Source organism: Dromaius novaehollandiae, chromosome 1 (genome assembly GCF_036370855.1).
Source record: "Dromaius novaehollandiae isolate bDroNov1 chromosome 1, bDroNov1.hap1, whole genome shotgun sequence".
NCBI classification, from domain to species: domain Eukaryota; kingdom Metazoa; phylum Chordata; class Aves; order Casuariiformes; family Dromaiidae; genus Dromaius; species Dromaius novaehollandiae.
Window position 1 is genome coordinate 61,878,503 of NC_088098.1, and position 72,089 is coordinate 61,950,591.

Genomic DNA, 72,089 nt, shown 5'->3' on the forward strand with positions numbered 1-72,089 from the left:
GATAAAAATATTGTATTTAGTCTGTATATACTGTCCCTATTCTTACAAGAATGATGCAACTAGAGACATGATTGCAATATAAGTGATGTAAGAATTATTGTGAAAACAGGAGAAAATTCTGTATTAATATACAAACTCTTTCAATGCAGCACCAGGGACAACTATCTGTAGTTTGGCTAAACTTTCTCATGTCTGTTTCCAAGTATATTCATCTTCTGACATAGGCATTCTTCAAAAGCAGGATATATTCCATTTTGGGAAGAAATTCACCTTTCACCAAGGTATTCTGACTCTTTTTGCTTGAAATTCTTCTTCAGAGATGAGTAGTAATAGTACTAATAGTAATAGTAGTAATAGTAATAGTAGTAATAATAATTGATTCCTCACCCCTATCACATCTCAACATATGATTGCCAAGAACAACCCCATCAACCATATACTCATAATATTTTTCACTAGTATAGCATCTTTCATCTGAGATTCTCAAAGCTTTTTACAATTGTAGATAAGTATTAGATTATGGATGGGAAAATGAAGGCTTAGGAAATGATGATTTGAACAACAGTGTCTCCCTGTGGCACTCTTACTGGTACTGTTACTGCTTGTTGTTAGTTAAATGTCATTAGTGAAATCCTCAATGCCCAACATGAAAAAAGTTATGATGTTTGCCCTTTGATTTATAGGCAGAGACTTGGTTTATCAAATGCATTAGAATATACAAAACTTTTTCTCACTGTATTATATTGTTTAGATCAGCACAACTATGCATATGTTGATGTGTTTTGTTTGATGTGATTTTGAAGATCTTTGGTTTCTTCTCTGATCCTGACTGGACAACCATTGTACCAGCAAACAATCACATAAAACCAGGACCATAGTGGTCCAAAATGATACATCCAGTGTGGAACTAGGGATCCAGATTTTATTATGGTAGTGAAAGGAATATTAACATATGTGTTTCATTTCTCTTTTTGAATGCTCAGTCATTAAATCCCTTACCTATAATTTATTTTAAACTGTGTGCACATGCATATGTTTAATCCGATCACTCTAAACTTGAATACAGTAGTTTTGATTAAAAAATATTTACCCTATACTTTGTAGCTACTAGCTATGTACTTCTCAGAACAACTAGAACATACATTAAACACACAGACTATATACACTGTAAAATCTGTGTACCATATTCGGGCAGTTGCATTTGCTTCTAATGTTCACAGCTAGATCCGTAAGTACAGTTCCATAAAACATTCAAAGGGCAGAAATATAGTGTAGTTTTTTCAGCTTTTTTACATGGGTGATAAAAATGCTCATGTGTATGTTTCATCTTGTAACTCACGCTGCTGAACCAAGGCTGTTCATTTTGTGACTTAGGTGGAAAGTGGAGCCAATCTGGATGGAAATGCAAGTGGCAGCAAAGAAAGGTTTATGTATAAAATGCTTTATTCTGGCTTATCCTGAGACTTTTAAACACTTTTTTGCTAGTTCTATTTCTGGTATTACTCCACCCTTCTAGTCATTCATTCACCCAATGTATTGGTGTTTTACACCAATTACACCAACTTACGCTCACTTTTCAAATTGTAACTTTCACATAGATGCCTTCCCTTGATCAGGACAAAAATGCATGAGGAGATACCAGTTTTTTTCTCTATGGCTGTCTTTTCCAAAAGGCAGAATTTTGCTATCTGTAATTCTTCCCTATAGATCAGGCAATTTCAGTTTTCTTTCTAACTTTTTCTAAAATCCTAGAATTTCACAGTATTCAGAATTCTTTCTATGCAGCTAAGCAAGTTCATTAATCAGAAGATATTTTCATTTAACCAGAAAATTACATTGGTATCGCTTTCAGCAGGCAGTTGTTTATTGCTTTAACTGTGAGTACTGTGAGAAAAATGATGTTGCTAATTTTCCTTTTTGTTAGTATCAGTCCCTAATGCGCCCAAGTCTCATTTGCTTACTGGCAAAAGATTTCACCTTTGTCAGCACTGCAGAGCTGATACTATTGTGAAAAAGCAAACTGCAACCTATTCAGACTCTTGCACCATCAGCAAAGCATTGGGCTAGATTCTCCTGATTGTGATTCTCAGTTGTACTGAACAGTCCCCCAGTTTGGAATAGAGACTGTATTCGCACTCACGCCTGTATGAGCTTTCCAGTGTTTAACCCGTAATTGCAACAGTTGGCTTGACAGCAACTTCAGCCTTCAAGGGACTAATCAATAATGAGTGATTGTTCCCCTCTAGCCATCACCTGTGAGACCTGAGAGTTTCTCCTTCCAGTTTTGCGCTCCCCAGATTAAGAAAGGACACTGACATACTGGAGTGAGTCTATCAGAGGATGACTAAGATGATAAGCGAACTAGAGCACATGACAAAAAGCAGAGGGAAACCGGCTTGTTCACCCCTGAGAAGAAAAGGTTAATGTGTGTGGGGGGGATCACATGGCTGTCTTCAACTACTTAATGAGCATGTATGAGAAAATAAAGCTAAACTCTTCTTGAAGAGACATAGGATAAGATGGAACGAACATAATTTGCAACAAGTAAATTTTGACTGGATATGAGGACTTTTTTTTCACTGAAAGTAGTCAAACATTGGAATAAGTTGCCAGAAGAAGCTGTGACTTCTCCACACTTGGAGATATTCAGAACTTTACTGGAGAAAGCCCTGTGCAATCTGATCCTCGCTCAAAGCAGAATTAGATGACCTCCCAAGGTTCTTTCCAACCTAATTTATTCTGTGATTCTGTAATTCTGTGATTCTAATTTAGAGGAATAACAGAGATTATCAAGAGAGAATTTCTTGAACTTCCATTTCCTATGAGCTTCTCGAGAAATGATAAATAAGGTTACAGAAGAAAAGTGTCTTCTCTTCCATAAAGGCACAAAGACTTTAGTTCTTTTTAGTCCTGGAGACAGAAATAATGATTTACATCCATGGTCTTGTAAATAAAAGAAGAGAAGGTACAGTACTTAGCATGAAATAAACAAAGATGACTATAAACACTTACTGGCATCTACAAATGATACTGAAAGAGAGAAGGCCTAGAGCCAAAACGAGATTTGTAATCTGTGTTAATACGTAAATCCAACCTCATTATTCATGGGTTAAACCTCCAAACCATTATTCACATGCTAATCTTGCTGGGATTATTTGTCAACACTGATGCACTCCCTGTTTCACAGTTTTCAGAGCCAGCCCCATGTCTAGCTATTGCTAAACTGAGTGCTAGATTATGTCTACTAAGTAGTGACCAAGGAAAAGGCAGGTCCACCCCAAGGGAAGATACATTTCCACAGAATGCCTCCCTTCCTTACTACCAAAGGTTAGCATACTAGTAACTATATTACTTTCCAAGGTACAGCCTCGCTGGGATTTATAGATGAGTGCCAAGGAACCAGAGATCTATGTTTGCCTCCAGTATTATTTCAAGTACCACACTGAATATTGTAAAAAGTTGTTGGGCCTTCCTGGCTACCATTCTGCTTGATCTCAGGAGGAAAAGAATAATTCTTCCTGTCTCCTTTTCCTTTCCTCTCCCTCTTTCTTCACTATATGGGCTAAGCAAAACCTGGCCCTATATACTTATGTTTCAAATATTTACACAGATTTTGTAATGGTTAGGAACAAATTTATTTGCAGTAGTGTCAACAAGTATTAAAATTATCTCACCAAAGATTCATGCAGCTGACGAAAGAACCTGGAGAGACAGGAGAAACTTGCCATTTGTATCCTGTTATAATAAGAGTTCAGATTCATAGCACAGACTGCAGAACTGTTTCTGACTAAAATAAGATAAACTATTGCTGGATCCACAAAGCATGGAGAACATATTAGTGTTTCTTTTCTGCTGATCTCTATGGCAGACAAACTACATCAAATAGTATAAACATAGCAAACTGATAAATAATAAAATAAGCAATTGTCCAATTTTCACCTATCATTCCCAGAATTCTTGTGTTAATTGCATAACTTTATCCAGTGTTATTTTCTGGTAGCTTTTTTCTTTTATTCTCGATAAAATTATTTTTATATGACAATACTTCCTTTTTCTATTTGGCTATTGTTGCTGAACTAACAGTTGTCTTGTATGAATTATTTGGCGTTACTAAAAGGGAAAATAGTAAATATGTGACAAAACAGGGGGGTTTAGTAAAGCTTGCAGGTGGGCCAATATATATTCAAGTCTCCTGCTTAGCTTTTTATTTTGGTTTGTTCTGCTTTTTCTTTGGATAGCTAAATCCACAGAACTCTCTTTTATGCTAGACTATTTTTATATTGCATTTATGATTTATACAAGCATAAGCATTACATAATTGTACCATTGTGTAACTGTGGTAACTGTGCTAATTTATAACAACTTATGCAACAACAAGTTGCCCTGGGATGTGGACCAGAAATAACCAGTTTTAAACTTGCCGAAACATACATTCATAGAGAACATACAGTAACAGGCCGACAGGGAGAAAGTTCTTTCTTGCTGGTAATACATTTGGCATGTATCTTTATCACACTGTTAATGACATTTTGTTTAGGGGTCTTCCTTATAACTCTTTTGGAGCATGACTTGCAGGTGGTATTGAAACCTTTGCTGGTGAGATTACACCACTGTTTTGTAGTGGGAATATCACCAGGTGAAGGCTTATATCCGAGAAACCAACATAGATTCTCTGGCTAACAGTTACGACTCTCTCAGCAATGAACTAATTCTCCAAATAGTGCACTTAAAGACAACCTAGAGCTTTGGCTAAAGTGGTTGAAGATGGTTTAAAGGGGAGACCCTTTCCACCAGTGAAGGGGTCATTCCACTACTGCTTACCAGAAAGGCAAGGTAAAAAGAGAGAAGCGTAGAACTGGTTCCTAGTCTAAACCCAAGTTTCATACTCTGTATGTTTAGTACTGTGTTTCTTCTCAACGAGAGATCTGTAACTTTATAGTGCTTTCAGGAGTAAAATGTTTAAGAAATTCCTTTGCTAAACACGTATTCACTGTGTTGCTTATTCATTTTTTCAGTTTAATATGCCTAGGAAACAAGGCTGTTGTGTGCAAGCAGACTTTCAGGAGATGGAACTGAACTGGAAGGAAAAAAAAAAGGAAATGAAAAGGACTAAGGCACTGCATGCAGGTGTTAAGGCAGTCATATAACAGCATCCCATGGCTAGAAAATGGTATCAGGCATGGGTTTTATTTCTGGATGAATACTTGAGACATCCAGTGTTATTCACTAAACAGACAAAAGCCATTCAGAATTTAGGTCTGATGCTAATTAACTAGTGTACCTCTAGAAGAGGCATGTATTGGGTAGAATGGGAAAAATATCTGACTCAGCCACGTACTTTAGGTAGCAGGACTTCTAGAAAAAGAGGGAAGTGTGAAAGAGTTCCTGTTTCAGAGATCAGACAGGAGTAAGGAAAACTGTTAGCACAGCTGAATGATGAGATCCATGGATTAATGAGTGCAAATATGGCAAGAGAATTGCCCATCAACATTTTAAAACATATGCCACAATTTGTCTCCTTGATACATATTTAAGTATCTAATAAGTATCCAGAATTTCAAAAATGTTTTCATCACACTTGATTAACTCAGGATTATTTAATCTTCCTAAATAATGATGAGAGAAACTGGATTTAGCTTATTTTAAAAGATTGAAACCTGCTTATTATTTCTGTAAGTTGAAAATTAAGCACGCAAAATTTCACATTTGTGAACGTACTGAGAGTATTTACAAAACAGTACAAGGGCACTTGACAGTTTGTCTTTCAGTTGTTTTCATTTTCTTTAATGACATTAGGAGAAGAAACGAGGACGAAGTCATATTTTGTGTTCCAGAACTCCCTTGTTTATAAGTCAAATCAGTAATTATCCTGACCTGAAAGGGTTTTGATTTTTACTTCCTTGCAAGTAACATTCTACTCTACTTCTCTTAAATACCATTTAATCCACATCAAAAATCTGCAAAGCCCTACATATTTAACATTTCTGTGGTTCAGCAGTACAAGGGGAGTAATACAGAAAGAATCATGAGCAGTAGGGCACTGTTGTCCTCCTTTCTCCCGCTCCCAAAACTTTTTTTTTTTTTGCTTATATGGTGGAGTGCTCCCTCCTCCCCATTAATAACAGTATTACTACCTTTAAAAAGTATCTGTATTTTTTCATACTATTGCTCTAGCAGTCACAGTCAAAGCAGTCCTAGCTCCAGGGGTGTTCAGGATGGGGCCTGCCACGTGGGCGGCTGCCTGTCAGAAGCCACACCCACGGCACCTAACGCGCCCGAGGCTACATACTCCACACGGAAAACACGTGGTTTCAAAAAAAAATCACAAAGTGCCATCATTTAATTATCACATATTGCCTTTTATGTCGCGCTGCTCATGTTTCAGAAGCACTACGGTCATTATTCGTAGCACGTTCAAGCACCTCGGGTTTTAAGAGGAGGCACTTGAACGCTTTAGCTCCTCGGGTGTGAGTTTGGACGCAGGGGCCCGCCACCCCCCTGGGCTCAGCGCGGCCTGCTGCGCTCCCCTCGCACACGCGCCTCTTCCATACAGCCACTCCAGGTATCACGTGTGGTATTAAAAAAAAAAAAAAAAAAAAGAAGAAGAAGGTTTTCTAAGGCTGAATTTCAAACGGCTCCGTCTGCACCTCGCAGCAAGTTCAACGGCCCGCTGGGCGGGGCAGCGGGACGGTTAGCGAAGCACGGCGCAGCCCCGGCGCCATGGCAACCCCCGGGCAGCCGGGGGCGGGGCAGCCGGCGGGGCGAGGCCGAGAGCAGAGCGATGCGCATGCGCCACACCGCTTTCCCCTTCCCCCCCCCCCCCCCCCCCCGCATTCCCTTCTCCCCCCCTCCCGTATCTCCGGGAGCAGAGGGACGCTGGGGTAGGTGCAGGCGCAACAGCGCTCCGGCGGCATCCTGCGGACAGCGCATGCGCAGCGCGGCCCGCTTCCCCGCGTGGGTGTCTCGCTGGGGTGGGCAAGGAACGGCGGGGGGAGGGGGGTGCTGAATGAAAACCGGAAGCGGAAACGCCGCGGGCAAATAAACCGCTTTTCCTTCAGTTAGGCGGATTCCGCCCCGCTTCCCTCGACCGCTGCGCTCGGCCCCGCTCCCGCGGCGCTGAGCCCTAACCGCCGTAACTGCCGCCGGCCTGCCCTGCCCTGCTGCCGGAGCCCGCGGCCGCCGCACGGGGGAGGGGTTGCTGCCCGTCGCGCCGCCGCCTTCGCGCCGCGGAGCTCTTCCCGGGCCCTCGCCGTCTCGCCCGCCCGCGTCTCTGCCTGGCGGCCGCGATGTCTGACAAGGAATTCATGTGGGCCCTCAAAAACGGAGACTTGGATGAGGTGAAGGACTATGTGGCCAAGGTAGGCGGCGGGCGAGGCGGCGCTGCAGGCCGAGGAGGGAGGGATGTGCTCGACGGCTTCAAGGGCCTCATTTCGGGGGGTCGGCCTGGGGGGGGGGGGGGCGGGGGCTTGCGGAGGCAAGTGGCTCGCAGGATCTGCGACCTGCTTGAGGAGAGCCTTTTGGTCGCAGCTCTGAGCTTTTAGCGGTGGTGAGGGTCTGGGCAGGACATACTTCCCTTCCACTTGCGGGAGCCCTCTCAGTTACTGCGTGCTTCCTCCTTTTCTCCCCAGTTGTCCAGCCCCTCCCCCCGCCTCCTACCGACCCTCCTACATGCTACTGGAGTTATTATAAGTCTAGTACGCGGAGTTTTGTGGCACGAGTAGTTAATGTCCTGGTCCTGCTTTGCTAATCTTATGTGTGTATATATATGTGTGTGTGGCCTTGGTTCGGTTATCCTCCCTCCTTGTGCTTCAGGGCTCATCCTTAATAGGGTGATGTTAAGCTACCAGGTGTGTTGAGGCTTAATTCATTAGCCTTGTGTGAAGTGTTTTGAGCTCCAGTTAGGGCAAATACTAAATGAACAGTAGACACCTGTGTAATGACTGAAAAATTTTCAGATACTTTATAGTATTTGCAGCCTGGATTCTGTCCTCATTTGCCTTCAGTTATCAGTGAGGTTTGTGGGAAAAGTGCCTGTACATGACAGCTAGATTCTGCTTCAGTGGATTCCTTAGTGTTCAGGAATACTGGCTAGAAACTATTATGTCAGAGTAGAGGCTCACAAGTTTTTTGGTTTATATGTAATTTAGCTATATTTTAGACCTCTGAACAAGTTAATGATTGTCTTTGGGAGCTTAAGCTATTGACAAGTGCTGACATAGCTTGCCATGGTGATTTAAATTCTTCCTACTCCAGTTGTGAGCTTTGGTTGAAAGTTGCTCAAACTTGCAGTACTCTTGGCAGAAAGAAATGTGTGTGAGTACTTCCAGCTGCTTTAGTACAAAGTCCAGTGGCTTAGCTTGAATAGTCTTCTCTGGCAGTTTCAAATAAGCTACTGGACTTTGCATCAAAGTGGCTGCCTGCTCACACACTCTGCTCTGTCTATGAAATGCTTGAGGTAATAACTGGGAATAGTAATGTTATTCTACTTAAGCCATTTTTTAATGATTGTGTACCTATGTCTTGCTCTTTTTCTATTCAAGAAAGTTGGATGCTACACTGGTTTGTTTTCGTTTCCTGTCAGTCTTGGACTGCTAGAATTTTTCAGCAAATAATGTGCATTGTTACTGCAGTTATTGTAGGAATTCTGTATATCTAGAGAGCTCAGTACACGTTAGCAATTAACAGATTCTTGTCTATCAGTTTCTGAGACAAAAACACTGACAGTAACCATCTTGAATCAGTTTACATCTGCAAGATCATCAGAGTACTAGTTACACAGGTTTTTCATATTTCCACCCTTCCTGGGTGGCTCTGCAATAGATACAGCAAATGGGTTTTTGTGAGCACTCTTAATCTATTTCAGTGCAAAGTTAAATACTTAGTTCAGTTTGCTGCTGAAAGTGGCTTGAGCCAGCCTGGCTGATGCTACAGTGAAGAGGGTGAAGGCATCTGCTCACTGCACTAATGAGGCAGAAACTTTTAGAAGAGAGATATTAGACATGGTTAGATGATAGTAAAAGAAGCCTACAGTCCTTGAACAGTCTTACATTTCAGGACTGCTGCTAATGTAGAAAGTGGAAAAAAAAAACATGGGAATTTTCTGCATGTTTGTGACCTAATCTTGTTCTGTTTTTTCCTGCTTTCAGATATGCTTTTTTCCTCAGTTGTTAAGCATCCTACTAGCTAGAGAAGCAAAAAAACAACAACAAAAAAAACCCTCTAATGTTCTATTTTCAGGCCTTTGTTTGCCTTGCCACATTGCAGTTTAATAAACTTTTAGCCTGTTTTCCTGTGGAAACAAAGCTTACATGACCAAGTTTGGCTGACCATCTTCCTTCTCCTTGTTGCTTGTTAATCTTTTTTGCTTACTTTCTGGTAATCTTTACACGGTAGAGGTTTTCAAAGGTATTGGTGGGTTTTCTGAAACTAAATGAACTAGAAGAGGAGGGAGATCTTACGGGGAGGAAAAGATTGTGAGAGTGAGCTTTTGCTTTACTAGACAACAGGAAATATGCATTGAGTAAGGGAAAGAGAACTCTCCAGGTCCACTGACTGTAGGAAAAGCCTCAGCTGGAACCTGTACCTTGTTTCCTAAATTAAACAGATATGTGAGGGCAAATGGAACTTTGGTAGTTCCAGTTCTCAGAAAAGTATTGTCTTCTCCATTCTGTGTGTTCACTTTTGACTATCTTGCTTATTAGGTATATAGCTTCTGCTCCCTGCTAATTTTCTGTTCCAGTTATGATTTAGCATTCAGGGATTTTACCAGAATTATATACAACTTTACACTAGTAGAAATTTCCTCTTATGTAATGTGGTAGGGAGTCTTACATATCTTGCTAGCTGCATCTTCATAAAATACTAGTTTTATTCTCTGTTTTCTTGAAACTTCTGATTCCCGATTTCTCATTTGTTTTGGTTCTTCTATTCTAAATTCCCCATTAATTCATTGGACGCAACACTACTTATAATCTTGCCATTATGCTACTGATTGCATCATAAAGAGTTTGACTTCTGATTCTGTTTAATATCTGAATGGCAGGGCTTGAAATACTAACCACGTGACCATGGGAGCATTAAAAATAATAGTATAGGAGGACATCATCAGTGGGGTTATAAGAGCTGAACTCTGATAGTCGGTCATGGCTTCTCCTCACTTGTGCTGTCATAAGCTACAAAGGTTCTGTCTTTGGAATCATTAGCATCTATTTTTTCCACCTCAGGTTTGGTTAGTAGGTATCAAGAAGTCTGGCTTAATAGATCAGTTGGAGAACTTTGATTCAAACATCAGGTGAAACCCACAGTACCATGTGGAAACCTTTCTTTTCAATGGTTGATCTGTCCTTTTTAAGTAGAGAAAGTTTCTGCTACTTCAACAGTTTTTGGACAAGGGAAGGATAGAGAGGTAGAAGGAAGAGTCTCAATTTGTTTTACATATTTTTATGTAAAGAGATTTTTGTCTTACTCCAAAGACACATTCTTCAGAAAAAACATCTTTCACATAAACAGTTCTATGTGGTTGGCAATGAAACAGACAAATGTTATTACTTTCTTGCTTCACAACGGAGATCTTAGTACTGCCAGTGTGGGGGTTTGGAAGGCATGGCTAGTTTCTACTTGATTAAAAATGTGAAAGGTTATTTCTAGCATTTGAATAGTCCTACAGGGCTTCTTTCTTTTCAATAAAAGCATCTTAGTCTCTGTGTTTCTCAACTTGTAATAGTGTCAAGTTTTTCTTTATGGTAAGTGTTAATTTCTACTAAAGTACTGCAGCTATAGTCTGTTAAGACTAGCTGTTAAATATGGTTTCATCTATTTTTTTATAATGACTAGATAAAAAGTAGTTTTTACTGTTTGCTTTCTTTGATGTCTTCCTTTTAAATATAGCCAGCATATGTTGCCTACAGAGGTGTCTTTGCAGGGCTGGGTTTGAAGTAATTCTTCACTCTTCCCACACACATCCACTGAAATTCTTAAAATTCTGCAAGAAAGCAGAAGCTTTCATAGCAACAAATGAATCAAATGTGCAGTCAAATGAATTAGAAGAGCCCATGCAGAACTGAGAAATTTGCTTCCTTCAGGAAGGGAACAGAGAGCTTAACTACTGTTTGAAAGAAGAGCAGGGTATATTAAGCCTGCAGAACCTTACTTTATTAACATGAATGATATTCACTCTTTTTCCTTTTCTTTTTCCTCCTTCTTCAGTGGAATGAGATAAGCTGTATAATTGCTTATAAAGACTTTTCTGTCAACAGAAGTACACGTAATGTTTTTAGCTACCCATAGATTTCTTGGGCTAAATGTAATTCCTGTTCAGTCACTAGGCACAAAGATTTTGGCAAGATAAATTTGGATTTGTAAGAAAGAGGTAACAGTTTTTTTTGTCCTGGAGTAATTGCATCTCCCATACCTTAACTGACAATATTTCATTTCATGAGCTGTTGTAATCCTCTATTTTATTGCCTCCTAAACATGCCACTGGTTACAGTTGTATTTGGCAAATCAACTGGCCTAATGCTATCTATAGGTAGAACACTCTGCCAGACTGGAAGTACCAGATTTTTAGTGCTGTGAGGACAGGAAGTTGGGATGATGGTTGGCTATGAGATGAGTGTGGTTAGAAAATAAGTCCTGTGTTATGCTTATTTATTGGGCATTTCTGGTGATGAGTTGGGGGTTTTGTTTTTGTTTTCTTGTTTTTTTTAAAGGCTAGAGGAGCTTCAGTGACTTGGACTAGAAAACAGAGCAACTACTTAGCGTTCTTCACAAAATTTTTATAACTATAAAAAGAAGTTCTTTGAGGTGTACTGTTATTTGTACAGACATCTTGAGAAATGAGGAAAACTTCACTACCGCAGAACTAAGTGGAGAGACTGAAGCAAAAAAACATGATTTTGAAATACTTTTTTTTTTCTTCTCCAAAAAGGGATTGCAATCAGAGGTGGTGTTGAAGTCTTTGGGTGTTGTGAAAGAGAAGATGCTTAAATATGTCTGTGTTGAACATGATAAGCAAAGAGAAATAAAGGAGAAATGAATGTATTTAACTTCTTAGGGTAACCTCCTTTCTTTTGTGTGTCCATAGAAATAACTTCTACTCCTTCAGGAACCAACTAAATGAAAATAAACATTTAAGTCAGCATTATATATAGGTGGATTACTTGAGTTACAGATTAACTGTACCATGGATACATTGAAATCCCCCAGTTGGCTCAGTATGTAGTCTGCTGAAGTGCAGTTCATGATTATGGCCTATATTGGTATCTGGATTGCCTCAGATATGGAAACAATTTTCTTGCTCTAATATAAGCCTGACAGCCTTGTTGCATTATAATGCTGTGTAAATGCACCTCTGTGGTTGCGTAGGAGCATATCAAGACTAGCACTGACCTGGAGCTGCTGGACTGAGTTTATTCCATGTGAGGCCATTCAGGTGTCTCTGTATTGTAGCTCCCCAGTGTTCTGATAAAGAAAAACCCATACAGTACAAGTATTACCTGGAATATTCCAAGCCCTGTGTTATTTTGATTTGATTACCCTCAAGTGTGCTCGAGGGTGATCACTTGAGATACAGTTTTGTTTTACTACTTAGAGCTGCTTAAGCTTGGTCTTAAATTTACATTTTGTTGATTTGAACATGAGCTACGATTTTCTATTATGAAACAAAATGGTTGCTTACTACTGAATGGCTATGAAGGAGTGGGGAAGAGAAGTCTGTTAAATACTCAGTTGTGTGTTTTTTTTTTTTTTTTAAATAAAACGTCTTGAATGTACTAGAACAGTATGGCAGCTACTCTCTAGTAGTGGGTACAGTAAGATGTAGAGGTAGATGAAAAACACCTTTTCAAGATGGGTAGTAAATTCCCCCAGTCTGATTCAAGAGGATGTGTGGCAAAGAGCAGCTCAGAAAAGTTGTAAGTTTGTGCATCACTTCCTTGAGTAGTTATATAGGGAAAGCATAGGATAGTAAACTCAGTTGCTACCAAGAGCAGCGGTTTGGGCACGTGTGCAGAGGTCTTTTTGCTTTGCTGGAAACTGACTAATGAAAACTGGTGAATTCTGTAATATTTAGTTCTTAATTCTATAAGCCTGTGTGTCAGCTATTACTGTTTATATATAGGAAACATAGGGTTCTGGAGACCTTGCAATGAGATATGCAAGACTTAACTAAAGGCTAAACAGTGATATCAGTGTCCTCCTTTTTTAAGGTTGCATATGCTGTCCCTACTGAATTTTAATTGATAAGACAATGGTAGCAGGAAAAATAGGACGAACATCAGGAGAGTCTTCCTGACTTGGCATAGAATGGATCAGCCAAGTGAAGTTATGGATTTGAAAAAGTGATTTCCAAGGAGGAGTATGGACTAAATTGTAAATCTGGTGGCGTGCTGGAATGTATAAATCACTGACTGACCAAACATGCCAGTGTTCTCAAGTCTACCCATTCCATGAAGATACATACATAATTGATTCTTTGAAGTATTTATATAAGCTCTTTCCATCACAAATGTAATTGGAATTAATGATAGGACTGATCATGAATCTGTGACTTCTAAATGCAGTAGTTTTTTTTTTTTTTTTTTTCTTGAGATGTTGATGCTTGGCCAAAGATCATTTTGTTGTTCAATGGGCCTCTGCACTCTGAAACTCTTTGGGAATTTAAAAGATTGCCTATGCATGTGACTCATGTTTGATATCTTTGAGAGTGTTTCTTTTCTGCCCAAATAAAAAATTACTCTTTCATATTTGCTTCTCTTTGGGCTGTTCTAATAGTACTGATTTACTCTATATTTAAGTAATTTTCTGCAAAAAAGAGGGTGATCAAAATTAGACTTTATAAAATGCTGAACTTAAATTTCTGTTGTTGAAAGTCTAACATATTCCATTACCCAAATCAAAAGAGAATTTTATCTCTGCAGTGGTGATATCCTGTTTCATCTGAGTTAATCTTTAGAATATACATCACTAAGTGCTACAGTACAAGCAAGGTTAGGAGTGTTATAAATAACCAGCAGAGCTCAATGCTGTGAGAGAATACTTACTTCTAGTACTGTTCCTTTTATCCCTTTCCTTCTTTTTTTCTTACTTTGGTCTTCCCTCCTGCATCAATTTTATCTTTACTACATTTGTGTTCCAAGCCCAACTCTTGTCTTCTGGTTCACTTAAAGTTACTCTTGACTTCAGCACAAAGGCATAAGGAAGATGAGTCAAGCTTTCTGCAAATCCAAAAGACCAGTTCTGTAGTGGCTTGTACTCTGTCTCCATTTGGAAAGATAGGTGGAAAACTCTTACTTGTGAAGGTTGTGCACTTGAACGTTGACTAGTATACCATGAAATTGGTGAGTCATGCAGGCCACATAAGTAGTAGTGTCAGAATGCGTAAGTAAGGAAACACCTGGACAGGTCACAATAGTCTGAACAATTTATATATACTAATTTTAAAGGAGTGTATTCCTAGCTGTTAAGGAATCAAAACATGGAAGGTCAAATGTTCTACCTGAGGTTAAGTAGAACATCTCAAGTCCAAAAACTTTTTAAGATTAGAAAGCACTGTGAAGGTGTAGTGGAAGGTCAGAAGAGGAAACTGGGGAAGGTATGGTAAGCCAGGGAATGCATTTAATCATATTGTTTAAATCAACATTTTTTATATACATTCCTGGGTGAGTGTCATTAACAGCGTGTGTGTTTTTGTTTGTTTGTTTGTTTGTTTGTTTGTTTTCGCTAGCAAAATTACTTATGCTAGTTTGAGCTTCTGGGTAAGTGTCCAGACAAAAATGTGAAAAGTTAGTTTTCCTTTTTGTATGTATGTACCTAATTTGTACAGTTTCAAAGTTTAAAGTTTTCAGTAAGATATTCTTGACCTTTCTTTTCCTGCCAGCAAGAGCTCCTTCTTGAATGTAGCATCTGCCTGCCAGTATAGTTCTGTGGAAAGACAAGTAGTCCTTTGGATGGATAGATCTCATATTACTGGGACAAAAGCAGTAACTGGAGTTAAGTGCCAATAAGTGACCAGGCTGTTATACAATGATTGCTTTTCATACGTGTTACAATATCAACTGTTTAAAACAATTAGTTGTTTTCTGCTTTAGTTTTTTTTGAGGCAGGGCAGGTGCAGATCAAAATAGTACGATTCATATCAAAAAGCTGGAGCTTCTAGTGGGATGTTGGAGGTTGTATTCACTCTTTCTGTTTTATATTTACTGGAAACTCTTGCCAAAGCCTATGATGCTTTTAACCATCGATGATAAATCCCTCAATCAAATGCCAGAGAGAGGAGGGAAACCTGTCTCAGACAGTGAAGGCTCTTAGGTCTCTGACTTGGAAAGAAGTCAGTATTAGTGTGTCCTTCTGAATAAACCACAGTTCTTGTCTTGATTCTCAGTTTGACTAGGATGTACTTGTGTAGCAAAGGGTGTGTGGGGGAAGATATTAGTTTGATTTTATTCTGAAAGTAGTTGAAATCCTGATGGGATAGAGTAGAGAGGGAAAGAGGAACATGATCCTATGAATTCAGTATCATAATGCATACGCACATGAACACGGCTTTAAAGTCGTTTGGAGAACTTAGTTTTTGGTGTGTGTTAGTGCTTTGGGGCTGTTTTTGCAGTCCTAATGTTCTTCTATCTTTTTTTTTTAAGGCAGCGTAACTCTGTAGTTCAGTACAGATAGATAGGTAATACACTAAGGGTTATTGCATTCTTCTGAAGGGAAAAAAAATCCTTTGTAGATTTCTTGCTGTATCAAGAGTTATAGTCTAGATTTTCATCTTTGCTTATATAAATTGCTGCCTGCTTCACTGGTTACAGACCAAAGGGTAAATGGTGAAATCACTTTACTTAGCCCTTAGCTACACTTTGAAAATTGAATAGTTTAATTGTGCACAGTGGCTAATAAGCTGAACAGACCAAAACATCACTAAAAAGGTATTCTGGAGATTTGTCTGTCATATTTCCATACAAAGTTCAAAGAATATTCTACTATGTATCTAATTATGGAGTAGGCTTATAAAACAGCATTGTGTGCTCAGAGATTCTTATGAGCTAAGATCAAATCTTGGTAGTTATTGTTGGAGGACTCAGTATTTTCTTTCCCCAAACTCCAGTATTTTTTGAGCTTTAACAGAGTTGTCATCCATAAACTAATGGTTGGAATCAAGGGGAAGGAGATGAGCTGTAAAACCATTTGAGACAAAAGCTAGAAAACTGTTTGTAGAACAGTAACAAATTATTTTAAAGTCTATCTACAGGTCATCAGTGATCTGTTGCTACTGTGAATGCAAATGCCATAAGAAATAAATGTTTAAACAGGGATTTGTATGGTTGTTCAAGAACTCTTTCAATATTCAAATCGGGTAATACAGTATCAGGTAATACAATTGGCAGGAGGAAGTTTCAAGTCCCTTATATAAGAAGAGAAGGGTCTCTTCCAGTTTCTCTGGGGTGAGATCTGCATTTCTATGCTTGGTAATTTGTGAGCATGCCCAGAGTGTGTGTGTGTGTGTGTGTGGTTTTTTTTTTTTTTTTTTTTTTTTTTTTTTTTTTTTGGCAGGATCATTTCCTTTCTGAGATCTGGGATCATCTTACTTTTTGGATTACTGACTTCTCCATACCTTCAAAAATAGTACTAACTCTTCCATGGCTGAAGGAATAGGATATTTGTCTTGGTTTCAAAAAACTGAATATGGCCTGTAATGAAGCATTTAATTATGTTATATACACTTATTTTGGAGATAGTAACTCAAGAGTAAGTAAGTTTCGTTTCAAAGTTTTTACCTTAAAAGACTTAATTCATAAAAGTAAAATGTTTTGTTAATTAGAATATAACATGAAATATGTTTTAACTCAGTTCTTGGGGCAAATTAGCTAATTCTGTAGTTGCCAAACCATTTTGGATGCTAAATCATGATGAAACTTGAAGAAATTTATTCTTGTAGATGGTCCAGTATCAATCTTGATCCATTTTAATGGAAGTAGTATTGTGAAACTGAATACTCAAGTATGTTAGTGTTTACGAAGCTATTCTGTGTTAATGCATATGTTATCAAAGTAAATACTGTTGAGGCTTGTTTCTTAGTCTGGTGAGGCATGCAGTATTTACTTAGTGGATTTAAAGAATAGCTTTTCTGCTCGTGTTTTTTAGTTTCGTGTTTTGTTTTCGTATGATTCCGTATATATAGATTGCATCAGCATGACAACAAAAATACATGTTAAAGCTGAGAAATTCTGAAAACTCATGATCATTAATACTGCTGTTGGTATTTTATATCATATGCCACTATGTGGTGAAAGTCTAAACTCGGTGTGTGGAGAAAAATAATGCCTGTTAACCTGATTCAAAATGTACTTAGAAGCTAAGGTTTGAGAGAACAATTAATCTTGCCTTGGGTATATCCTTTGTTTAGATACTAGAGAAAGAAGTCACACTTAAAATGCTTAGCCCCAATTATAAAATTTTGTATTTTTTAAAAACTATAGCAGTAACTTTTGTAAGGCATTGTACTTACTCATCTCCCCATTTATCCTCCCATAGCTTTATAACAGAGTGCCACCTCAGTTTTGAGAACTGTTTATTTTATTTTTGATCAGACTTAGCGATCCAAAGCTCATATCAGTGGACAATATGTACTGAGGATTTTAATATTTTTTTGTTGTTTTTATTTTGGTGCTCTCAAAATTTCCAAAAATGTTGTTGTTCAGAGTTAGCCACTAAGTGCAGATTGGATCATCACAGCTCTTATTCCTTGCTGACCTAGCTAGCTTTTGGACCAATGATCTAAAGATGGAAACAGTCTGAATCCTATTACCAAACCCCTTAGTGGTTTTATCCCTGAACTTAATATTTTACCTTAATACAAACTTAGCGGCGCCAAAGAAGGTCATGTATAGCATAGCGCATTCTTGTTATCTGTCCAAATATGTTTGCAGACTTCTGTGACCAGAAGATATGACAAGCTAAGCCTGAGCTTGTGTGAAACTACTGGAGCAGGTGTTAACATTTTGTAGGAGATTGTTCTGTTTTGATAATGGTATCTGCTATTGGTTTGTGCGTAGCAAAAAAAAACAAATGACTGAGACCTCAGCTGGTTTCTATTTTAGGTATGGCTGACTTCTGCTGTTTAGTGATCATTTGGCACCCCCATTGTTTGGTGCCCCCATTACACTTGGGGAGGGGGGAGGCAGAGGTAAAGCTACTACTTTCAATAATGCACACATTAGACACATTTCTGAAGCCAGGACAGTTGCACAAGTTTCTGGAACCTTTTGCTGGACACAGTATGTTTGTCTTTGTTCTATAGAACAACTCCTGTATCAGGTTTGTTTGTCTCTAAAAATGCTGATACAACAACTGAAGCACAGATGGTTCAGTTATGCAGTTTGCTTAGCAGTTTGCTTCTGGAATCATTCTCTTGAGACAAAGGACCTCAGATTGCATTTGATTACAGTGGAAAAGCTGGATACTTGTTTACTACTAACTGTTAAAACAGAAAAGTAGGCTTGTTAAGTACCTTTTTGTTGGCTTAAGCCAACAGAAGTGTACAGATGCTTAAAATATTCTGAAAAGCCTTTATAACTAGCAAGGTAGCATAGGGTTCATAATTCTTTCTTTAAACTTGTGTGGAGTAAGTATTGATGTTATTAGAAGTTAAGATTTATATCAAAACAGAAAATCGCATACTTGAGTGAGAAAGATATGTGTATTAACATACACAGGGATCTACATCTGCCTGCTCTGGTTGTAGAACTTGTTGCAAAGTATCTAATGGAGAGACTCTTGCTACCATGAGAGCAAATACCTCTGCTGTTAAACAGGTGAGGGTCTTTTCTGGGGAATGTTATGTTGAAATTCTTTGAGTAGCCTTTTTTCAGTTTCTTAAATACTGAAACCAAGGTGGATATAGTGAATTAAGCTAACAGGAAAGGATCTAGAGCAGCGATAAAGACTTCACTTGCTGCTGATGCCTCTTCCAGAGATATGCCTCTTAACTTTCTCTATTCAAGGAGTTCCCTTTTGAACTTCTGCTTACTTGATTTCCTTTTTTGTTCATCTTTAACAGGGTTGCTCAGAGAAGCTTTTGCTATTTATTTCTGTTTCAGTAAGACATAATGGAAGGTGTAAAGATAGCTTGTCCTGAATATCGCACAAAATGTATAGGGAAGAAAGAGGGCAGCTGGGAGAAAATTCTTTGTTGTTCCAGGTTACAGAATTTAAAGGAGGAAAAAATGACAGTGTTAAGGAGGTGTTATTAAATATGTTCTATCATAAACACAAAGATAAACAGTAGAAGGGCTTAACTAATGCATCTGCTTTCAGTCTTAAACAAACAAGAAGTTCTACATCTTCTGAAACTGTTAGTGAAATTTAGTATCCCACACAATAAATCTAGGTCACTTTCTTCCTCTTCCATTGTCCACAGGCAACTGTGGTCCACTCAGACCACAGTTGAAAAACCACTGGAATGGCCAGCATTTGGCTTAACCAGAAACTACCATAAGTAGTTCATCTGCCACAGCCTGAATAAGACAGGCCTACATTAATTTGTTAAGTGGGCTGAGAGTAAGTCATTTTTGAAAATATAGAGATTTAAATGAAAACTTGGAATCTGCACAAGATTATGGCAGTTGCCATGGAAAACTGCCTGCTTGTAGTTAGAATGAGTGGATTTCTTAGTCTTGGCAGGAACTTACTGTTGCTTTTTAACTCAAGAAATTTGCTTCAAAATCATAAAAACAGTGTACAAGTTACAGTGCTTAATCTTTTGTCTTCCCCTTCTGCTCTTAGGGCTTAATTCAGCCTTTGAGTTATTAGTTACTTAAATTTTCACCATGTTCTAGTTTCCACTCTCGTTCCTAGGTTGAAGATTGCACAGGGACAAAATGGTCATTTTTCTTCTGACTCAGAAGACAGAGACAGGAAAACTTGAGACTTGATAGTCCTTGCTGAGCAGAACATATGGGAAATGATATATCATCTTTAGGGCTCCTGTGTGTTGCTTCCTGAGTACTTTTTGCAACATAATTGGGTTAAACAGAAATGTAGAATTATCTTTTTAACCTACTTTGCCTAGTTCTTAGTTCTGCAACTGCTAAAGCATCATATGCCAAAGGCATTCTGTTTTTTTCCCTGCTCTTATGGGAAAAATTGTTTAAAAGGCATTTAACAGTATATTGCACTGTTTTTTTATAAGCTGGCTGTTTGAATTCTTATTAGAAACAAGAAAGTAAAAAAGGACTGTCAAAACTGTGTGTGTAGTCTGCCATGAAATACCCAAGGTTTAACAACTAAAAAAAACCCGTCCTTGTCTAAAATAGAAGACTAATGTCTCAGTTATCTCCCAGTTTGCACTAAAACAGCTAATGTGAGGGTATGTCTGGCAGTAGCACTTTAAAGCAGAATTAATTTCAGTAATGGAGGCAAGTATCTAACCTCTCTGCTCTACCCAGCAGCAACTGTTTCAGGCCAGTCCTCCATTTCAGTTACCATGAGAAAATTTCTAGGGAGAATTATATGAATAGCTTGGAAAAAGATTAATTTGTTGTCCTTGCTACTCCAAGGTGTTTTGAGGCAGGAAAAGTTGTATTAATTTAACACCTGGAAACTAAAAATAAGTTCTGGGGGCAAGGCCATTAGGCCTGAATTACTGAATTCATTTTAAGGGTGTTTCTGTCAGTAATTTGCAAGGACCTGTGAAAGTTCCAGTGTGGATTTTGGCTAAATCCGTTTACATCATGACAGTAATGGCAACTACTACTTTAAAACCAAAGCTGCTTTTAGACCCTGTGTCTGTTCCATAGAGGAAAAAGCAGAATTTGACTACAATGCCATTTAAGAAGACTGGAATGTTGTGGGATCACTGAATTGAAGGCATGAAGTGCAGACTGAGCAAATACTTTCATACAATGAATGCTATACTTGGTCTAGTGTTCTATAATGCAGTCAGATTTCTTCGTGTTTTACATGTGTTAACTAGAAGTTGGATTTGTAGAAACCTATTGTTTTAAGTATTTCAACATTTAGCAGCATATGAATCAACTCATTGGAAGTCATTAGGCAAGCACTAAGGTTACAATATGGGACGTGTGGAACCACTCTAGAAGCAGGCGGAGGAGGAGACCCAAAGGACTGTCCATCACGTCATATGAGGGTTCTGAGCTCTCTGCATGATAAACACAAGGAATGTTTCGGTGGTGGGAAGACTGAGGTAGTAGCACTTGATTTTTGTTGTTGATTGTAAACCTAAGTTTAATTTTTTATGCTGGCAAAAATAAAAATGAATGTTTTCTTGTCTTTGAATTCATAGTATTCAGATTTACTTTTGCTCATGTGTTGAACTGTAAACCAGGGTATCTGAGGCTAGAGTTCTGTGCTTAAGCAACTGATCAGTGGCAGAGGGATCCAGGAGAGTTGAGCTATAAAATTCTTTTTCTGCGATGAAAAATCAGATTTTTGTCATTACTTGAATATAGATAAAATACTGCAGCCCGTCTAAAGTAAAGAAGGTTAAGGTGTTTCAGGGGCCTTTCCTTGTGTCATGGGACACACTGATAGTATGGGAAATGTTGAGAGAGTATTTTCTACAGCTATTACAGATCTCCCTAGTCACATACTTTGAGGAATCTATAACCAATACACAGAGCTACACTGAAAGTAGAAGCAGAAATGGACTACTGGGAGCAATGTAGAAACATTGCATAAATGTGCAGGAGTGGAGTTGAGCGAAAGTTCAGCTGGAGTTGAAATGAGCAAGGAATCTGAAGGACAGTAAGAAGAACTTCTGTAAGTACATTGATTTAAAAAAAGGAAGGCTAAGGAAGGTGTGGGCCTGCTGCAAAGTGGGGCTAAGGACACAAATATCGCAACAGAATGATAAATTACACAGAAAAGGCCTTTTTGCCTCTGTTCTCATTGATAAGACTTCCCCTCAGGCATTCCATGTCCCTCAGGCCTACCAGGACAGTCTGTAGTAATGAAGTACTACCCACAACAAAAGAAGAGAGAGTTGGAGATCACCTTAAACAAGCTGGACATGTATAAGTCCATGGGATCAGATGGAATGAATCTAAGGGTGCTGAGGACCTGGCTGATGTCTCTGTGAGGCTGTCCTCTGTCATCTTTGGAAGGTCACAGTGACTCAAGGAATGTTCCTTGTTAGTGGAAATAGACAAACATCACACCCATCTTCCAGAAAAGTGAGAAGGGAGACCTGGGGAATTGTAGGTTGGTCAGCCTAACCTCAATCTTTGGGGAATTTACAGAGCAAATCCTCCTGGAAGCCATGACCACATTCATGAAGGAGAAAAAGGTGACTGAACAGCCAACATGGATTTTTCCAAGGGCAAATCATGCCTAACCACCCTGATAGTATTTTGTGATGAAATGGCTGGCTTAGCAAATGGGGGGAGAGCAATGGATGTTGTACACCTTGACTTTAGCAAGGCCTTTGACATAGTCTCTCATTGTATCCCTATAGCGAAGTTAGTGAAATATGGACCGGAGGACTGGACTGTAAGGTTGGTGGAAAATTTGGCTTGGCTGTTGGGCTCAAAGGGCTGTAATCAGCAACATCACATCCCAGTGAGGCCTGGTTACCAGTGATGTTTATGAGGAGTTGATACTGACAGTACTGTAGAACATCTTTATTCAGACTTCAACAGTGGGATGTCTTTTCTAGTCTGAACAGTGGGATAGAGCTCACTCTTAAAGCTTGCAGGTGATATCAAACTGGGGGAGTAGTCAACACCCTGGAGGGCAGGGCTGCTGCCTGCTAGTTAGAGGTACTGACAGTCTGGAGGAATATGCTGACAGGAACCTCATGGTTTTCAACAAACGTGGAGTCCTGCAGTGGGAAAGGAAAAAACTGCATGCATCTGTACAAGCAGGGATTAATTGGCTAGGTACAACTTTGCAGAAAAGGACCTTGGGGTCTTGGTGGACAAGCTGCAGTTAAGTTAGCAATGTCGCCTTGCATTATTGAAGGCCAGCGGCATACCACTGTATGCTACTGCATTAGCAAAAACATATCCAATACGTTTAGAGAAATAATGTTTTCCTTCTCCTAACACTTCTAAGGCTGCATCTGAGTATTGTGCCCCGTTATGGGCTCCCTAGTACGAGAAAGATTGTCACACTGGAGTGAGTTCAGAGGAGGTAGTCACCAAGACTGTTAGGATCCTGAAGCATGTGGCATACAAGGAAACACTGATATTTTCTTTAGCCTTAAGGAGAGAAGAAAAAGGGAACTTTTTTTTGGTTGTCTTTTTGTACCAATGGGAGGGTATAGAGAAGGCGAAGCCAGGCTCTTGGAGGTGCACAGTAAAAGGATAAGCAACAGTACAGTTAGGGATGTGGGAAATTCTGGTTAGAGATAAAAGAAAAAAATCTTGACTATGAGAATGATCAAACATGGGGCAAGGTTGCCTGGAGAACTTGTGGAATCTTCTGTCCTTGAAGATGTACAGAGTTCATCCGGGCAATATTCTGAGCAACCTGATCTAAATGGATCTACTTTGAGCAGAAGTTGGACTAAATAACCTCCAGAGGTCCTATTCAGCTGTAATTATTCTGCGATTCTATGATCTTTAAATTCAGAAGCTTGTGGTATTGAACTGTCCTTATATTTTCAAATTATTCGTCAGGTTCCAGGAAATGTGGTGTTTGAGTTTGCCCTTGCTGCCTCCAGCCCGGTGTTTATGACTCATGGATTAGTTTAGCCTCATCTTATATTTTTACTCTTATAGCAAACAGAGTAAGACCCAGGTTTTTTTTTTAATGTGTCATATTCTTAAACTCAGAGTGACTGTAGAAATTACAGGATGTTTGATCCCGCAATTGCTAAAGAATAGGATTGTTCCCTCTCTTCCTCTCTCCCTCTCCCCATTCCCCCCCTTTTTTTCCTCATCTGTTGTTGTCTTGTCCTTAAGGATCCTCAACCAAAGGGTTGAGATCTGCAGTGCTAGGGATGTAACTTTTGGATTAGATGAGCCACAGAGCTGAAATGTGACAGCAAGCAAAAATTAAAAAGACTATGAATGTATAACTGAAATGAGTACAGATTAAGCAGTGAGCTTTGGCTTAGGTATTTAGAATATTGCTATAATTTTATCCTCAAAGTACTTGTTTGGGTATTTTTGCAAAAAAATCTTTCCCTAGATAGACAAATCTGTGGAAAAAATTATTTTGAGGGTGAATGAGGAGGTGTGACTCTGATTTGAGAAAAAGGAGAGCATTAGAAGAAGACTGATACATATCCATTTTCTTTCCCTTTCTGCTTGAGAAAGCAAGATTGCCTGCTAAACTCTGAATATGTGACTAAAAGTTTTTTCAAGGTGTGGTTTGTTCAATCTTGCTCTCCCTTCAGAAGACTGAAAAATGTGTTGGTCTCCTGCATGGTATCAAAGCTTGGGTTCTCTGTATTCTACTTAAAAGCATAAAACTTGCTCTTTCAGACCATTAGTTAAAGGATATTTTTCGTTCTTCACTTGGGAGGGAAAACGTCATTCAGTGGATACAGTTATAGTTCCTCTTCTGGCAAAACAGGACTTCAGATTGCATCCAACAGGATGATTTACAGTTTAGTTCTACCAATTTAATTTTACTTTTTTTACTCAACTTTTTCAAGTTGAAATTAAGTTAGGACACCTGATCATGCTGTTCTCAATCAGAGGGTATTTTGTGGATCTCTGGATTCAGAATACTTTGCAATATAAGAAAGATTTTTACATATCAGTTACCCAGAAGAGGTCACCTCCATTGCCCTAACTGCTATTGGGGGTTATCATGTTTATTCAGCTAGCATATACTAGGAATATATATAGTATCTTTAGATGTATATTCAAGAGGAATACATCTAAAACAGATGATGCTAAACAAATTCACCTGTTTGCTCTCAAATGTTTCTCCTGGCATAAAATACAAGGACAGTCTCATTTATTTTTACACTGCACATGTAAAAGCAGAAAATGTCACTAATGCCTTGCATAAAGATTGATTGTGATGTAATCTTTCAGCTGTGAAGGCTGTACACCAATGTGTGACAACAAAACTGAAATGTAGAATGCTAGATCTTACCTTTCTCATTCATTCACAGGTATTTGCCTGATTGTTCCTATGCTGGGGAACACTAGTATACTAACCCTCAGCTGCTGCTCCTTTCCACAAGAGGTCACCTCCATTGTCACAACTGCTATTGGGGGTATCGATGCTTATTTAGCTAGCATATACTAGGAATACATATATATGTGTGTATTTTAGTATATCTTGTTTGTTGACTTCTGTAAATGTCTTCATTTTTCCTTTTATTGGTAATTATTAGAAAACCTTCAACTATATTTTTATAATGTAGTATGTGTAAATCTTAATATGTTAAAGAATCAGAGGAAGATATTGGAGTAAAATACAGCATGTATTTTTCTTTTCCTCTATTAAGCACACTTTAATCAGACTTGAAATGTTTGGGGAGAAGGGGCAGTTTACGGTTAGCACTCTAAATTGGTGTTCTCAGTTTCTGCGTACCAGTTCCTAGAATCAGAAAACCAGTGTTTGCTTAAATATTCCTGCTTGCTTTAGCTTTCTTGCTCTAGGTTTGTACAGTAAGATTGGTTGAAATTACTTCTGATGAACTGTATCTCATTTAATCTTTTTGTTAAACTTTTAAATTTAGCCACTGTGAACAAAGGCTTATGGAAAAGACAGTAAAATATGTTTGGAAGTAGTATTCTCAATAACCCATGAGATAGTCTGAATAGCTCATCCTTAAGATTTAACTCTTATTTACAGAAAAAAGGTCTTCTCACTCTTCTCCTTTCCCATTCAGATTATATCAATAAAGTTACATTGCTTTATTTAAAATGCCAAAGTTATCTAATAGTCTGTAAGAATAGCTGTCTTCGATATGCAGAAAGATCAGACTAGTGCAACAGACTGTACAGCGAGTTCTTTTTTTCCAGAATAATGGAGACTGGAATTACTCAGTAATGCAGTCCTTGTTGGATGTTTTCCTGCACTATAAAGACGTCTGACCACATAAAATCTGTTTTTGTTCATTAAAGTTGGAAGAAAAAGGTGCTTGAAATGGGGAGGTGGAGTTATTTCTGGGAGATAGTGTTATTTCTGGATGATAGGATAAGTACAGATGGGGATATGGAGTTAAATCTTGGTTAGTGATCAGAGTGTAAGGACAGAGAGGGACATGCACAGCCAAGTATGTCCCTGAACTGATAGCTGAGCAGAGTGTGCAGACTCCCACAAGTATGTTTTCTCAAGCCTAGCTTGACTGATGCTGACTCTTGTACACTGATTCCCAGGTGGATTTGTTAGGGCGAACTCCATATCAAAGTGGATATACTGCAAATTTGAGTTGTTTTCTGAAGTCCGTGTAGCTCTAAGTCAAGCAGAAGAATGCATATTGCAACAGCCAGTTGATTTTTCTACCATGTAGTGACAATCCAACCTTTGGGTTGGCTTTTTTGGTTGAGCATCTGTGAATGTCAGTTGACTATATAAATCTGCCACTTAGAGCAGACGCAATCATAGTTGTCAGCTGATTGTCTTGTCTGCCATACCTATTCAACAACTGACTTAATTGAGTTTTAACATTAAGCTTATGAAAGCACAGGTATGTTTCAGTATCTCTAAATGAGAAATGAAGCAGTCTGACAATGAGTTAGTGACATTAAGGCTTGGAAAAAGCATTTCTAATGCTGAAAGAGTATTTTAATGCCACTAGAATTACAGCCACCACTCTACTAAAAGAGTTAATCTATGCAATAGTATTTAATGAGGATTTAATTTCCAGCTGCTATTCCTATAGTGGAACTACAGTGTAAATCCCATGCCAACTACTGATTTGTGCTGTGTTTGAGTGCCATGTAGTGAATCAGATGAAAGAACAGATTCAGCTGGAAAGAAGAAAATGATCAGGTTAATTCAGATTGATTAGTTCCTTGCCAGATTTATTGTTCAGCCACTAATTCTGATGCAGGGGTGGGAAGGGTAAACTTGTGACTAGAAATAGTGATACTGTGACTCTCAAGAGGAAATCAGTGCTAAACCAATTGTGGAGCTATGGCATTAGTAGCATGGCAGTAATGCTCTAGAGCAACACTACTGGTAAAATGCAGTGCCTAAGTGAATAGCCTTGTGCTAACTCAGAATTGGTTTCAATTAGGGTGCCTCTGTAAAGTAAGCCCATGATTGAAGCACTTAAGAGTATACCATAGAGATACTAGAGTGGCTCTAGATGAGTTTAGCTTTGCCTGTGTGGTTTTAAGTGTTGATGCTTTTGAAACTGGCAGGATTTGGGAAAGGAGCAAGTTAGCAGATAGAGCTAGATCAAGTGAGATATGGAATACTGTCTGTCTTAATATAGCCAAGAGAAAAAGTGGGGTCTGTTCTAGAGGACATTGTCACAATAAAAAATTGCCAGTTTGTGGCTTAAGAATCTGCCTAGAAGGTAATAAGCTTTAAAACTCAGAATTTATTGCTAAGCTTTTTCATTCAACAATTTTTAGAAGCTGATGTCATATTGTATTTTAGGGACAAAGTCAGTGAAATATAATTCATTCTTATAACTTTGACTGCAAAAGAATAAGGAATTCATTTTGGCAGAACTCATTCAAGGCAGCTGTTAAGGTGCAGATCTTTCCAGATTACTTTGGGACATCGAGCAGGCATGACAGGAGGCCAGCTTGACTGAACAGGGAACTCCTCTCTGAGCTCAAACACAAGAGAAGTATGAAAAGTGAAAGTGGGGAGAGGGTACCCAGGAAGAATGTAGGAGCTTTCCCAGGGTGTTCAGGAACAAAACTGTAAGGTCCAAAGCTTGGCTGGAGTTGAACTGGAGAAGGATATGAGATGCAGCAAGAGATTCTGTGTAGGTATATTGGCAGGAAAAGGGAAGACAAAGGAAAATGTTGACTTCCTGCTGAAAGAAACAGATGACCTAGCTATGAAAGACAGGAGAAAGGCTGAGATATTCAATGCTGCATTTGCCTCATTCTTTGAAGGTAAGCTTTGCTGTCAGGATTCTTTAGACTCAAAGTGATTTCCTCTGTTTTGGGTAGTGAGCAAGGGATCATTGAAACTGGATGTACACAAGTCCATGGGACTGGATGCATGCATCTAAGAGTACTGACAGATCTTACTGACATCATTGTGAGGCTTTTTTTAACATCTTTTTACCATGACCTTTCAGTCATGGCAATTAATAACAGTCCCCAGTGACTGGAAAAAGACATGTTGTGCCCATCTTCCAAAAGGGCAAGAAGGAGGATCTGTTGAGTGATAGGCTGATCAGGCTCATTTTGGTCCTTAGGAAGATCGTAGAGCACATCTTTCTGGAAGGCTTTTTCAGACCCGTGAAGAACAGAAAAAATGATCGGGAACAGCCAGCTCAGTTTAAGAATGACAAATTGTGCCAGACCAATCTGATGCCTTCTGTGATGATTTTATGCTCATAAAGGAGAAAAGGGGGAGGTTTCATTTGGATATAATAAAAATATTTTCACCGTGGATAACTAAGCACTGGAACAGGTGTTCAAATCAACATTCTAAAGGGTTTTCAAGTCCCAGCTAGACAAAGTCCTGAGCAGCCCAGTCTAAATTGTGTGTTGACTCTGCTTTGAGCACAGGGCTGGATGAGCAACCTCCTGAGGTTCATTCCAACCTGAATGGTTCTGTCACTCTGCCTCAATGGGTGAGGGGAGGACAGTCAGTGTTGTTTGTTTTTTATGTGGTCTCCCCTGCATCTTTGTAGCCAAACTGGGGAAGCGTGGACTACTAGGTAGGTGAAAAACTGGCTAGACCTTTGGTCCTGGGGTTGATGCTGCTTAAATACTTGTCAGTGAGTGGGATGAAATATGTCCTTGCTGGGTTTGCAGATGATACCAAATTGGGGGGAAGTGTTTGATAGTGTCAAGATAGGACTGCTACTCAGAGGGACATCAACAAGTTGGAGGAATGTGCTCATAGAAGCCTCATGAATTTTGACAAAGTCAAATGCAGAGCCCTGCATGGGGGATGGAATAACCTCATGTATCACTACAAGCTGGGGACTAACTGGCTAGATAACAGCTTTGCAAAGAGAACCTGGGTCCTGGTGGACAGCAAGTTGCAGATGAGTTGCCTTTGCATTTTTGAAAGTCAGTTGTAAGCAAGTTGAGGAAAGCAAGCTGGGTTGTAAGCAAGTTGAAGAAAGTGATTATTACCTTCTCCTCAGCACTTGAGCCCACATCTGAAGTAATGCGTCCAGTTTGGTATTCCTCAGTATGAGAGAGAGAAATTGGAGTTAGTTCTGAGATGTTGAAGAGGGATAGATTGTAGAGGGATAGATTGTATGATATACAAAGAGGCCCAGCAACCTGGATTTGTTCAGCTTGGAGAAGATGGTCAAAAACAGGGATTTAGTAGCAGTCCTCCACTATTTAATGCAGAGTTATAGAGAAGATGGAGCTAGACTTTTCTCAGAGGTGTTCAGCAAAAGAACAAGATGCAATGGCCACAAGTTGCAACGAAGTAAATTCTGGTTGAACACAAGGCAAAAAGATTCTTCACTGTGGCAGTGGTTAAATACTAGAAAAAGGTTGGCTATAGAGGATGTGTAATCTCCACTGTTTCTGATTTTTCAGAACTGAACTGGACAAAGCCCTGAGCAATCTGATCTGACTTTGAACAGAAGTTGGACTAGATAATCTCTTGAGGCCCCTTCTGACCTTACTTTTTCCTGTGATTTTATTCTGTTTTCTCACTTCTGACAGCCTAACAGTTTGCCATTTAAAAATTTGGACAAAACTAAGGTTTCGTGTTAAGTGTGTTTCCCCTCAAATCCTTTGTGTGATAAAGGACAGAAGGAGAAGTAAGTTATAGTGTATGATTTTGAGAGTACTCTCAGGAGGTTAGTTGGAAGAGATCTTTTGATGGATTAAGCTGCTCCATTGTAAAGTGGCTGATAGGGCTTTCGGAGGACTCTAAAATTAACCCTATTAGTTTTTTTCGAAAGGTAGAGAACATCTGAAAGCATTTTGAATGGAGCTTTTAGTGTTTGTGTTCCTGTCCTTCAGTGAAAAGTTGATAGCTAACTTTCAGTTGAAGCTGTTACTTCAAGTCCTTGTAAATGAATATCCTACTGTTATCCATGTATGTGAGTTTTCTAACAGGGACATAAAATCAGTGTGTTACAAACTTCTTTCATGCTGCCTTGTTGTTCAAACCAGTATTCTAAAGGGTAATTGGAGATTCAGAGAGGCTTTTCACCTGTATTCAGATTTTAATAGAGAACATTTAAGTAGATACCTGCTAACTGTTGGTTTTGATGTTTTGTGTGTTGAACTGGTTCCTAATGTTACTAAATAGTTGGTGCCCTAGGTCCTTGATCTGCATAGAAAAACATACTACTGATGTGGTTTATGTCAGACTTAGTCTTAAATGTTTTGCTAGGCAAACCCAATGTATTCTGGAAAGTTATTAAAAGAGGTGATCTTCCCTTTCCTTTTGAAAGGGCATCCTTTTCCCCAGCTTTGTACAAACAGCTGCACAATTGCTAGTGAACTTATAGGACCGCCTTCCCTACAGTAAATAATCTTCTTTCAGGAGGAGTGTGGCCTTTAAAGGTATATTTTATTCAGAAGCTGATATGAATCTTTAATTCTGGCTCAATCTTCCAAAGTATTCTCATAACTACTAACCTTGTTGCTGCTCTGCTAGACTCTGGAAGAGGGCAGAAGTCCCATTAAAAACTTCCCGGGAGAACTGCTCTGTCACTGTGCTTTTTGTCTAATACCCGTAAGAGTTTGTTCTTGAGGGCATAAAGGAAAATCATAGTCTACTTTGGCAATTCATATGGGCTCTACAGAATATGGGGGGGGGGGTGTTAAAGAAAATCTTTAGTAGCTATTTAGTACAGTCTCTACTTCGGTCTACCAAGTTATTGGTCACTTTGCTATCACTGAGGTCAGTATTGAGAATTGTCACTTGATGGTAAGATCACTGGTACCTAGATCTATAACATTGTGTGATATCTTTGGCAGATATGATTCAAAATGTAGTAATTTCAGAAGCTAGAGAGCTCCATTCTTTCATTGCTCTGGATTTTTGCTTCCTGTGCCATTTCCTGCCTTGGTGTGTTAGCAGGAAAAATTATTGGGAGACCTCTTCATCTCATGCAGTTGACATAATTAGCCATATCTTCACCAGAGTTTGTTTTTGGTTTTTGTGAATTGGAACAGACTTGAGAAACTTTACCTTATATTCATATTTACTTTTTTTCTGTCTTGTGGATCAGGATTGGAGCTTGATGCTATAGCTACAATGTATATAATTCCTTTGTGAAGGTTGTAGATTCTTGGATTCTCCAGCATGTATTCATTCACTTTTTGGATACCACCATATGGAGAAGATGCATTTCTTGTACAAAATGTGGTCTGTCATGGCTGACCAGTCTGTCAAAAATGAGAACTCAACTGTTCATGTAAGATAGCATCTCTGCCTGGCTTAGCTGAATCTTTACTTCAAGTGGAAGAGCAAGAAATTCCATTTTGTATTGCTCATCTACTGAAGACAAAAATCAACACCCACAGGATTAAACATCCTAAGCTTGAAGGAAAACATCTTGTTTAGTTATCTTTGACAACTTTATCTGGGATGCTAGATGTGTTGGACATCACTGTCTAGACAGGATTTAATCTCTCTGTATGAAATGGATTGATTTGTGTTCCTTCCCTGCTTGCTTATGTCTTGGGTTGAGAGTAGGGAGGGCTGGATGACTGTTAATTTTTATAGCATTCGGGAGTCTGTTTTACAGTGGCTTTTCACGTATGTAAAACAGCTGGATATTTGTCTCTGCTTACTGCAGAACCTAGGAGTACTTGCTTTTTCATTTTTGCCGCTCAGGTTATCTGGGCTTTGTTAATTCAAACTAAAATATTCTGATGTTATAATTCAACTTTGGGTGCTGTTGCCATAGTTTCTCAGTGCTAGTATTTAACTGTAAGCTCTTTGGGGTATCTTTATTTTCAGACATCATGCTAGGTTCTCTCCTTTGAACAAGCTTTCATTGTCTTTAGGAGAAATTCAGAAAACTCAGCAGTGTTTTTCCTTAAGTTCATTGTTTAGCAGGAATTTATTCTATAACCACTTTAGAAAAGAACAGCAGGATCTGTGGGGTTTTGTTTGTGTGTAAGCCAATGAAACAATATTTATAAATGTGAAATGGAGTTTTGCTGGACTGGCCTAATTTCGTAGCACTTCTGTACTTTTGAAGTAATATTTCAATGTAGTTTTTGAATATGAACTTTGTACCTTTACTATGTGCTGTCCTAGGAGTTAGCTTGCTTGTCCTTCTCCCTTATTTAACATTTAGCATGTCAGACATCAGTTTTTTTTAGTGTTTTCAGATTATGACTTATATGGTTGTCGTCTTACATTTGCACATCCTAATCCTGATGTATTTGCAAAGACCGTGTGTTAAGTGCCAATTGTTTTGTAATTGGGAAGTAGTGAGGCTCAAATAAGAATACATGTAGAGCAACTAGATCAGCAAATATGCTGCTTCCTCTACATGCTTTTCAGACTCACATGATTGTTTTTATGCTGTTAGTGTATTGCAATCTGGCCAATTATTTTGGAACATATTCCATATTAATATATTCCCACTGTTGAATTGTCCTGAAGTTCAGCAAAATAAGGGAGAAGAGAAGCTATATTACCAAACTTACGTAACAGAGAAACAATATTCAATGGTAAGGTTGTCACAGATAAGACTGAGGGTTTGACTGATACTGTTTTAGTGTTGAGTATCCATAGCTAAGCTGTGGCAGACTTTGTTTAGAAGTTCTACTTGTTGCCTGTTCTGAAAATCATGAATAAATGTAAAGCTAACATACTTGATGTACAACATGCTTAAGAAGCTATAACTGTGTTTCAAGGTCGATAACTCTGGCTGTAGGATTTTTCAGCAGACTTCCTCTGCTGAAGTTTTTATGCCACTTTGAAGCCAGAACTTTCAGAAATGTGAGAACAAAGTCCTGATCTCTGAGACCAGAGAATGTGCAGAATCAGTGCTAGTTAAACACTTGAAGTTAGAATACGGTTTTGTCGCTTTAACTTTCAGCAGTGTATATTATGAAAGGAGTTAAATATGCTGTTGTTGGTAGGACAGGAAAGAACTCTGAGATGTTCTTGTTGCCTGGCCTGCAATATAAATGCAGAATAAGCTTTCCTTCTGACAATAATCTGCCCTTGGAAAGGAGCTGATCTCGAAGATATGTTTCAAGTATTCCATTTTATGAATTTTCTAAGGGCTTTGGTGGGGGTGGGTAAGGGAACTGTAGGGATTCTATAGAGAAGTGTGAGTTGGTGCTGCAGCTGAAATTCTCCCAACTTGTTTTTCTGAGGAGACATGCAAATTGAGGTGAGATGCTAAACTAATAGGCATGTCCTTAAGTAGTAAAATCACTTGCACAAATGAAACAAAGTCATTTACCACATATCTTGTCAGTATTTGATGTCCAGTGCTTTCTTGTCATGGCTATAGTATAGCAAATCAGTTTATCCTGATTTGCACAATGCAAGGTGAGGAAACAAAGCTGATTAGATACTCACTAAATTAAGTTGTGTTTATGTCTTAAGTGATGTCTCAATCTGCTGCTATAAGTGGCCTTAGAATATAACTTCCTGTGTCCTAATTTGATTGACTGTCTTCAGACTTTTGTTTCTGTCATATTATACAACTGGCAGATGCTATTTATAAAACAGAATGGACAGTTTCATAATTGGATTTTGAATTATGAATATTTGTACTTGCTAGTAGTTATGATGCTGACTTGTTTGTGTGTTGTTTCTCAGTGTGTAAAACCTGGATACATATAAAAGCAGATAAAATAACTCAGAGCAGCCAGATGAAAGTCAGGAAAAGGAAAAAAGTGAACACAGGCACTCTTGCAAGCTCTAACTCTTCTATGAGAGTTCACTTGGGCAATCACTACATTTGAGATGCAATATGGAAGAAGAAACTTAAGTTGTCATCATGTAGTCTTAAAGGTGTACAGGAACAGGGGAAGGAAATAAAGCAACTTGACTTTCATTTTTCTTAGGTAATGACTTAACGTTTAATGACTTAAATGTTTGGAAAGAATGCTCTTCAGCGTACTTGAGGTGTTGGTGTTTTTTTCCTTCAAGCTCTTATTGGTGTGATAACTAGCTAAAAATAGCTTACTAGATTCTTTTTACATTGAAGGGTGAAGATGTCAACCGGACACTTGAAGGTGGGAGGAAGCCTCTACACTATGCAGCAGACTGTGGACAGCTTGAAATTCTGGAATTTCTGCTATTGAAAGGAGCTGATATTAATGTATGTACTTCAGTTTTGAAAAAGATGTTAGAATCTTTTTTAATCTTTCATCCCTTCATATATGGGATTGATATAAATGACTAAATGGTTACTTAAACTATTTGATGCAGTTAAGAATGCTGAGAATTGTTCTACTACAGGTTAAAAGCTTCAAATGACATTTAATAAATATTGTTACATTTTTGGATATATTACAAAAAGTTTTTAATGTCTTTTTAAAAATCAGATCTAATTTGACTTAAAAATTAGGAATTACACCTAAATAAAGATGACCTGAAACATTAAATTTGTTGGAAGGGACATCAGAAGATAATGTGTCCTTTGCCAGGGTAGAATCAACTCTATTTAAATTGATGTGCTTTTCTTTTTTGCGGGAGATTCTTACTTGCACGTCAAGCTACAGCAGAATGACTGAGCTTCTGCATGACTTTTGTCATAAAAAGATTTGACTGGGCTGTAGTTGATGCTTCTGAACAGTGTAGCCCTCAAAGTTTCTAAATACTTTAACCATAAACACCAAATGCTATGCTTTAGAACATCTGCCTGAAGATTAATGTACAGAACATCTTAACTTTAATCCTTGACAAAATGGCTTGGATCTTTTTCCTTGGTTTCTGGGAAGATTAGCACATCCTCAGGAGTGCTACTTCTAATTAAGCGCAAAATGGGGGGAAGAATAACAACACTTCAGTTGCTCTATTTCTTATTCTTTCCCAGGGCTGTAGTTTAGACAGGAAAAGAAAGTCCAAAGAATCTTTTCAGCCAAAACGTGCTGTATCTGAAACTAAATTGTGTGAGAAATGAGAGAATCAGAAGTAGCATTTTTAAATTAGGCAACGTTTGTCAGCTACCAAAAAAGTGATTTCTATCACTTACTTTTTTTTTTAAACACCTTTGGGATACCTGGAAGCCTAATGGAAGGAATAGCTTGTTGCTCTGACTGGTTTTTACATCATGACTTCTCTCATATGAAAGAGTAAAAATTCTAAGGGAATGCATTTCTGGGGAAAAATCCTTTAAAAAATCCTTAACTTCACTCTACTGTTGACAAAACAGAATTAAAAAGTTAAGTGAGACTGTTAATGCTGTGTGAAATTGTGCTTCAAATAACTGTCTCAATTTACAGGCTCCAGACAAACATAATATCACACCACTCCTATCAGCTGTCTATGAGGGCCATGTTTCCTGTGTGAAATTGCTTCTGTCAAAGGTGAGATACAAATGTTCAGAACAAATTACGTATTAGTATATTACTATGGTTTTTTAATAAAATTATGCTGCCCCAGGTGGGCTCAAAACATCCGAGGCTGTTTATGTTGCTAAACTAGTGAGGGCACTCTCACTATAGGCAAAATAGCTGAAGGAGAATGTTCTAGGACTTGGGCACTGCGGTGAAAGTAATAGTGACCACCAAGACAGTATTGTGAGCACTTTGTCTAGGGAGGACTCAAGAACAAATCAGTCAAGAAAAAAAGTGCATTCTTTCAGCAGGCAGGGAGGAGTGGGATTTAGCTTTGGCAGCTACTTAAGCTGTCTGAAATCATGGGATCACTACTGTGAAATTATTCAGGGGTGTGGTTTCCCTCTGCTTGTGCCAGATAACTGAAAACCCGTCTGGGGTAGGGAGGGGAGAAGTAAAAGCTGGAAGAAGACAATGTTTCTCTGCTATAGAGCTTGTAAGCTTTGTCCTGAGCAGAAAAAGTTTGATCTGTTTTTGGTCTCCCTTTTGATTCATATTGCAAAGGTGGTCTGTTTTGCAAAGCACTAGCTAATTCAAGCAGTGTTTTGTCTGCATTCTTATATGTGCTTTCTTGTTAGAGCTTACTGTCCTTGTAAAAAAAGAGATTAACAGAGGTACGTTTGCTGTATAGCAACCTACTTAAATTATTTGGCCCAAAGAGTATAGATTTCTTTTGTGTGCTGTGTAACATTTTCATATGTTAACTTCCAAGGTAAAATGACTTCCTTAAAACTGATTTATGCTGTGTGACTCGAACTCTTGTTTCTTTTCTTCACTTGTGTAACCTTGTCTAACATTAGCTATGCTTTTTGCAATGAAATGTTGAGTCCTAATTTCAAAAAGCTTCAAGTGATAAATCTGTTTTGTCTACATTTGTTGAGGACTGATCCTTTATTGTAGGACCTAAGAAAACTAATATGTATACAATCAATAATTTGATAATAATTAGAATTCCAAGTTGATGGTTTATCTTTGTGGGGTATGTGAAAACTAGTGTGTATTTTGCTGGATAAAAGTATATAATTAGGTAAGAGAACAAACTTATAAGTTTTCTGAGCTGCTGTTCTTGCATAGTTTGCAGTTGAGGTATGTTAGATATACTCAGATGCAGGCTTTTGTCCTCAGAGAACCTGTCTGGTTCCTAACAGCATTTCAGATGCAAGCTCAGTTTGGGGAATTTAGCTTCAGAAGCAGACTCATAAGTTTTCTTACTATTCAGTATTTTGATGCTTGACTCTGTTCCCTGATATTGGGCTTATTGCTAGCTCAGAAGGCTGGATTTCTCTTCCTTTAAAAGAATAGTCCTCTGAGAGTAGTCCCTTTTAGATACTGAATAATGGGTCACATGGGGCAATGATAGATCCTTCTAATGAGGGATCACATGGGGAAAATCTGTTGCAAAAGAAGTGTGCGTTCTGTGTAGATTCTTCAATTTTCAAACCAGAATGGAAGAGTACAGTTCTAGATTGGTAAACTTTCCTCTGCTTTGGATTCCAGTAGCCAGGATAAATGTCAAATTTTGTGTGTGTTTGTAATACTATCTCCATCCTGTAGCCTGAAGTGATTTACATGCATTTGGTACTGTATTCCAATGAACAGTAAATTGCTAGTGAGCTGAATCATTAAATCCTACTTTTCTGCTTAACACACCTGGGACAGTAGTGAAAGGCTGTGATTTAAGGGGAATGTGTTATGATGAGAGAGCTTTTAGTGGTACAGTTTTTCAGTATGTAAAACTTCCATTCTTTGGATGGAGTTGACAGATACCATGTATTATTATGATCACTTTTCTGACCTTTAATTAAATTAATAGTTAAAGCTCCCACATGGCTACTGTTTTGTAGATTAATACAGTTGGTCTACTTTAATTGACTTTATTGCTTAAAATAAGACAAACTTATGAAGCTGTTAAAAGAACTGGGATGTTTTAATCTAAGAGAAATGTCAGTGACTTTACTTCAGAACTTCTGTGCTGTTTTGTTTAGTGTATGCTTTCGTACGAAACTGGAATTGCATCAGTGTTCATATGGATCTGTATGATATTATTGTGTAATGAAATTTGAAGTAAAGACCTTGAGAGTAACGCTCAGCTTAGGCTTTAAGATATATTAAAGAAAAAAGGATATGTATGTTTTATTCATAATATATATGCTATATATGTATTATTTAAAAAGTTAGCCTTTATCCCATGTTGTACTTTTTGCCATTTTGTGCTTTACATCCTTAAAAAAAAAAAAAAAGAGAAAAAAAAAAAGAAAATCTGGGACCAGTGGAATCCACAGAAGCCTTTTCTCCTGTGGATGTGTCAAAATTTGAGTTCGTACACAGATTTTTTTGGCATCTAATAAGGGTTGCACATGCATTTCAGTCTCTTTCAGTGGGAACAATAAGGTCCTTTCTGAGCCAGCTATTTTTCCACAGCTGTTAAGAATGTATTGATGTTTATACTTGGTACAGTTTGATTGGAATTGGTTAAAGTGAACAGTCATAAAGAGGAGCCAATCTGACAAAGATGTGCAGGGTGTGATAAAGTGAACTTACAGTAGGAAATAAAGTTAGAAAAATGTTAATGTAACTGGATCATTTGGAAACTTGCATTAATTTTCTAATTTCTTCATGCAGAGCTAAATATATGTTTGAACTTTTATCACCATCTCATTCTGTTTGAAGTTGATCTTACGTTAAGAAGTTGTTCTCTCTCTTCATACAGCTATCTTATGACTGTTGTCTGAATATATGTTGTCATACTTTAACATAGACAGAACTCATGTTCTTTGATAGCAGATACCTGGTAGTTTAGGGAAAAACTAAGACTTGCTGAAAAGCAGCATAATTCTTCAGCCAGAGTTCTTCAAAATTCTTGAAAGTTATAACATTTTACTGACTTTTTAAACTTTGTGGCTGTTGAATATCCTTCCTAGTTACTTTTGGATTAAGGTATATTTCATGGTTATTCCAGATGCTGGACAAATACTGAGTGTGCAATATTATGTATATGTAAATAATCAAATTGCAAGTGATGGACCAGTATATTTAAGATTATTTTTCATATGTTTAAGCTGTTCGTTGGTTCTCTTGTAAATATTTTTTAGTTCTACTTTACTGCTTAGTAGATTCCTCATTTTACATGTACCTACTTTCAGCTGACTTTATTTACCCTGTAGGTTGATCTCTTCTTATGTATTTGTCCTTTGTCATAGAATATTCCTTAACCTGTTGGACTATATGTTGATACTGTTTGAAAAATATTTTTAAACAGGAAAACAAAAGCAATGACAATTCTTTAGTACTTATATGCATCACTGTGTCAGGCAGTTTTCAAACATTTTATCTCCTTAGTCTGTTTGCATACAGCAAATATTTTAAAAATTAGGGTTTTATTGAATGAAAATTCAGTAAATGTTCAGAGATTGTAGTATAAAATGTTGGATGCAGTTCTTGAAATGTTTTGAACTAACACTGTATACTGCTTTTTATAATATTTGAATTGTGGGAATATTTTTAAACCTTCCATGTGAGACTATTGAGTTATTGGGAGGAGAAAGGGTGTTACAAGAACTGTTTGGGACATCAAGTGTAAAAAATGTACTGTAGTAAAAGTACCAAATATGAAAAATGTGAACTTTGTCGAAGTGACCTCAAAGATTTTGTAAACTTCGTTACTGTAGAAGTTTGATTCATCTGATGGAGGTAAGCTGTTTACTCTTATATAATATGAATGAAAAACTTTCTTTCAAGATTATTCTACTGAAAACAGTAAAAGCACTAAAAACACCTAGACATGATTCATTTGCAGAGGATACTAAATGTATACAAGTAGTAAAGATGTACTGAAGCAAGTTTCTAAGCTCTCAGTGATGAGATTGCAGTGGCCATTTGATCTTGATCTTAAGCTGAAGTAGCCTGGGCTGCTGCAGACATGCATTTTCTGTTGTTGGTATTGGTGGTCTTGCAGTTTCACAGTGAACAGAGTATAGATGGCTGATTCAGCAAACAAAACAGTTTTTGCTAAACAAGTTTTTAGTGGATCAGCTATCTCTACTGGTTCACTGTGCAATTGCATGAGCACAGTCTCTTGCCTGGGGGAGGCACAGGTTGGAGAAGATGAGACAGTAACCTGGACCTAAACTGATTTCAGCTGTCACAAAATAAAGCCTGAGTTAAAGCTCTACTGGACCCTGCTCAGGAGGGAATCTCTGTGGGCCAAACCTAGGTTTTATATGGTTAGTGCAAAGCCTGTGTAATATGCATCATGCTGGAACTCAACTGAAGGCCATATTGTATCACTGAGGGACTCTCTGGTACTCTGTAGGCCACTGAAGTTTCAAGATAATGGCGATCAGACCTGTAATTAGTGATCAGCCTGTAAAATATATTGGCTTGCACTCTGTAACAAGGCAGCAGCCAAGCTGCTTCTGAGTTCTCATTAGAAACAATGCAACTGCATTTATAAGAGATTGAACTAAACAGTCCTGGAGGACTTCTGATGCAATGGCTTCCAGTATTAGCACCATCTACAGAAGATTCTGTTACTCACAAGTAACTTAAGTACATTAAGACTGTCATAGAGACTGCACTGATGTATTCAGAGCCAGCTTAGGTCCTCCAGGACCTCTGGGAACTGCCTACACAGGTAGTTTTATGTGTAGGCAAGGGAGGGAGAGAAAGACTTGAGATTTTTGAGCCCCCTGAGACACCAGTTTGACAATACCATAGCAGAGTAATGCCTTGGGCAAGTCCTGTATCTAAGAAGCAGGACTTCCTACTCCGTTCTGCAGTATTTGTAAGAATATGTAGGAGAAAAGTGTAGCTAAATCAGTTGTACTACATCTTACATGCAGATTAAATCCTTTAAAAAAAGTTTAGAATGGACCGCAAGAAGTTATCTTCAAGTCAGTTTAAAGAATGCTGTAGCTGCAGTTGATGTTTGTCTGACCTGTTCTTGAAAACCTTGAGTGAATTAGTTTCACTGTCTGCCATTTCTCAATTTAGTTAACTTTTTCCTCATGTTGGAGTTCAGGTTTCTGGAATTTGGTTGCAAGCTCTTTATCAAGTAGTATCACCACTGTTACTGAAACAGTACTTGTAGCTAGGTTTTGTCAGCTTCTGGAATGTTGTTGGGAGAGGGGGGTTGGGATGCACACCCTGTGTTCTCAATCTTCTGTTTTTTAATGGCTTGAATGTATTTTAATCTCCTTTCGGGGGGGGGGGGGGTGTCATCTTACTAGCAACCTTAACTCTTTAATTGAGTGACATTGTTTTGAGTTGACATAACTTTAAGTTAATGTGTTGATTTCTTTGTCAAAGCAGAGATGGGAAAAATGTTACATGATTTGTAAATGGTACTTTCCTTGGGCAGTCTTTAATTTTCCATTCTAGTGCTAAAAGAGTTTTTGAGGCTCTAGTTTGATAAGAAAAAAATCAGTGGTGTGACCAATCTTACCAGTCCTTTAAATGGAGCAATAAAACTTTGTGTCGCAGCACTTTGAAATGGATGAGGGATCGGGCCAGGCCTTACAAAAAACAACCTAGCTTGACTGACCTTGTCAGGATTGATATGGCTCTGTAGAGAGAGGAGAGAGCAGGACTATTTAAGCAGGCATTGCCACTGAATGCTTTGTAACATGCAACGAAGGCTTCTTACACTGGGTCTGTTATGCTTAAATCTGCCCAACAAGATACTTGAGTTATCTTTGAAAATTTAATTTGTGGTGCTCTGCTGAAGCTTCAATCACATAAGAGTGAGGTGTGTCTACTTGGTCTGTCTTGCCATGCTGTCCCTCTAGTGTGTGTGATGGGCATCCACCAGCATTAGCTGTAGAAGCTGAGGCTGCAGATCCATGTTACAGCTAAGCCAACATAAAGGTTAGTTGCCAGCAGAATGGATGATTCTGTTCTGTGTTTTAATACTCTTATCTGTATAGTCTAATGCTTCTTTACACTGCCTTGACATTCATTTGACCCTATTGCAACTTAAATTTCTGTAGTTAGTTTCCTGCCAATTGAGGTCTCTGAACTAAAGTTTTCTTGCTGGTTTAGTTCCTTGCAGTTGTGTATTATGGAACTGGAGAAACACTGGTGCCATTTCAAGAGATGAAACAAGAATGGGGGTGGGGGTGGCAGGCAGCTTTGTGAGTAGCTGGCTGTTAAGTAAGTTTAGCTATAATGGGTCCACCAAACAACTCTTGGTATGAGATGTCTTTAGTTTCACTTCAGCTGCTGCTTTGGAAAATTTTCAGCACTTGTGAAGTGATATGCTTATTTTAGAGGGTGGTTTCTTGGCTTTGATTATAGCTTTTGTAAGTGTGCACTAGAACCAGTTTGTAATACTCACCTAGTCTCTATATTGCTCTTTTGTACAGGTGGCAGTTTTTGCCAGGTACTAAATACTTGCTCAGCTGCCTGTTTTTGTAGGAAAAGGATGAATTTTAGTTGAGACTAGAGAGCAAGAGACAAAGAATGTGAAGGATGAAGCTGAAGTCTTTTTAGGTACCCCCATAGCATCTCATATACCTATGCTTGCCCTGCACTGTCAAGTTATAAAGGCACAAGTGGTCTTTCTCCCCTCCCCCGTACTTTTTCATGTTTACTCTTGAACTGTAGGAAAAATATTTTTGCAAGCCTATTTGCCATCATTGCTTTGAAAGCTCAGTTCCATTCTATCAGTTTTAGTAAGCTGTGTGATCCCTACTTACTGTATTATGCCCTTGTCTGGGGGAGTAATACATTCTAACAACTTCTGTTTTAAGAAAAATTTCATAAAGTCTACAGGTTTTCTAGCCCATGTTTTGCCTTGCCTCCATTCTTTCCTTTTTCCATATGAGTCTGCATACTTTACAACATAAAATTTCTGGAAATCTAAGTTTCGGTAGCAGTTTATGTTGGGACATTTCTGTTTGGAAGCACCTGATCTCAGTAAATCACATTGCTGCTTGGCTGCACAGTTTCATTGTATGGGAAATGTACTTGTAACTCAATATTTGCATTTTCTAGCAGCAAGAAATCTTCTCATGCCTTATTTTCAGGAATGAAGATAAATGCTAAGAAACATGCTAGGCAAAATAATCCAAATAACCACTGTTCTGGGATCATGCAATGGTTTTGATCTTTATATGGAAAGTAATGCTCAGTTGTAATTGTAGGGGAGATGATAATATGGAAACTGTAAGAAGTAGAGAACTGAAATGAAATAGAGGCTTGAAAAAGGAGCTGCAGCTGCACACTCAATGAGAAGGGGTTTCATTGGCAGAAAGTCCAGAGTATTACACCTACTAAAACAGGGTATATCTTACTGCTACCTCTCTTCTAGTGCAATTTCAGGCCATTGGAGTTGATTATTTCTGGAGAGGTTTAGATTTCATACATCTTATTTTCTGTTTCTCCCCTTCCCCCCCCCCCCCCCCCAAAGAATTCATTAAATTCTGTCTTGCATCAACCACAGCTCCAAATTATGACATATTTGCGTTTTCTAACCTAGCTGGAGTTCCTGTGGCGCTGGCTACATACTAAACTGGGGCAATGTTAAAACTCTAGAGGAGCTCTTCCTTAATCTGGTGCATGTTCTAGCACTTCAAGTACTTAAGTTTTCCCAAATTTCTGTCTCTGAAGGGTATGAAGAGCTCCGTCAGCCAAGCATTTCAGCTCCAAGTTTCTTAGAATCTATGCAGGCATTTAAAGTTTTTTAAAAAAACCTAAATGACTTGATTTTGATATTGGGGGCCATATCCATCAAAAATGGCAAATCAAATACTGTGAAACCTTCTCAATGTTCCTGAATCGTTTGATGTAAAATCCACCAGGAACTTTGAGGGAGCATTTGAAATATGGTGTAATTTTCATTAATGGTTGCAAATGAGTACTGCAGTCAGCTTAAGCCATAATTTTGCAGTTCCAGAAAATATGAGGCTTTATCATGCTGCTTTTACTATTGGGCATTGAACTTTGTTCAATGTTGAAATTGTTTAAAAGGGTTTAGTTTTTTCAGGTTTTGACCCATGTAATGGTTGTGTGGATTTAACCCCCAGTGCTTTTATATAGTTTTCTCTTTTTACTCTATCCATGAAGCACAGAACAAAACATTTTGTTGAACTGTGGTTTTATGACTTAAGGTACTTCGAACTGTAACCTCACACATTGCTGTAATTTGTGGCTGTATTTAAGCTCAGACATTTCTTCCAATATGAAAAATCAAATGTAACCAACACGTGATTATTTTGCATAAAAAACACATCTTTCATTGTTTAAAACAAAATGAAATAGTTGTCTGACTTTGCTCACATAATTATAATGCATACATAAGGTTACCACTAAACACCTAATGTGACTTAAGGAGAGACATACTTATTCTAGTAGTAGTTTCTCAAGAGGTAAATAAGTAACTTCTCAGAAGTGCCAGTGAAATGCAAACCTTAGAAGAAAGCGTGCAACAGTGATGACTTCCCATTGCCTTGTTTAGATGCTTTAATTCTGGAAACTGCATTGCTCAGTTTGATTTCTTACTTTGTAAGAAAGTAATGGTAGTTTAAAAACTTAAAATTGACATTGCAAGTGATTGAATATTTTCAAGCACTGCTGTCATGCTAATCGGTGATCAGCCATAATCAATTACAGGAACAGTTCTGGTCACCTCTGATTACCTCTGGTTTAGGCCTGCCTGATATTAGCTAAAACAAAGCATTGATAAGGCACTAATTTAAACTTGAAGATCAGAAAAAAGCGTTTGTTGATGGGTGTAAAATCTTCAAGTGATATTGTCTTCCCAAACCTTTAAAGTTTAAAGCTTCAGTACTGATCTAAAAATCTTCAATTCATTATAAAACTGAAACATAAATAAGTGGATTTTTTTTTGATTTAAAAAAAACCTTCATCTTCCATTTGGGCAGAAGATTTTAAAGTGCACTATCTAAGCTGCTGTAGATCATCTACTGCAAAGCTTAATTGTTTTTGGATATTATGTGGCTTGTATTTCTTAGCAGCTTGGCTAATGAAAAGATCAGTCTAATCAGTTGATAGTAACAACTCTTCTATAGTTTTCAGTAGATCTGAAACACTGACCTGAGGTATAGAATATACTTTGGGATAAGATAAATGTTTGTGCTCCAAGAATAAATGAGCACTCTATCCTTCTAGCTGGACTTCTACTTGACTTTTTTTAAAGACTGCTTTTCCTTTAGTTTGGATAGTTAGAAAGTATTTAATCCATTTTCCAGGTCTGCAAGTAAAGAATTACTGCACTAGTTATGAAGTACACACTTGGGCTCTGTCATGCAAGTTCTTCCCACTGTCTTTCCTCTAATAAAGTTTGAGTTTTGTCTTGTTCCTCTGGGTTAGTATAGAATTGTAGAATTTATTAATTGGGATTTGAGCCAAGTAGGCTAGAAAGAAATGAGATGTAGACCCAAATAACATTCAAGTTCTAGTCTGACTTCTTAGAGATCAAACTCTATTCTCAGGATTACTTTAAAATCCTGAACAGTATCTTGATTTTAAAGGGGCTATTGTGAGCCTGTGCCTTTTCTTAGGATTCTTAGGTTTAGATCTCCAAGTCTTTTCTGATACACTGAATAGAGTTATAAGATGCCTAAAATGTTGCTATAAATGCTTCCTGTAGCAGTTGTTACTGTTCTCTGCACAGCGGTGAAAGAGTACTGCTAAGTAAGTCTAAATTTAACAATTTAACAATACAAAATGGTATCAGTACTCAAAAATTGAAAGATGTGTACTAAAAAACACAGTGGCTGAAACAGTTTTATTTACCTCAAAAAGGAGTGGTTGAACTAACTTTTATTTAAAGTTTGAGATAAGAACAAAACATGCTACAGAACTTTCTTGTGTAGGGAGCAGCTATAAAGTAATTTTGTTGTGTATAATTAAAGAATCTTCATAGATTAATAGTGAACCACAAATATTGTTCTTTTAAGGCCTGTACTGAACTAGGAAAGACTGACAAAGAACTGAACCGAATGCTGTGTTTCTGACTTTATTAGAAATGAATGGATGATAAAACTTTTGCAGGTTTTAGTTTGTATGCTTTCAAAATATTTAGGCTGAGACTGACCAACATCCAGTTGACAACAATATCCAGTTTGACGTCATATTCAGCTGATTGCCATTCTTTAGTTCTTACTTGGTCTTGAAAATCACTGATAATCCTTTTCTGATAATACTACTGGTTTCTGAAAATTTTGTCAGCGACTGCATTTTAATCCTCTTTAAAAACTTTGTTGCTTATATTGCTTAAATAAGAAAAGCAGATGAATAGGTGTGGGCTTGGTAAAGAGCACTTTATTTCTCTTGTTGCATTTTACGTATCGGGGCAGTATAAGAGTATAATCTGTGGGGGCACAGGCTATCCGTAAGAGTAAACCTGTGTAGATGTAATATTTTTCTGTCAAACTTAAAATAGAATGAATTATGAATTAAATGTTAAGGCATTATTGCTACCAGAAGTAGCATAATACCTCTAGGCCAGAGTTGAAATGTGCTTTTCTAATAAATACTTTTTTTGGTCAGGCTAGAGATTTAAAAAAAACGGATTCTTAAAACATAACTTTTGAAGAACCTGTTTTGCAGATTTCCCTAAAACTTCTTTTGGATAATCCACCATTTAAAAATTATGATTCCTCACTTGTACAGCTATACAGTCCAAAAATAACTTTGGGATACTCTTAGTATATCTTTCAAGTAATGAGGATAAGTTTATGAAAACTTGTAACATAGGTCTCCGAAAGGCTAAACCTAGAGAGTGTTGCAGAATTATAACTCAAACTGTTCTGTCGGGATCTGACTTTCAGTTGGTAATATTGTTTTGCTCTGGTTTACTGTAATACATGAAAGTAATTAGATTTACTCTAAAAGAGCACTTTGTTTAACGTTCAAAAGAAGGGCTTGTTGTCTAATGCTTACTTTAAGTGTAGTTAGTTCTTTTTGTTTATACTACTGTCTTGTTTTTAAGAACACTACCATTTTGAGTTAGACCGTTTAGCCCAATATTTTTTTTTCTCTGACAGTGGCAAAAGGGATGCTATTTGGGAAGAGCTGTGAGTTTGGCTGCTTTTGGTGGTCTGTTCCCCTCATACAACAACTGGTGATGCTGTGAAGTATTAAGAATTTTAGAGGTGCATGCATGTCTGTTGCCTTTAATAAATGTTTATAGATCTCTTGTCTATGCATTTGTCTTGATCTTTTTTGAACCAGCTGATACCACCTGCCTCTGACTTTGTATGGTAACTAAATCCAGAAGTTAGCTGCTTGTTCTGTAAGCCAATCTTCTAGCTTCATCAAGTGCCCCCTGTTCCAGTTTTACAGGTTTTGGTAATAGTTCTGTATTGACCTTGTCTGCTGCCTTCATGATTTTTTCTGAACTGCAACTATATCCCAGTAGCTGTTGTGCTGCCTTGTTTTGCCTCGTGGGACAAGAGTTCAAGCATTCACTGTTGTTGTTACTGCTGTGTCAAAGAGAGAATCTGTGTGTGTGTGTGTGTGTGTGTAAAGTTGTTAATATCTTATCTTTATGTTTTTTCCATATATGCATATATATCTATGCGTGTGCGTATGGAAAAGAACATGGCTTGTTCCCTGATTTGTTCATAGATTAATAATGAACTACAAACACACACACATATGTACATATGGAAAAGAACATAAAGATAAAATTAGCTACTTTGGACAACTAGAGAATACTATGGAATCATTTTACTTTTCATTAAACTTGCTTCCAGGCAGTGTTGTGCTTCTGAAAATTAGAGTTGTCTTGACCTGAGCTTGATTACATCTTTCTCCTTCTGCAGAATGCTGGAAGGAATCTTTCTGCGCAGTTTAGGAGCCATTCTTCTGACTCTTTAATACTGACTATATTAAACTGTCTTTTTCTTAGATAGTTATGACCTTCTTATCCTACATTCAATAAAGCTGTTTTAGAAATTCGGATCTTACATGCCTGTAACTGTTTTCTGAAATACAAATGTACACAACAAATGCAATACAAAATTGTGCAAATTAGCATAAAGCTTGAAGTAGTAATGACATATTTGAAGTAGTAATGACATATTTGAAGTAGTAATGACATATTTGAAGTATCTTGTAACTTTCAATATCCTAAAGTACTCTTTAAGAATATGTATAGTATATAAAAATATGTGAATAAACTATTAATGAAATGTATGTGTATATGTATGTATATATATATAGAGAGAGAGAGAGTAAGCGAGAGTGAGTGCTACAGAAAAATGTTATACTATGATTAATCAAAGGGTTTTTTATATCTGGTGTCAACAGCCTTCTATTTTCCATCATTATAGTTGCATGGTAGAGATCAGTTCCAGAACAGTACAAATGCAGTCATGATGTTTGTCTTATCTGGCGTTATCAGGAGCAATATGCAAATTTATAGATCTGTGCACTGTGACAAACAGTGAAGAACTGTTCAATCACTTGCTTCACTTGCCAGCTGTCTTGTGAATGGCATAGCACTTTAGTCCGGTGTTTTCTCAGCAGCAAACAGTGATGGTGATTTGATTGGCTTCTTCTTTCAAAGACTGCTGTCGAGCATGGATCCTTGTAGGATTTCACACTGTCCATATTTTCATCAATATCTGATTGTGATTTGCATCAGTATGAAAACACTTAAGACTTTATATTTTCTTTGCACTGAATTAGCTCTCTTAGTGCCTTCTAGGTTTTCCATCCTTGGGAGGGGATAAAAATTGGTTGGTTCAGGCAAGGTAGTTCTTGATGTTTGCAGGAGATCGAAGGAAAAAGAACTTTGTGCTAGCAGGAGTTCTGCCTCTTTGGTTCTAGGTTTACTAAACTGCTAGTTAATATAGTGTGAAATATTGAGGGTTTTGGGGGAGGACAGAAATCTTGGCTTCTAATGGTGGAGGCTGGATTTTTTTCACCTGTTTTTAAAATGTGTAGCATCAGAAGGCTCCTCACATGTATTCTGGCACATGGATGTGAAGTTTGTGGAAAATATCCAACTTGCAAAATGATGCTCAGATGTTATTTACCTGTATCTCTTAGAGGTAAATGTGTGCTGGGCAAAGCACAGAATCTTATCTGTGTGGTGGGGGGTGTGTGTGTGGCTTTTTTTTTCCTTTTGCTGTAAATTGCTGAAAGGTATGTTAAAGGTGTTGTCAGAGGAAGGCTTGAACTAGACTTCTTGATACCACCTGTAAGTTCTCTCCTACAGGTAGTCTTGTATTTCAGTTCTTCTACTTAATGAAGATGTATTACCACATGGATCTAGTGTTCTTATCAATACTCTAAGAATGTTTTCACATATACAATGTCTTGTGTTGCTTGTCACAGCATTGTCCACTTGGGATTGCTTTGGGGATTTACCTATTTTGGGAATAACTTAAAAAGCTTGTAGTTTATTATACTGATGGCTGCAATATGTAGATATACTACCATAATTAGAAAATGAAATATTCTAACAGGTCTGTCAATACAAGCCATCTTAAAGTTTTAGTTAAATACCTGCTTTGGTTGTGAAATTGCATAATGTGTGTAAATCAATTTGTGGTATTCTAATATTATAATTGTTCAGTCTACCTGCAAAATTGCAATAGCACATACTTTAATCTGAACTGTAACAGTTAGCTAAATGATAAATTCTGGTTTTTAAAACCATGTCTTTGTTGCTCTGTAGAATCTTTGATTTTTCACAGGTTGTTAAAGACCAACTCCTCAAATGTATGAGGGAGAAAAGTAGACCCATGTCTAAGCTAAAAGTTCACTTTATAGTTTAAAATTATTTCAGTTAACAGTTATCTTTTTGTAAATAAATACTGAAACATTGGAGAGTCTTATAACAGTTCTGTTCTTCAAAATTCAGGATGAATGCTGACAGGTCAATTACTGTGTAATCCTTTTTTTCAAGCTTAAATTTCTTCAGGTTTTCAGAACTAAATATAAGACAAAAAAACAACTTTTGAGCACTTTAATTTGTACATGGATCTGAGTGTGCTAGCTAGGTGGTGGAAATACTCAAAACCTTCAAGAGAAGCTGTTACTGCTATTATGACTGTCGTTCTACCAGGCCACCTGAGATAATGATTGACAAATGTGTTAAATTTCTCAGTTTTTTTTCACAGAGAATAATGTTTTACAAACAATGTGTTTCAATGGTAAGTCTATATTAAAATCCCTTTTTCAGCCTAAGTAGTCATATGATCAAGTAGTCGTATTATATGACCAAATAGCCATTTTTGGGGGACGGCCTGATTCAGCTTACATTCGTAACCATCAAGGCAGTGCTGCAGCATTCTGGTCAGGTGTGTTTAGTAGTGACAGGAGGAGGAGTGAATGCTGTGGTCACTCCTGTTGCTTGACTGAATTTACTGCATGTGCACAAAAGATATGTCTGTATTCTGCTACCTAAGAAGTATGAGGGGAAAAATGAGCAATTGCAATTATCCCTCCTAATTCTTTCCTGCAGTTCTCAAAATGGTTTTATTTTCCTAGGCTCTTGATAGCAGAAGCCTGTCTGCCTGTCCCACAGCTGACTACTGCCAAACAATCTGTTTAACTTGTGTTTTGCTCCCAAGGGTCTCTACGGGTTGTAAGCAAAACGAATGGTTGTGACAGGGTCTGTTTGGCCAGTGGGCCACAGGACAAGCACTTCCGCTTTAGAAACCACCATAAAGCATTCTCTTCAGAATGGAGGATGGAATATTTCTGTGCTTGAAACACCTCATCTCTTCAAACTTGTGAATATTCAATATGAAAATAGTATTGGCAGCAAGTTACAGTAATGTGGGATGCAGCAGATTAGATTGTTAGAAAGTCAGTTACAATGGGAAGTTTATTCAGACTGTGAGTAATCTTGGGAATAAATAAATGGTTTTAGGTGTAGAACTTTACTGTGTTTTTTGTTGCTGTTTTATATGGGAAAAAATTATACATTTAAAAACTCAAAATATTGGGTCTGTCATTTTTTTAGAAAGCTATTTGGTGTCCTTTACTATGAATCTGTGCACTTTCCTCTGTGTAATATGAGGGAGGAGAGAGACTTGTACTTAGTCTTTGGACAGGTTAAATTCTAACTAAAGATTGAACTCTGCAGTGCATGTACATACTGAAGCATGTTAGTACTAAAGTATTCTTGCTGTCATTTTATTGACCTAATCTAGATATCTTAACGTGAGACTTGCATATCTTCCCAAAAGGAGATGTTCTGGAATCTAACTTATTTTCAGGAAACATCTATATCTCTGTAGTCCTGTGTTCTCTGATAACTTTTATCCCTTTATTTTAATTACCTTGTTTATGATTTAGCCTGGGTTCTCACTTCCATGTACATGACTATACAGTGCTCAAAACAAATGCGACTAGCTGATCTCCTTGCTTCTAATTTTTGCTTTCCTTATCTGTTTCTGACATTGATGTTACTTCTGCTTACTCTTCTGCAGTTTGTCTAGTTGGTGCATTTCTGTTTCTCTGTGAAGTAATTCCAGATTTCTAAATAATAGTAGTGTCGACTCTATAACCTGTTCTGTTGCTTTCAGGTAGGCCAGTTTATTCAAAAAAATCTTGTTCAGTTTTGTACTCTAAGATTTTTTTTTTTAATGTAGCAAACATGCTTTTTTAATTTTTCAAAATGAATTGAAGCACAATGCTAGGTGAATGTGATCTTTATGATGTAGAAGGAAAAGAGGTGATTCTTTTGGTTTAGTCAGACTGGTTATGAAACAACCTTACTCATATTCCTTGAGTCTAGAACACATTGGTCATACTTTTGTCATAGCTTTGGCTTTTATGCAGCTGCTGTCTGCAGTATGGATGATTCTTGGTTCCTCTGGTGTATATGCTCTATAAGCCTTTAATCAGTCATATTCAGTACCTATTTATGAACAGGAAATGGAGCAAATTTAAGTTAGGTCTCGTCTAATCCTTTTGACAACCATTGCGTTTTAATCCAAAACAGGATTAAGTATCGTACAGAGGCTTACTCTTGAATTTTGTTATGGTAGATGATAGAGCTCCTCACTCAACTCTCTAACTTATTTTTATTCTGTTAATAAGTAAGCTCTTCCAGAGGTTGCATGATTATTTTGGCATATGGAAAAGCTTATTGCACCATAGGTTTCATAAAAGGTGTGAGATCGAATTTTTGCATTCATATAAGTAGTTGCTAGAAACAAAAACAAACTTTTGGTTCTATCCTATGTTAACTAATAATTTGATCTTTCAGCTTGCTATGTGACAATAGCAATGTGACTGAATTCTCACACTTTATGCCCTCTGACCAGGGGAGAAATAAAAAAAAAATATATAGATTAGGTGTATGCTGAATAGTTTCACAGATAGATGTGGCCTGTTTGGTTTCGAAGTGAAAAAATGCATTGGATTAAAAAGCTTATGTATAATCAATATAATTATCCAAGGTAAGTAACTGTTGTGACACACCTAATACTATAATGTAGCCTTCCTTTATGAATTGACAGTCCTTTTCAATGTCTTTACAGGGTGCTGATAAGACTGTGAAAGGCCCAGATGGACTAACTGCCTTTGAAGCCACTGACAACCAGGCAATCAAAACTCTTCTTCAGTGACAGATGGACTGATATCTTAAATGTCTCTCCTGTGGCCTCACACTGCTGCCTGTCTGTCACTCTTTGCATCTTCCAGCTTCTTCAGCTAAATACTTTGGGGGGAGGGAAATTCTCTGTGAATCAGACTAGTTAGGGGCTTGTATCAAAGATAATCTGTTTGGAGAGGGTTGAAAACTATTACAAACAGCGTCCCTCTAGGATGTCTTTTCAGTGCACAATCTCTTCTCATTTCTAGTGAAAATGGAGGGAGGAAGAGAGACCATGATCTTGAATTCTTGGCTTGTAAACTTCCTAAGTTAGTACTAAGGTTTTTGTTCAAAGATCCATTTAGACGATAGTACTGTGCTATGTACCCAAGACTGTAATTGTGAAGGAGACAATAGTCCCATGGTATTAGTGTCTGCCATAATCTGAAGTGTAATAATATAGGTGGCTGGGTTGCTTTTCTCTCCTCTCTCAATGGGTAGCTTTATCCTTCTGTCTAAAGCTTACATTGCAGTTTCCAGGACTTTTGATAGTAGTTAATGGAGATGTTCTTCATAATGACTAATTGGATGTCACACTAATGTTTTTCTGACTCTTGAGGAAACCAGGAAAGATCAGCTGAGGCAAGGCCTTGTTAACACTCCAGAATATCTGCCAAGGTACTTTTGGATGCTTGAACTTTGTTTTCTTTCCCATATGTGTTCTAGTCCAGAACAGAAGTTTTAACCAGCTGTTTTTAAGAAAATTGAAAATGTCACTAGAATTATTACCAGAAGGATTGTAAGAAGGAATTTCTTTACTCACCATGCCAGCATGAAAATCAATAGGCTGAAAATGCATAGGCTGTGAAAGTTTCAGGCTGTTTGGTGTGCAGAGATAATCAAGTGAAATGTACAAAATGAACAATAATTTAGACATTCATATCAGAGGTAAATGTAGTTGCTAAACTTTTTGGTAAACTTTTAAACTATAAGTAAAGCTCCCTAAATTTAGCTGTTGGGAACAGGAAGACTTAGGAGTAGAAATCTTAACTTGCTGTAACTACTGGTGTGTGTGAGGGGGGTAGGGGGAGGACATTAATCGTGCATATCCTTGAATTCATGTTTCATTGCTGGCTGAATGAACCTCTTAAAATTTATTACTAAGGCATGGAGCTTGTTCTGAAAGCTCCCACTACAACCCTACCACATTAACTATCAACTTTTAGATAAGATTTACTGTTCTACTAAATATGGCAGTAATATGACAGCCTTGACAACTTATGGGAAGGTATTTAAAATAGTGATAGGGATTCCTGTCACATCCTACAGCTCTCAGGAATGTCAGAGCTTCTGGCTTTCATCCTGAAAATTTTTTTTCAGACTGCCAGTTCACTCAAGAGTGAATAACAGGTTTTATAACAAAAAAGCATATACCATAAAGTTGTACATCTTCCTTTTTCTTAGATGTAGATTTCAAATTTTCTGGTACCATACAAAAAACTGTATATAAAATTTTGTGCTGAATTCTTGAACAAAAGTAGCTGACATTATTCTGATATCATAGCTGAAACTGGGAGGGTGCGCAGAAGTAGGCTGGTGACTACCACCCAAATATTTAATGGAGATCAGTTTTACTTGAATAGTGTTGCATATTATTATTGAATGTCTCAGCTATAAGACATGTGTTTGAATGATAAAATGAGACCCAAAACTGATTTACATGTATGCATCCCATAAGAAAAGCAGTGGGGGGTTTGAAATCAACTCTGGCCATAAACTATACAGTGTAATTAACCATTTCTTCTTGGAAATGGGTGGCAAGACTGGAAATCAGTGGTAAATCAATTGGTAAGCTGTTCATAAAATGACAAGCATGCTTGGTGAGCAGTACTTTTTAATGAGTACTTAAAGATAACGCTGTAATCTTAACTCTGATCAGTGCTGAATTGTAACGTCATTGCAATAGTGTGAACATAGAATATAGGTTTAACTTTTTATTCAGTTATGAAAGTAACCATCCTTGGCATAAATTTGTCTCCATATTATGCTCTTAAATACTTAGCTATTAAAATGCTAGTCTAGAAAACTGCAATCTATTTTATGTGGGAAACTTGAATAATCAAGCTTTTTGTGTTGATTAGTGTTAAGTTGTCTGGCCATAGGTGTTTTTGTTTTGTTTTTTCCCTCTGCTGTACTCTTCCCCTTTCCCTGCCTTCAAATCTCATTTAAGTGAGCATTTTCCTAGCAAAGAAACATCTTTGTACTAACTCTTCTGGTGATTCACTGAGGCAATTTTGCCTGCCTTTTTCTACAATTGTGTGAACACCTTATTCTTTCTTACTCGAGGAAAAAATGCAAACTTCAAGTGTGAATTTGGCTGTAGTGTACACCCAAGCTGCCTTTCCAGATAGTTAAAAGATGGCATTTAGTGTTTGAATCATAAAAAAGAAATATTTTTTTTTTGCTTTTTTTGCACTACATGACAGGTGATTGATCATTTTGCCCAGGACTTTCAAAAAATAATGATGATAAAAGCTAAACTTTCATAATTGTCTAGAAACTGGGCTCGTTCGTTAATTCCCTTCCTTCTAGCTCTGTTGTGAAGAAAAGATAGGTTGCCTACCTATATCTTTGAGTCGGTCCTAACTAGATGAAAATACCAAACTGTAAATTATTTTACGTTCTGTAAACAGTAGTTAAATACTTTGTCAGACTGGAAACACATACACTTGGAAATCTACTCTCTTCTTGCACCTTTTCCTTTCAAACTTTTGCTCAATAAGTTATAACCTAAAATGTATTTTGGATTTTATACCTGCTGCTCCTTTTTCTTAAGGAGGAGTAACTAGGAAAAGTAGTACAATAATTAAATGGAACTTTTCTCCTTTTTCTTGAACATAGCATTGAATTATTTGCAGAAGAGGCTGGTAAGAGTGGAGTGTCCTAGGTCAAGCAATTGCAGTGTTGCATGCAAAATTTCAAAATGAACTGTCTTAATTATATTTTGTAAATGGATAAACAATCATCTTTCTACGCAGTGATGGAAGAAAATTAGTGCTTTGTGCATTTTGATATTTGACTTACTCTTTTCACCATTGTAACTGTTTTGACACAGTTGGGTTCACATTATCATGGTTCATAGACATCAGAATGCTAAATGATACTGTATTTTTAAGTTTGTGTTGCAAGAACGAATGGAATAAACTTGAATTGTGCGATATGAGAATTTGTAGTTTTATTCCCCCCTCTTCCTTCTGCTCCTGTGTTTTCTTAACTTGTTTGCTGGCTACAAATATGTGTTTGCCTGGAAGGCATATAAACTGCATCTCATGTTTAGAGTGATTAAAATATTCAGATACTTAAAAGACTTAAATGTGGAATGGAAGCTGCTGTGAAAACTAAATCTAGAAAGTTGACTTTTCTAAATTACATAAATACATTTTAAAGATGTTTTTATAAATTTTGTGGTTCTGTAGTCTGTATTTCCCTCTTAAATGATAACACATGGTGTTGAAGATCTCTTATCTGTGTTAAATTCTAGGAGGCAGTCTGTGGGCAGATGATGTCTCTCCGCATCGTCTGTGAAGGTTAAATCATTTCATTCTCTTCATAATTATATAGAAATGTGTAGTCATTACTTGCTCCAACTTTATTGTCACGTCAGAATTCCATTACTAACTTTGTCAGTAGAGATTTAGAGCTAATTGCTTGAATTGTTGATAGGATTTATTTTTTTAATGTATGGTTTTAAAGAAAAAGTGGTAAAGGAAGGTGGTGTATTGAAGTGGGAAAATTTCATAAATAGGGAAAAATAGTACTTCAAAATTTAATTTATTCTTTTTTGGTGCTAAAATTTGAAAACAGGAACTTCTAATGCATTTCAATTTACATAGAAGTGCTGGAAAATAGAGGGACATGTACATTGTACATAGCCTTCCAAAGCAGTTCAGATACTGCGTTGGCCAGTGGCAATTCGTAAATGTGGCATGGTTCAATTCCTGTTCCTGTCTTGGGTTTGGGTTTTTTTCTTTTTTTTTAATGAATAGCTTTTCTGTAAAAGCAAGTACTAGCTAAGACTCAGAACGTGGATTTCACTTATGTTGTTCAGTGGCTGAATAACCAAATTAATCTGCACATATAAACACTTTTCCTCATGTGCTTTGTCTGTGGCTGATCTTTTGGAGCAAATTCTTTTCTCAGCTGTTTTCCAGAAGAAAGTTGAATAAAACCCTGAGTATGGTATGGTATGGTATGGCATGTTCCAAGCAACTCACTGCTGAAATTATTTGAGCTCTGACACTGGCAGATTGGTCATTTGGAGTCATCACTCTGTGTGATGTCACTGCAGAGACTTTCAGGCATGATGCAGTAGTGGACAGTGGTCTGTCTGTTCCTTTCCCAAGAGCTTTGAGGTAACTCAGGTAACTACAGAAGTTTAAAAAGGAGTGAATTCATGATGTGTGCATATGCATGCTTGAAAAAGGAAAGGAAGAATGCTCATCAGTAACTGGAAGATTTGAGTAGTGTTGGCTTTAGACATGCTTACCAATAGGTGTTGGTATTTCAGTGCAAGCTAGCCAGTATTGACTGACTATGGATGATACATTTTGAACTTTCAGGTACTGGTAATCTTTCTTTGTGTATCTTGAAGTTTCTACCTACTGAACTACAGGAAACATTCCTGCATCCTATTTTGTCATGTAGGAAATACCATCTTGTAGTCTTTGCCAGGTACCTGCATCTTTTTCTGCTTCTCACCACCTCCACCTAGCTATTTCAATTTCATCTGTGCTGTCTTCGGTCCTTTAGCACTTTACCAGTTATTGCACCTAGTATCACGAATTCCTAAATGTCTTTCATATACCAGAAAACAAGCTAGGACTAAGGAGGAAAACTGGTCTTGTGTCACCATTTGAAGGTAAGGTCTACAGAGAGAAGAGAAAGTGATTGCCTGCAGAAGTCATCTCTGGAGGGAAGGGGGAGAAATTTAAACCCACCAAAACTTGCACTTAATGCACAGTTTCAGTAAAAGCATTTTCTCTGAAATAGTGAATCACTATGAAAGGGAAAATGATTACAGTCCTATCAAACTAATGGATATTCAGGGTGCAACAAGTAATACTATAGGAAGAACTATCATTCAGTTTACATCTCTATTTTCTTTAAATTTAGTAATAATGGAAGAGAAGAAGTTGGAAAAGCAAGTATCTCTGCATAGTTGATATATCTCACATAGCAGTAATGACTGAGCAGATCAAATTCCTTTGCTCCTCTGACTGGGCTGTCTTTATTTCTAATATCTAAATACTGTCTTGATGGAAACTGAAGCACTGACTGTTCTGTCCCCATTTAATCTGTTTATAAATCATTATTACCTGGCATGTGATGTGAGGGAGATCAGCATGAGGGGAAATTAAAGGTAATTACTGCTTCATGTTCCATATAATTCATATCTAGTTCTGTGGTTGCTACAAACCAGTTTTAAACACTTGCAAACACATGTAAAATCAACATAACCAAACCTCTTTCAAAATGAGGTTTTTGCCCTTTGATAGTTTAGTCTCTTAGACTATAGAAAGTGATCCCATGTTGGCCAATCTGAATTTTAAACAGAAGTGTTCCCTGTTCTTCAGACCTTATGTATAAAACTTGAATCTTTAAGAGTGTTCATCTCCTTGAAGTGGAAAGATATGAATTCAGCCTTGAATCTGGAGCAACAGTGCCAGGTCAATGCATGGTAATTGTTCATTTGATTAGCATTTCAGTAGAGAAACACTTGTGTTGATGCTTTTGATAAGGATTTGTTAATGTTTTTTAAGGAGAACCACCTGTGACATGGGTCAGAGGTGTCTGATATTAATATTTCAGCTGAAGAAAGTTGCATCTTTAAGTTTTATCACAACTTTGAGGAAACATTTATCTGTCTCTGAAATCAAGTGTCTGCTGTAATGAGAACTGACTGTGAGGGCGTTTCCTTAAGACTTCTTTCAACCTACCATTTAAAATAGCCTACTGAATGTTAATGTCTATATTTAAACTAGAGTATTTATTGCTGCCTTCATGCTAGTTTTAAAAATAAAATCTCTGACATAAAATTTTAAAGGAAGGGCCAACAGTCATTAAGAAAGTTCTGTTTGCCATATGTTCATCGTAAGAGACCCTTACTGAATCTAACTGCATGAAACTCATCATTGTTATCAGTGCTTTCTGGGGCACTTTTTGTACTAATAGAAATAACTTTCTTTTTCTTACAAGAGCTTCTGTGCACACATTAGCAACAGAATATTATCACTTTACAAGACAGTCTTTAAAATTCAGTTAGGCCAAATACTGTCCCAATAAGTAACTTTAGTTTAAAAAAAAAAAAGAAAAATATGCTCCATCAGCTACTACTTGTGTTGTGCTAGTATAGCAGAATCAAATAAAACATGAAAATTGTAAGTATATTTTAAACTGTATAAGAGAAGCTACAGGAAGTGGTCAGGGAGGAATCGGTGATCCCTAACTGAAGAGTCTGCCTTTTTCCCAGACTAAAAGTAGAGGCCAGTCTCATGTAAATAAGTATAAAAGAGGGATGTGCCTCTGTACAGAGAATTAGGCCTATTTAATAGATACTGTTTTTTAAGTGAACACAGATTGTCTTCACCAGACAATATTAGCATGTTTAAACATTGCAGAGAATTATCTTTTCTCTGTGGACTAGATGAAGGAAAGCTGCGGGCATGTTTTAGCTTAATCAGGATAGTGAACCTGCTGACCACTATTTCCGTAGTCTGTCAAGTGCTTAGGGCTGCATTACTTCATTGAGCTTTCATGGCAACTTTTTGCACCTGGGAACTATTTTGCTCATGATGCTTCCAAACTTTTAAAGAAACTGTCTGGATTCAATTGTCTGACAAGACTTGCTTCCTTCAGTGTAGTGAGAACACTCCTGAGGAAAAACTGTTCCATGTGCTGAATTCTTATATATATATTTATATATATATGAATTTTGGAAAGCTGTTTCCTCATAGATTTTCTTTAAAAGAATAAAGTTAGTTCTAACATATAGCTTAAAGGAATGCAATATTACAAATAAAAATGAATGTAAAGGAAACCATAGTGTGCTCCAGTATCATGATGCTAGCCATGATTTGAAAAGTGATCTAACTATAAATCCTCTAAGATCATAAGGAAAAAAGCAGCAGTTTTCTATACCTCCTATTATTAAATAGCTTACTAAACCTGTAAGGCTACTCATTGGGGGATTACAGGCATACCTCAGAGATATTGCGAGTTTGGTTAAAGATGTCCAGATATTCGCAATAAAGCGAATGTCACAAAGTGAGTCACAACTTTTTTGTTTTCCCAGTGCATATAAATTGTTTACACTATACTGTAGTCTATTAAGTGTGCAATAGCATTATGTCCAAAAAAAAGTACATACCTTAATTAGAAAATACTTTATTGCTAAAAAATGGTAACCATCATCTGAGCCTTCAGCTTTCGTAATCTTTTTGCTGATGGAGGGTCTTGCCTTGGTGGTTGCTGAAAGTTGGGGTGGCTCTGGCAGTTTCTTAAAATAATAAAACAATGAAGTTTGCTGCATCAATTGACTCTTCCTTTCACAAAGGATTTCTCTGTAGCATGCAGTGCTGTTTGATAGCATTTTACCCACAATAGAACTTCTTTCAAAGTTGGAGTCAATCCTCTTAAGCCCTGCTGCTGCTTTATCAGACAAGTTTATGTAATATTCTAAATCCTTTGTCAGTTCAACAACGTTCACAGCATCTTCACCAGGAGTAAATTCCATCTCAAGAAACTACTTTCTTTGCTCATACATCAGAAGCAACTCCTCATCTTAAAGTTTTATCATGAGATTTCAGCAATTCAGTTACATCTTCAGGCTCTACCTCTAATTCTAGTTCTCTTCCTATTTCCACCCCATCTGCAGTTACTTCCTCCACTGAAGTCTTGAACCCCTCGAAGTCATCCATGAGGGTTGGAATCAACTTCTTCCAAACTCCTGTTAACATTGATATTTTGACCTCCTCCATGAATCTTGAATGTTTTTAATGGTAATTAGAATGGTGAATCCATTACAGAAGGCTTTCAATTTACTTTGCCCAGATCCATCAGAGGACTCCCTATCTATGGCAGCTATAGCCTTACAAAATGTATTTCTTAAACAATAAGACTTGAAAGTCGAAATTACTCTTTGATCCATGGGCTGCAGAATGGATGTTGTGTTAGCAGGCATGAAAACAACATTAATCTCGTTGTACATCTCCATCAGAGCCTTGTGGGTGACCAGGTGCATTGTCAATGAGCAGTAATATTTTGAAAGGAATCTTTTTTTCTGCGCAGTAGGTCTCAACAGTGAGCTTAAAATATTTAGTAAACTGTTGTAAACAGATGTGCTGTCATCCAGGCTTTGTTCCATTTTATAGAGCACAGGTGGAGTAATTTAGTATAATTCTGAAGGGCCCTAGGATTTTTGGAATAGTAAATGAGCATTGGCTTCAGTGTAAAGTTGCCAGCTGCATAAGCCCCTAACAAGAGTCAACCTGTCCTTTAAAGCTTTGAAGCCAGGCACTGACTTCTCCTTTCTAGCTATGAAAGTCCTAAATGGCATCTTCTTCCAGTGTATGGCTGTCTTGTCTACATCGAAAAATCTGTTGTTTAGTGTAGCCACCTTCACCAGTTATCTTGGCTAGATCTTCTGGATAACTTGCTGCAGCTTCTACATCAGCACTTGCAGCTTCACCTTGCGCTTTTTATGTTATGGAGACAGCTTCTTTCCTTAAACCTCATGAACCAACCTCTGCTAACTTCAAACTTTTTTTCTGCAGCTTCCTCACCTCTCTCAGCCTTCATAGAATCGAAGAGTTAGGGCCTTGCTCTGGATTAGGCTTTGGCTTGAGGGAATGTTGTGGCTGGTTTGATCCTCTACCCAGACCACTAAAACTTTCTCCATATCAGCAATAAGGCCGTTTTGCTTTCTTATCACTCATGCATTCACTGAAGTAGCACTTTTAATTTCCTTCAAGAACTTTTCATTTGCATTCACAGCTTGACTAACTGTTTGGTGCAAAAGGCCTAGCTTTCGGCCTGTCTCTGCTTCTGACAGGCCTTCCTCACTAAACTAAATCAAAAGCTAGAAATGATTAAAATTGAGAGGTGTGTGACTCTCCTTTCACTTGAACACTTAAAGGCTATTGTAGGGTTATTAACTGGCCTAATTTCAATATTGTTGTCTGAGGGAATAGGGAGGCCCAAGGAGAGGGGGAGAGATGGGGGAACGGCCAGTCGGTGCAGCAGTCAGAACACACATGACACTTAAGTTCGCTGTTTTATATGGCGTGGTTTGTGGTGCCCCTAAACAATTACAATAGTAACATCAAAAATCACTGATCACACATCGCCATAACAGATATAATAATAATGAAAAAGTCTGAAATATTGCGAGAGTTGCCAAAATGTGACATAGACACAAAGTGAGTACATGCTGTTGGAAAGATGGTGCTGATAGACTTGCTCGACGCCGGGTTGCTGCAAACCTTCAATTTGGAAAGACCGCAATATCTGTGAAGCACAATAAAGCGGAGCACAGTAAAATCAGCTATGCCTGTATATGACCCTTAATTGTCAAAGCTGTTATTTCCAGTTAAAGGGGACTTCCAGCTCAGTCTAGCCTGAATTAAAAAAAGAAAAAACAAAAAACAAAAAAAACAGATTAAGAACTTGAAGTATTGTGTGGTTTGTTTTCTTCTCTTTTAAATGATTAGATAAATTTAAGAGATGGGTAATAAGGGTATGACAATGCATGTGTATGTGTGTATACTTTCTGACTGTGATTTTTCTTAAGTGATAAGCATATAGGAAGTTTAAAAAAAAAACAAAGGCTTTTTCCCCATTTGTCCCTTGTGTTATCTATTATGCTGATGTAAATAAGGGATGGAGAAGCCTTAGTTGTACCTTGAGATGTTTTCATCAGTCTTTGGCTATCTTTATTTTTGGTTTCTTCAGCGTTGGTTCTGAATAACATGCAAATTTCTAGGGGAGTCTATCTATACATTTTAAAGACCTCTTTGCAAGAAAAGGTTCTCTAGCCCACTTAAGAAGTGGAATTTTATTTTCAGGTAGGAAAGGAGTCAGGAGTCAGATTTAATATGAATGAAAGAAACAAGGAATGCCATGACAGTGAAATCCACTGATCAGCAAGGAACCTCCACAAACAATAGAAGAAAGATTTGCACAACCAGCATGATAAATATAAAAAGTCAAGGAGCTGTGTCAAAATCTTAAGTCAGCTGACTTCCTTGTGCAATAACAAATGAAATCCTTGTTATTGTGGTAGATTACTGAGTGGTGATACTGATCTGGTCATGCTGTTTTAAAGAACCTGAAACCTCAGTTGGTTAATTCAGCTTGATATTAAAAGGCTATCTCATTCAAGCATAAACTTTGATTAACATTAATGCAGTTGCATGCATCTTGAAGTGCCTTGATGAGAAATGATGGCACGGACAATAGGGTCTGTTTTGGATGTGCCAGGATCAGAGGGTGATTCTTCTTACATTAAAGGTTTAGGGCTTTCATTTAAAGGGGTATTGCTTGATATTATAAAGCTAAGAGGCCGGAGAGTGTGCCAAAACCACAACGGACTGCATATCTCAATTTGTCTACCAAACTTAAAATTCACTAAAGGAAAACTGCTTTAATAGTCTCCAGCTGAGGATAAATTTGAAGTATCCCAAACTATTACTCAGTCTTAAATACTTTCTTGACTGACCATAAACTCATTTGGTTCGTATATAGAGTTACGTACTGCTAGAAACATTTCTTTGTGTGTGCTTCGAATAAACTTGCTGTAACTGAAAGTGATTCCTTAGTACGTTCAAAAGAAATTTCAGTTTGTTCACCAAAGCTTTTGTTTCAAAATATTTTTTTTAGTTTAGATCAGTGTTTAACTGTTTTGCCGCAAAAGGTTTTTTGTTTTTTTTTTTTTGGTGGGAAGTCTTGAAAAATAGGTAGCTTCAGTGTATGGAGTTAATAAAATTAAATATATGTCGTCTTAGAATAGCCTTTTATTTAGAAATGTAGCCTTTATTTAAACAGTAGCATACTGTGACAAAGCACAAATCAACATCATTTTTTTTTCTTTATTTTCAGTGAGGAACCAAAAGATATTCTTCCGATAGACCCAAAATGTCTTTTTTTTCTTTCTTTTGGCCAGCTTCTCAGTGCAGCCATCAAACAAAACAAAACAAAATCAGTATTTGCATGTCCCTGTTTAATGATTCAGCTTCATTTCTGTTTTAGAGCAGCGACATCCCTGGGAGACCTGCAAGATAGTCCAGAGTTGTGTAATGTCTCCTAATTGAGCTTTATGCTACAGCCCTTTAGTGCATGGCAGAGGCAGAAGTTTAATTACAATTAAGGTAAAGACAGATCTCTGAGTGGTTACCTAATTCAGTTTCTGCAATGCAGAAGACTTTCCAGTATATATCTCTTAACTAACTGCATTCTCTGCATGCTACCAATGTTAAAAATTACTGAATGACAGTGTTTGTCCTTATACTGGATGAGCTAAGGCTATTCTTACCATGGCAGTCTTCTAGTAAGAGCAGGTAAATTCTAATGTTAGATTGTAAAAAGCGTTCACAGCATAGATTCTTATTTGTGTATCCTTTGCTTTTGTTTTTTATCTTGCATATACTAGGGGGCTTTCCAAAACAAGAATGCTTTTTAGTTTTTGTTCATTACTCCTTTGCATAAAGCAAAGTGGCATCAAAAAACAGCTGTGATTTTTACCTTTTACAGAGGAAGTGAGGGTTTTGACAAGTCCTGTTTCCTTCAGGGTATTTTAAGTGTCTTGGAGTATAGTCAATGTTTGTGTGTTCTGATCTATTATATAAGAATAGTTGTACTGAACTTCTCAATTACGTTTTCAACAGATTGCTGTGAAAAGCTATTCCTACACCTGATGCCAATATCTACATGTAGGCAGATGCTGAACTGTAGGGCTAAATAGCAAAAGGGGAAAGAAGTTTGAGTTCTTGTGTGTTTGAGGCATTGGATGAGATCTCACGAGTACTGCAATGAATTCATCACCAATGGATTTCTTGTATGACCATGCCCAAAGCTCTTTGTATTTCACTTTTCAGTGCAAGAACTTCATTTCTTTCCTTCTGTTTTTCTGCATGTAGCCTATAAGCTGATCGAAGGATTGTCTCATAGAACTTGACACACCTTAAACATGTGTTTCCATGTTTTATAGTCAGTGTCAATAACCTTTCAAAAGTGAAAAAGAGCTTATTTGAAGAGAGATGAAACAGATGGGAAGCCAACTTCTTATGTTAGAGGTTTAAAATGAAAGAACAAAACTCAAGCCTATAAGTTAATGAAACTTCTGAATGTAACTATAAATATTTACAAAGCCTTATTAAACAATAACTTGAAAGAAAAGACCCAGCCTCCAGTAATAAAGCTGCATAACGTGTATACTCAATGAGGAGGTGCTTCTAAGGCTGCATTCTCTCTATAAACAGCTGGATATAAATTGGCCATTCTCTCTTGTCTGTTAAGAAAACTCAGCATTTGCATAGCAGATGGTTGCTTTGGGGAAAGGGAATTCCCCTGTTCCCAATATGCAAAGCTCAGAGGTTGGTGGGGGTTTTTTACTGTGAGAGGTGAGATTTACAGAGATGTACAAAGAGTGAAATGTACTATAAATTAATGTCAAAGTCTCCCTGAGTGGTTTCTAAAGATCACATTGTGTCAACTGTATTCATTCTCCATGTTCCAGGGCTGACCTGTAACACATGCTCTTTTTCTCTCATCTTTATCAGCCCTTCCTTAATGTGCAGCTTTCAAAAGCTGTACTTCACCTCCATCCCAGCTTTCTTTTTTAATAGATGCTTAGAAAGTAGTCAGAAAACTTGTTTGGAAATGTTTCTAGGAAAATATTCCCTTTAAGGCTGTCATCTACAAGTAGAAAGGAAGAAATTAAATCATAAAATGAAAGACTAAGGGGAAATGAAGTGAATTAAAGATTTTTTTTTTCCTGTCTTATCTCCTTGCCACTACAGGCTTGTTCTCCACAGTAAATTTATAGTATCTTGTCCAGTTTCATTTTTTTATTAGATCCTTTATTTCCTTACTGCTTTTCTTGTGAGGTATACACTGACTAATTATTATAGAGTTGGAATAATGTGATTTACTTTCCACTTGGTTTTCCTTGAAAGCTATTGAAAGACCAAATGGTTGCAAAATACAGCAGTATTGGTGGTGCCACAGCGATACATTTTACTGCTCCTTTGAGCTACCCTAATTTAGTTTGGGTATAATTCAAGGATTTTTAACCTATACATTGTGTGAGTTCTGAATGCCCTTGTAACTGGTTGACAGCTAGTCCTTTGAAGGAGAGAGGGAATAGTTGAGCAGGATCTTAATACTACATAACTTTCAGTTGAGGTCTGATACTCCCATCCTTTTTGCATACATCAGAAACCTTACTGGACTTTTCAGACTTTTTCTTGCTGATGTTTATAGAGGCATTTTCCCCCCTTTTTATAATATCCTGAAACTTTAAAACACTTCAGCAATTTTTTCCTCCAAGAAGGGAGCAAGCAATATCTTGTGGGAAAGGTTGAAGGACAGGAAATAATATATCATTAAGTGACAAAAAGAGAAAGTGCTTGGCTAAGAGAGGAATCATCTATATTTTTGAGGTGCTTAGTTGTTTATATTTTCAAATAGTACACAAAAAAACCCAAAAGAAACAGAACATGTTCTCCAAAGAACATAAAAATGATAACACCTGCTGAAGCTCACATGCAAAAGTTACTCATTGAAGTAACATGCCACATCTAAACCTCCAATACCAGAATTATTTTCATCTGTCTACATAGGTAAGTGCTCCTTATTGGTGTAAGTTATGTGTGAACCTAACTCTTCTGTTCAAGCAGCATTCCAGACAAACATCCAACCTTGCAGATGGCTGCAAGGAAACACTCCAAGTTTGTCTTCTGTTTTGTTCTGCTAATTAGAAAGCTATTTTGATTTACTACAGTGGATGGTATCAAAATAAATGTCTCTTCCCTGCAACAAGCAAGCTCTAGGTCTGTGCTATAAAAAATACATATCACTGAAAAGGAATCCAGATCTTTGTAGTCATATCAAAGGTAATACATAAAGCACACTATTTAAATATACTGTGGCTGTGTATAGTTAAGCTAATGGACCTCAAACATATGCCAGTGTTTAACATGCATTCAGTTGTCTGAGGTTGTGGGCCCTAAGGCTTATATTCTGTTCTCAAAACATACAAAACTGTTCTCTCCCTGTAGTGGAGTTTTATCATGTGGAAAAGCACAAAACCTCTGTTACTAGTCACTTCATTGTTCAATCTTGAATTAGCATCTATATCAGAAGTAACTTTGTGTCATGAGCAGGCACTGTTTTCCAGGGTTTGGGGAAATCATGTTTGCAGTCCCAGTATTGAAGCACTCAGTATATGTAATCTGCACTTCATTGGGACTTTGGCTGTGCTACTGCATCTCTTGTGTTTTCTAGTGAAATAGAAACCAGTTTAATCTCTTTGAGTAAGGTACTTGTTCATGATGACAAAAACTTTAATTTTCTCTGATCTTAGCTCAATGCACTTTGAGCACAATTTGAATGAGTACAACAGGCCCTTAATGGTGAGATTTACTGTCTGCAGTCCCTCTTAATGAAAGTATTACATTCATCAGTTTGGTTTTCTACATGGTCTAAAGGACTGCGATGATCCAGAAGGCTAATTCACAGAAGCACAGTTAACATGGCTATTGCCCTCATATTCTAGGCAGCTCTGTTAGCTGTGAAGCAGCTCCTCAGCTATCACAGTTTAGTCTTCTGTCCTTAAGCCAACTTAAAATGTTGACATCATACCTCTTAATTCTGGAATTTATATTGCAGCTATGTAGAAGCTGCCTTCAAAGGAAATTGGCTGCCCATAGAGCAAGTGCTGGATAGAGAGCAGTGCGCAGTAATTTTATTAACATCTGTCCCAGCTATCCCAATACAAGTTGTCTATGCCTGGGAATCATGCTCCTCAGATTTTTCTTCTTTATGAAGAATCATAATAGGGTGAGGTATGTAAATGACTCTTCCGTCCCTCCCACCCCCAGCCTTCAGAACAAGATAACTTTCTTTGACCTTCAAGGGACTGACCTGTTGGTAGTTAATACATCATACTAATGGCAGAAGTAGACTACTTCTGCGTTGGGCCCCTAGTGCTTTTTGCAGTATGGTTGCCCTTGTGGCTCCAATTTTTTTGTTATGATACAGCACTACTCAAAATGTGCCTGGACAGATACAGCCCTCCAAGATCAGATATGTTAGTAGCAAGATGACTCAGTAACAGACATCTTGTTTTTAATTAACTAGACAAAATGGTATGGTAAATATGAGGCCAAAAAATTTTTAAAAGACCAACTGTAAAGCAAAAGGGTAAAAGACCTAGAAGCCAGAAGGGATCTGGAGTACACTTTGCATGTATTCTAGCACTTTGCACCTAACAGCAACTGGACAGGCAACTCAAAGATGAAGAAAAAGAAAATAAAATCTCATAGTGGCTGAGCTGTTGTTCACAGACCATGCTCTACTTAGTTCAATTCTGCACATGTGCCACTGGAGACAAAACAATTTTCAATAACTATTGCAAGCCAAGTCTATAAACAAGCTAGCATGTGAACTCCAGACTGTGAAAGGAGAAAGAGTAGCTACTGAGAGGAAAAGGGAGGGAAGTATTATATTTGGCTTCTGTGTTTAGCAGTCCAGCTCATTTTCCCGAAATTTAGTATGTTAGTGAGTAATCTCTGTGGGTGTGTGTATGTGAGATAATCCGTGATGGAGGTTTGTTGTTTTTTCTTGTTAATATTTTGATGTGCACTGTTTTGTAGTATTTTGTGATGCATGTTTGTGTGTTCTTGCTGAAGAATGTGGTGCCTTCCTGCTCCAAAACGGTAGGTGCAAGATGCTCCATGCCCCCCTCCCCCCCCCCCCCAAAAAATAAAAAAGCTGAAGTGTCCATTTTTTCTCAACCTTCTGGCTGAGAAATGCTGCACTGTTGAACTAGAGTCTAGGTATGAACCAGAGGCCTACATCAGTGCAGAGCTGTCTGCTGCATGCACAAGCATTTCTGCTGTAGAGGACCACTGTAAGATATCATAAACTTCCAAATCCCACTTTTCCCATTAGTGACTGTGAAAATAAATTAGTAATTTTTTGGCCGTTTAGGCAGAACACTGCCACCTTTTTTAAAAAAAGAAAAAAAGAAAACGTTTTCAACTAGATTGTTCTTTGTTTCAGATAGCGGTGACTTGCCCAAATGAGGAAAGAGTGATGCTTTGAAAGAAGTATTATAAGCTTGAGCTGTCTAGTGTAAACCTTCCACAGAAAACAATGCACTCTACTGGATCCCCTCCTGGAGAAATGTTCAAAACACTGCCAGGCAGGTGGTACCTGTGCTAGAGTACTCCTACCAGTTTGTCATGTTATTTGTTCTGAAGTTGTGTGCACCACAGTTAAAAAGCTGATGACAGAAGGTCCGCAATCTAAATCTTCCTTTGCTACTTTTGGCAGTGGTTGTATTAAGAAAAGCAATGGTATTTTCTGTGAAAGTACGACTGAGGGTAGTAGGTTTCTTTTTACTCCTTATGTAGTGTAAGAACAGCAGCGGTGGAGGCTATAATAGCTAGCAAAGAAGTTGACCTGTTAAGGTATTTGGCTAAATAAGAATATAAAGTTTGTCTTACAGAGGTTTTGCAATTTCATTAAATTTTATTTTCAGGACAGGTTAATATTAGGAAACATTGCCACTTTTTCATGTGTCATCAGCACTTGGTTTTTCCAACTTTTTCTTTTTCATAATGAGGAAAAAGTTGACCGAACTTCTCACGTTCATAGTGTACCCTGTATTGGTTATTCTGTGTCTCAGTTCTCTGCTTTAAATTTGAGAGGGCTGTGATATATAATTTATGTACTATTTAGGTAATAAAAGTTCTCTGTAGCCTAGGGAAACTTTTGTATATGTACATAGGCAGAGTAACATCCAGACTAAAGTTGATTTTAGACTTCTTAAAAGTCACTTTGCTCTCTTTCCAGAGAGAGAGAGAGAGAGAGAGAGAGAGAGAGAGAGAGAGACTAATTAATCTTACTCCAGGACCATCAATCTGAAGATAATAAGAGATAAGAATTTGCCTGGTCTTTTGGCTTTTGGTACAATTCTGTGATCAAAAACTGGTACTTTCCTTCACCAGGGTATCTCTGGTGAATCTCTACATTTCCTCTGTAGTGAGAATTTGAATAAATGTGCTTGTTTTTAGCAGCAACTGATAAGCAGGTGAGGAAACAGCCATGGAAATCTTCCACTTCCTTTGCAAATGTATGACTAGAAGTACAGCTGAAAAACCTAAAACGCCAGCTCTTGAGTTCATGCCTGAGATATCTGGAAGATTAATATTTTGTTCCCCAAAGCTGATAAATGCAACTTATTCAACTTCTTATCTGTGTTTTGATGTAATAGAATATGAAAGGCCTCACTGTCTCCATACTTGTGACAATACAGGTAGTATCTTAAAACCGTTTTCCTGAATGTTATGTAGCTATAAAACAGGAAGATTGAATATTAGGCCTCAAAGGTTTGTGTACTAGCTATCTACTAGTATCTGCTCTATCTGCTATTTGCTCTCTATTTGCACAGTATTTTCAAGCAGTTGTTTGCATCTGGCATTGCTTCAACTGTTAGCCAAGTGTCCACAGGGAGGCCAGTTCTTTTCAACAACTTCGAGCTTCTCTATTTCTGTGAGATGCAGTGCTTCCCTTTCTTCTGAAGGATCTGGAAAAAAATTTGTGAGAGAGCTAAATAGTTTCTCTGTTCTCATATGTGTGGTGTTTAGCATTTATAAAGCTGAAGTTGGGCTTTGAGTGTTGTTCCTACAACAAGTCTTTCTTTCAATAGAGGGACTCAGGCTGGCACAACGTAGCCATAAAATATATAGAGTAAAAATGTTTCTGAACTTTGATTTTTTTTTTGTTTGTTTTTATATCATATAAATAAACTAAGTCCTTAGAAAAATCCTAATTTCTTTTGCATTCCTGGTTATTTAGCAAGCCACTCCTTGAGTCGATTTTTGCCAATAATGGTAAGTGTGTTCCCCCTGCGTGCCTCCCCCTCCTCCCCCCGCCCCCCCCCCCCCGGCCCCTGGAAAGTGATTATCAAAAACAGGAAATACTCGTGCGTTTAAGCACTATAAATCTGTGTAGTACAGCTGCCCAGGATGTCATCACCAAGCTGAAAAATTCTGAATTTAACTTGCTTGTATATCAAGAAATGGTACTTGACTGGAGAATGAATTGTGGTTAAACAGTGGAGCCAGTGATAGCAGGACTGCCTTTATGGCCAAGGCAACAGAAAGAGGAAAGGAAAACAATGAGTAGTAATCCTACCTGTTGCAGTGCATTCACTAATAAACCTCAGGTTTATGTAGTCCAATGGATTCTGCTCCAGATGACTTTAACTCTTGTCTCACTAGACTGAGCTGAAAAAGTTTTTGTATGCTGCAATTTGGGCGAGATGGAAAGAAGTCTAAATTCAAAGATATTAATTCAAACTTAGTTTCCAGTGGATGATCATACCTTTTCACCTGGTTTTCTTTTTATTTTCTTCTAGGTGGGATTCTAAATACATGAAAGCTGAGTAAGTGAAACTTGCAGCTTTGAAGTTCTTTGGCTCAATATTTACTTCCTAAATGGTGCTATTATTTAATCTTGAACTGTAAAACCACTGTATGCTGCAGGATTGAAACAGCATTATGAAATAAAGTATTGTAAAAAATCATGGGACAGCAGTTATAATGTTTGTTCCTGATATAGGCAAAAAGGGCAACCTTTCTAAAGTGCAAAAATGTACTTAAAACTTACAATATAAAAGTGAACAACTATTTCCAAGCAGTAGTTTCCACAGGCTTTCAAGTCTTTCAGACCCTGTCTGCCTGCTGGCTAGGAGTGACCAAGCTCCATTTATTTTTTTTTAGCTGGTTGGAAGCTGTGAAACTTTCTTTTGTTTTGACTTGGACTCCTTACATAGAGAAGTTTGAAAACCAGTTACCCAATCCAGTGATCCTTAATACAGAAATAGCAAATATGTATATTTCAACAAAATAAACAAGCACTAAAGCTTTCTTGGATAATAAGCAATTCCAATAGAGGCTGGGAAGAACAAATCTATTGGGCTGAAAGTTAGCTGATTTGACATGACAGATCTTCGGATTGTCCTGCTATTGTCTTGTCATTGGTGCAGCTCCCTCTCCTTTAGCTAGTAGTGGCAGGAGTACTTATGTAGGTTGGCTGCAGACAACTTTGCTTTATTTTTCACAGCCATTGCCTATAGATTTGCTGTAAGCAGTGTTAAATGCCTTGTTGGTATATAATCTTGCAGGCTTTGGTTGAGGAGATTCTGTGAACTGAGTTGAGGAGGGAAAAAATCTCTTCTTAGAGTAATGTATTGGGGTCTGGTGTAAAGAATCCCTATGCAACCTATATGCAATTCAGCAGTATAAGCCACTGTGGCTTTCACAAGGGTGTTCCCACCATTACAGCCGTAGTTGAATTACAGATATCCTGAGTACAGAAAGACAAAGTGGACAGCTTTATGCTGCCCATTGCTTTTCTCTGCTGGGAAGAGGGATATTCTCAGTGATCAAGCTGCCATTTGCAATTTCAGAAGAGCTGATTTCCTTACGTGACAGATCTTGTTTGATCTTTGGACACGTCATTTACAGTGCAGCTTTATGGAACAACTAAAGCAGAAAATGCTGCCTAAAAGGAAGATTTCTCCGCCTGCCCTGGGCCAAACTCCAGCCTCTTTCCTTGTATTAGCATTAATACTCATTTGATCCTGAAGAGAGCTGAAACAGCAGAAAACTTAACCAGCAATAACAGAAAAATGAACAGCCTAAGAC

At 37.6% G+C, this 72,089-nt stretch overlaps 1 protein-coding gene across 1 annotated transcript; it reads left to right on the top strand.

The window, feature by feature from the left end:
- Positions 1-6,900: 6,900 nt before the first annotated feature.
- Positions 6,901-55,316, top strand: MTPN (myotrophin). The gene is made up of 4 exons (XM_026119750.2): positions 6,901-7,358; positions 34,223-34,336; positions 35,463-35,546; positions 52,046-55,316. The coding sequence occupies exons 1-4, from the start codon at positions 7,287-7,289 to the stop codon at positions 52,130-52,132; spliced, it is 357 nt and encodes a 118-aa protein (XP_025975535.1). The 5' UTR covers positions 6,901-7,286; the 3' UTR covers positions 52,133-55,316.
- Positions 55,317-72,089: the final 16,773 nt, after the last annotated feature.

Bases quoted from the DNA above. Each gene is read 5' to 3' on its own strand.
- MTPN (XM_026119750.2), top strand. From the start codon at position 7,287: ATGTCTGACAAGGAATTCATGTGGGCCCTCAAAAACGGAGACTTGGAT. The intron at 7,359-34,222 runs GTAGGCGGCGGG...TTTACATTGAAG, and splicing joins TGAAGGACTATGTGGCCAAG to GGTGAAGATGTCAACCGGAC. The intron at 35,547-52,045 runs GTGAGATACAAA...ATGTCTTTACAG, and splicing joins TGAAATTGCTTCTGTCAAAG to GGTGCTGATAAGACTGTGAA.